The sequence below is a fragment of the Aethalodelphis obliquidens genome, unplaced genomic scaffold, assembly GCF_003676395.1.
Source record: "Aethalodelphis obliquidens isolate GAN/ISIS:26980383/991018 unplaced genomic scaffold, ASM367639v1 scaffold41, whole genome shotgun sequence".
Taxonomy (NCBI): Eukaryota; Metazoa; Chordata; class Mammalia; order Artiodactyla; family Delphinidae; genus Aethalodelphis; species Aethalodelphis obliquidens.
The window spans coordinates 5,082,398-5,154,486 of NW_020837985.1; the positions used below are offsets into that span (position 1 = coordinate 5,082,398).

The window sequence follows — 72,089 nt, forward strand, 5'->3', positions numbered from 1 at the left end:
CCTCAACAGACCTCATCAGGTGCTCACAGGAGTGATTGGAGGCAGGGTGAGAATCCCAAGAAAGTCTTCCTCATGGCACAGGCCTCCGAGAATCAGCCAGCAGCCACCGTGGGAAAGGCATGAGCCCTTCCTAGATCCATCTACCCTACCTTACAGAATAAAAACATTAAGCTTGTAGGAAAGAGCAATAAAGAGTATTGGCTTTGGACAGTGGTGAAGACTCACTGCAGCTGGGAAAGGAAACAAAAAGGACCCTCTATCCCTGGATGAAGGGCAGGAATATATCCGGGACCCAAACCAAGAGGTCCCTTACAGCTTAAGGAAGGGCAAGATCACGCAAAAGTCTTGTGTTCCAAGAGTCAAGGACAGAGTACCTACCCGAGTCTCAATCAAAACAACAGGGAACATCCTCTGCCTTCACACCAACCAGCAGCCATTTACTGCCAAGAGAGGACAAGAGAACGGGAAGTGAACACCTCAAGGAACCAGAGAAAAGAGAAGACTTGAAGCTGAAAGTGGAGCAGACCTTGAGGGAAACCATCTTGCAAACCAGCCTCCACCCTAGACACAAGGTAACACTAGAACTTGAGCCTGTGATGCAGGAAGGGTAAGGATAGCAACTGTAAATACATTTTACAGCTCAATTCCTGACCTGATTGACTCAAAACAACACTCCTTCTCCCTGAAAGCCCTGGCAAAAGAAAAGGCATACCAATTTCCAGGGGTAAAGATTATATACCTGCCTCTACTGTCATATAAAATGTCATGAAGCATACAAAGAAACAAGATAAAACAACATTCTGTCAAAAATCAAAGCAATCAATGGAGCTGGACTCAGAAATAAAACTAACGTTGAAAATGTCAGTCAGGGGGTTTTAAAACAATTGGTTAAGATGTTAAAGAGTCTAGCGGAAAAGATCCGTACGACGCACGATCAGATGGATCATTTCAGCAGGGAGATGGAAACTTTAGGAAAGAATCAATTAGAAAACACTAGAATGGAGATGAAGAATACCTTTGATGACCTCCTCAGTAAACTTGATGCAGCTGAAGAATTAGAGAACTTGAAGGTAGATAAAGAGAAATCACACAATATGAAACACAAAGTGAAAAACAGTAGGTCGTCCAAGAGCTGTAGCAGAATATTAAGAGCTCGACATATATGTCATTAGATTCTAGATGCAAAAGAGAGAGAATAGAGCAGAAGGAATATTTGAAGACATACTGCGTGAGAATTTTCCAAAATTAGTGAAAGATACAAAACTACAGATCCAGGAAGCTCAGAGAATATGAAGCAGGATAAATACAAAACACACACACACACACGCACACCCATACGCACACACACACATCTGTACATATGATATTCAAACTGTGAAGACCAAAGACAGAGAAAATCTTGGAGGTAGCCAGAGGGGTGGGAAACATATAAATAAGAGTAAAGGCACTTTGTCAGGAGCTATGCAAGTCAGAAGATAATGGAGTAATATCTTTAAATGCTGAAAGAAAAAAAGTGTCCACCAAAATTGTTTCCCCAGTGAAAATATTTTAAAAAATTAAAGTGTAATAAAGACCTTTTCAGTCGAATAAGAACTGAAAGTATTCATTGCTGGCAGGTTTGAAGTATAAGAAATGTTGAATGAAACTAATTCTCTAGGCAGAAGGAGTACATCAGATAGAAATTGGGGTCTGCATAAAGAAGGGAAAAGGATTGGAATTGGAATAAATAAAGGTAAATATAAAGCTCATTTTTTCTTTTTAAAGTATTTTAAAGTATATAAAAAATATATAAAGTATATAACAAATAGCAATACATTGTATATATGTAGAATGTGTAAGAGTAAAATACCTGACAACAGCAGCACAAAGGATGGGTGGGAGGAACGAAGAGCATAGTGTGTTTAAGGTACTTACACTACACTTGAAGTGGCATCATATAATTTGAACGTAGATGCAGATTAGCTAAAAATGTATATTACAAACTCTAGTGTAACCACGAAAAGTATTTTTTAAAAGAAATAGCAAAAATAAAGCAATAGTGGAGGCAAAAATAGGATCATTTAAAATTTCTCAATTTAAAAGAAAGTAGAAAATAGGGGGTAAAAAAGACATGAGCAAGTAGAAAACAACCAGCAAGATGGTAAATATTAATCATACCATATCACATAATTAGAGTAACTATAAATGATCTAAACACACAAATTAAAAGACAGATTATCAAACTGGATAAAGAAAAGCAAGACCCAATGTATGTTTTCTACATTTTAGATAGAAAAACAGAATCGTTTAAAGTGGAAGGATGAAAAAAAATATATAACATGCAAACACTAATTTTAAAAAGTTGGAGTATCTATATTAATATCAAAGATCAGAATAAGGAATATCACCAAGGGTTGAAAAAACAGGTGTTACATGATGACAAAGTGATCAATTCTCCAAGATGACAAAAAAAAGCCTACATGTTTATGCACCTGTAATAGAGCTTCCAAATAAGTGAAATAAAAACTGATAGAACTGAAAGGAGAAATAGACAAATCCACAATTAAAGTTGGAGCCTTCAGTGCCTCTGTGTCATTAATTGCTAGGACAAGTGTTCAAGAAATCAATAAAGATACACAAGAGCTGTACAACGCTATCAGCCAGCTTTACCCAGTTGACATTTATAGAACATTCCACTCAACAACAGCAGAGTACAACAGCATGGAAAATTCATCAAGATAGACCACACTTTAGGCCATCAAATGAATGCTATTTGCTTTGGAAATATGGGTCTTATGTGGAGATAAAATTTGGCTTGTAAAGCAAAGAGCTTTCCAATATATCAGAAATTGGAATAAACAACCTTACTAAGTAATAAATTCCACACTAGTGGAAGTATTGAAGGATGGCTGGATGACCACACCCAGATGTCATAAATAGGAGAGAGACTTTCAAGCTTTTAAAGCTAGAGAACCATTATTCAAATTAATCCATATAGAAAAGCATAAAATGTATAGCAGACAAAAGGAAAACCAGGATGGGCAAGAGCATAACTGATGTACCCTTGGACTCTGCAGGAGGCCTGAGGTGCCATTAGGAGATATTTAAGGCTCCAGTGAACATGGTTTTAAGCTACCAGATAAGCGGGTTTGGGTGGGATGTGACCACTAAAATGCTTTCCAACTCAGATTGTCTATGACCACCATTCTCCACTCATCAAGCTGGCTGTGCCCTCACTCTTAACACTTCTGTAGTCCTTGTTTCATAAGCCAGGTTCACTCTGAATAACAAGGACGGCTCTGGAGTAAGTCTGCCTGTGTCCAACTTCCTCTCAATAATTTACAAAATTTAGAATCTTGGAAAAATTCCATAACTCTCAAAGTCTCTGTAACTTGATCTGGAAAATGGGGATACTATTAATAGTATCTACCACAAAGGTTTTTGTTTTTTTCCAGCGGGAAGAAATCATTTAATGTATGTGAAGAAGTTAGAACAGTATCTGACACACAGTAAACATTTAGTAAATATTAGCCATTATTTTTCTCCAGGCATCAGCAGCTTTTTGGGGTGCAAACTGCAAAGACTTTGGAACTAGTTAGACGTGACTTCAAGTTCAGCTCTGTCCGTAGTAGCTCTGTGATTCTGCACAACTTACTGCAAGCTCTTGCCTTCATTTTCTTCCTTCTTTATTCCATAATCATTGACTGAACTACTACCGTGTGCTCTGCATTCTTCTTGGTTCTTTTTGTACACAATTGGGCTAGAGAATTAAAGGAGATAAAGGATAAAGTAAATCACTTCGTAGTAAATTGGAGGATGCTGAAAAAATTAACCTCATCTAATTTGTCTCTAGGTCCCAGATCTGAAACTGTATTTTCAGAGTGTTTTCCATGTTCTCAAGTCCCTTGATTAGTACCAATAACTACTTGCTGATAAAAATATAGTAGTCATCTAAATTGTGATAACAGAACACGTGGGAATCGTGATGTCCTTTGTGGGGCCCAAAGAATTATGGGCACATCTATTCACAGCAAATCAGAAATAGGACTCTTTCGTACATATTGTGGTTCTTCACATCCCAAAACCTAGCACTAAATCTGCATTTTTCCATTTATTACCATCCATTCATTTGGGGATGTACTTGCTAGCAGGAAAGTTGAAGGAAGCTAAAAAGAATTATGAGAGAAAACTTTTAAATTGAAAAAAATTCTTTTCAATCTGTTTATTTTCTTTGCCGTGAACTGAGCAAAAGTCAAAATGATTAAGTATAGCCGAAGACCACCCAAAGGGATTTTTCGAATAACTGATTTTTCAAATAATTATTTTTCAAATAATGATGAAGTTTGAGAATCATTGTTGGATGTATCAAAACCAAGCAGTTTCTAGGGTTTGGTTGGCAACAGTGAACATGTATGATTTGTGGAATCACATAGTCGAAACCCAGAGAAGATTGTATTTGCTGTAGATGCTCCCTTTTCTTAAAATAACTATTTCTTATCCTTTAGGCTTCTCCTCTCTCTCCCTCTCTCTAGTCAATCTACTTGGTCGGTCCCGACCACCTGACCCTTTCTGATTATCCAAGTCCCTCAACAACAGACTTGAAATGCAAACCTCCTTCTCTCATTATATCCCTCCTCTTTCAACCTTTATGAAAATATGCACCTTTTACAACGCTACCTTGAGTTAGTTGGGTTATCACATTGCATCTCTAATCCTAATTGGCTTATGTGTGCAAGTTGTTGAGATTTTCATAGGGAAAACTGAGCGACCGGGCAGTCCCTAGAAGTGCGATGTGCTCAGTGTCATATCTGGGCAGCTTTAAACATACTATTGTTTCAACTTGTCACACTCAATGTCACCTGTCCTGGCAGGCGAACTTCTCGCATCCCTGACAACTTGGCTCAAGGATCAGTTCTCCACAAAGACTTCCCTTTTTCATATCTGTTGGTGACATCTCTGGACTGCTTTGTGTGTGACTTGTGGTAGGAAGAATAATAGTCCTCCACATTTGGCTGTATCCTAATCCTACAAACCTATGACTGTGTTACCTCACATGGCAAAAGGGAGTTTGCAGATGTGATTAAATTATGGATCTTGAGCTGGAGAGGTTAGCCTGGATTATCCAGGTGGGCTGAATGTAATCACAAGAGCCTTATAAAGGAGAGAGGGAGGCAAAAGAGAAAGGGTCAGAATTGGGTGATGCACTTTGAAGATGGAGAGAGGGATCATGCCAAGAGCCAGTGAGTGGAGGCAGTTTCTAGAAGCTAGAAAATGCAAGGAAACAGGTTCTCCCCTACAGCCTCCAGAAGGGACACAGTTCTGCCAACACCTTGATTTTAACCCAGTGAGACTCATTTCAGGCTTCTGATCTCCAGAACCGTAGATAAGAAATTTGTGTTGTCTAACGCCAAGTATGTGATCATTTGTGATAGCAGCATAAGAAAACTAGTACAACCTCCGAAAGAATGACTGTCTTAGGGAATAAAGACATCAATGTATGGGTTTTTCTTCTTGCTGCACTGTCAATCTGCCTAAACTATTAGTACTGGGCAAAATAAGGGCTTAGTACGTTAATGATGATTAACAAATTAATACACAGATGACTCACTGAACAATTATTGGAAGCATTTAATCAAGGGGAGCATGACACAATAGACAGAGCTACAGACTCAGGGTCAGAAGCCAGAATTACAATTCTAGCTCCTCTGCCTGCGTGGGGATGAATGACTTCACCTCTCTGAATCTCAGCTTCTTTACCTACAAAGAGAAACCAAGATATTCTTTGGTCCCCAATGTACCTCCCAGTCATAAGACTGTGTGACCATATGCCAGGAAATTTTTGGAAGACATGCCTGAACTGGGTTGGGGGTTGGATTAATGACCTTAGAGGTCTCCTCCAGCTCCGAGATTCTATGACACAAACACAGCAAAACACATCTTGTGTAGAAAGTAATTCTAAGAAGCCGATTTTTCAGAGCCTCCTGGGGGGAGGGGAAGTCCTCTGAGGGCAAATAAAGGCACCAGTAGCTTTGGGTCAAGCCCTACTTCTGATTCAGGCCAAAGGCAACGAGAATGCCACAAAGAACATCAAAGGGCAGAATCTGGCCCTGGAACAAGAAGACGGATGGAGGGGAAGTCATGATCCGCAGTAAAACAAATAAATAACCTTTAAAATCACATCTGCAGACGGTCTAACGTTCTTAACTGCTTTCCAATAAGCTTCCCTGGTAGTTTGCCACAAAGCCTGTCCAAGAGGATTTACAACAGATGGAGGGAAGGAACTGCAACCCAGGCTTGATGCTGCTGCAAACCATTTGGGTGACCTTGGGCACGTTATTGCACCCCTCTGGCCTGTAAGTTTCTCATTTCAAAGCGAGGGGACTGAATTTGATGACTTTTGACCTCCCCTCCAGCCTCAGAACCTTACCATCTCAGCCCAAGCACTGATCATGGATATGCAAAAGCACAGTGGTTAGGTTTATATTAAATAAGCAGACTTTTACAGGATTCTGCAAAGGAGCCCAAATTTAAATTTAAATCTTAGCCTTGGGAGAAGGAAAGGAAGGGAAGGAAAAAAGGGGAAAATAGGGAGAGTTGCAGGAGTGTTTTTTTTCTCTCTTGTTAAACCATGTTCTCATTGTTTCCCCCTGTTGATACAACAGCTCAGAATCATCCATGACCAATGTCCTGTTACGTGACCCTGCTCTAGCCAGAGATATATAGGTCAGGCTTAGAGCTGGGGCTATCTTCCTGTGCTTGGGCAGAACTGTGGACGTGGGCCTCCCAGGCATGAAACGCAAATCCCAAGATAATGCTTAGGACACTTAATCCTCTTTTGTCCTCAGCTTTCCAGTGTAGGAATCCAGCAAGATGGAGCACCGAGCTATTTCCCAGAGTTCCCATTTTAGGACAGGTCTTGAAATAGTTTATGACGTAACTGTTTCCACTGCATTTATTTCAAACCTTCTCCTATCTAAGCCAAAGTTGTGAGAACAAGAACTTTTCACTTTTTTGAGAAAGGCCCAAATGAAAATCCAAAGGGGGGAGGATTTCCGATTACCAGATGTTAAAAGGTATTCTGAGTTTGAACTTCAACAAGTTTATAACTTTACCAAGGCCAATCCTCTACCTGCCCCCTGAGCCACCATATCGATATTTAGGCAACTGCGCCCATGGGATCATTTTGAGTTGCTAGATACCAGGATATGTCGACCAGGGAAGAATGAAGGAGAATGGCAAAGTCAAAGTGTGTTTGAAGAGCTAATTATAAATAATTCCAAATATTTGGGGAATGCTTAAAAGAGGTATTTCCTGAGTGTGGTACATATACCTATGGTAGTATCGAATATACAAAACAATTTAATGTAGGACATGTGTGATACATTGCGTGTTTTTAGCACTTGTTCATGGCCACCCCTGCTCTTAGAGTCCAGTCCCAGGAAGAAAACCTATGAAACTTGAAATAATGAGGACACATACTCCATTACCACCTCTCCTCGATAACCTGCCCACTTCCAAACAGGTACCCTGGCTTATCCTGCTGTAGCATCACCATGGCAACTTCGATTTCTCAAGTCCTATTCAGCATCCCTCACCACCCCTCATCAGCACCCCTTCCCTTAACTCTCTCAACACTCCCTCATTACCAAACCAGCATTAGGTTTCCTCAGGTTCCCCCAGTCCCTCAACCTTGACCTTTATATGACCTCCTTTAACCAAACTTTTCTTTAAACCCCTAACTCTTCTTCCTCAGTCAAGGCCTCTTCCTACCAACACTGCCTCATCTTACCACTCAGCCATAAGCCACAGACACCCCACACCTCTCAGTCCCTGTCCCTCCCTTCCTCAATCTCCCCTTTCGGGTTAGATTTCGCTTCCTTCAGTGGGTCAACCCACTGCCTCAGGTCTCCCTCATCCTTACTCATCCCACCTTTTGATCCAATACAGTGGAAAATTGGTCCCTAAGTCAGAGATTCACTCCTGTCTGTTCTTCTCTAGAACATACATTGAGCAACTCTTTCTCTCTGGGCCATGATCCATCCTACATTTCTCTCTCTCTTTATTTCCTTTCCACTAATTTCCCTTTATAAATAAATGTATGTAAGTTAAGACAAAAAGTAAGCTGAATGCAAAGGTATTTACTAAATAGTGTAGTTATAATGTGGATTTGGTCAAAATTTTAATGCTTGTACATGTATGACAGTGTGACAAAGACTACTGTAGAATTTCAGGATATTTTCCCATATTTTTTTTTCATTTTTCCCTGAGACATAACAGCAGGGAGGATAGGGCTAATTAACCCACTGTTGAGATGAGGAAGCTACGACTCAGAGAGGTTGGATGAATTACCCAAGGTCAACAGCAAGTAGCTGGTAGATCCTGGATTGCTTTTTACACTTCCTGACAGTGACACTCTTTCCTTCCATATGTACTTAAATATGATCCTTCATAACTCAAGATATAAATGTGAGCTAGAGACCCATGAGTAAAATGAAGAGACATTTTTAAAAATTCATCTCAGGTTGTTTGAATGTGTGTCAAATTAAGAAAAGCATGATCTATAGCTAAGGAAAAGACAACAGATCACTGAAGCGTAAATACGGTCCGCTTATAGAATGTGGCAGAAATATGAAACACAAATACAGCTCAAGGAAAATACTGTAAGCATGACTCCTGCATTTTCAAATATCAGAGGTCTGAAAAGAGAGCTTGTTAAAAGGTGGAAAACACAGATTCTGAACGGAGTCCGTTTCCAGGGACGTCGTGGTCACCACACAGTGGGCCCCAGTGAATACTGAGACAGCAGAGTGGTGAATAGGAGACATGAGGGGAGCCAGGCATTGACTGGGCATAAGCTCTGCCCCAGCAGTCGACTTGGACCCAGGGGAGGGTCCAAACTGAACTGAAATGGCCTTAGACAAAGCATGGTGTTAAACCTGAATTCCATGCAGAGTCTTAGGACATCATAATGAGAGCACAGGTGATGAAGTCAGAACTGGTCCAGGTTTAAATGTCAGTTGTCGCACCTACTTGATGGATATTAGCCTGACGTCTCTCTGTCTCATTTCTTCACCTTTAAGAAGGTGGCAATAACAGTACCTGTCTCATAGCTGGTGTGAGGAGTGAGTGAGATCATTCTTCTAAGAATATTAGCACAGAAAAGTCCAGTTAGCAGCAATAAGAGAATGAAAAATCACCCAAAAGGGATGAGGAATTAGAATGACATTGGGTTTAACAACAACATTCAAGACTGCAAGGCAATGGAATAATATCTTCAAACACCAGAGCAAATGTGATTTCCAACCTAGGATCCCAAAACCCTCTAAACTATCAGTCAAGTGTTTAAGGAGATAAAGATATTTTTAGACATTCAAGGTCTCAAAATATTGCCTACCAGACCACCTTACTCAGTAAGCTGTTGGAAGCCATACTCCATCAAAGTGAGAAAGTCAGCCAGGGAAAAAGATGGAGGAAACAGGAGAAACAGCCTGGGCGGGGGGCAGGGGGTGGGTGGTGGAGATAATTCTAAGATGATGTTAAAGACAAGCTCCAAGGTCACTGATGTAGCCAGCATGGAAAGCAACACGATGAGACTGAATCAGGAGAAAGAAGGCTCCAGGAGGACGTCTCCAAGGGAAAAAAATTTAACTGACATATTACTTAATGCATTTGACAATAATATGCAGAGTTTTGCCACCTGGAAGGAAGTTTGTGGATGAATTTGTGATGGTTACATGGAACAAATGAAAATGTACGGCAATTTTTATCTCCAGTAATGCACACCAAAATGAAAAGAAAGAGAAAAGAGAGAAAATGTCATAATAGCACACGGTGGCTCACCCATGAAGAATATATCACATATACAAATTTAAACACTGGATTTTGGTATAGCAGAACCAGGAGAGGGGTTTAGTGCTGTGGCATTTAAGAGACCTAATTCCTTATCTTCCAGATTGGAGGCCAAAGATATATAATCTAAAATTGAAAAATTAAGAAATGATAATATAAACTTGTTATCAGGAAATAAGGAGATAAATAGAGGACCTGGTCAGGTGATTTTAAAAATAGTGGCCCCTGAGTTTTATAAGCCTATAGTGTTACATGAATGTTTAAACTATCTATATGAATTATTTGAATTTTAAAAAGAAAATGAAATATAGGGTGCTTAATAGAGTTTCTGGCATAGAGAAAATGCTCGCTAAATATTAACTCTTATTATCATTCTTGTTAATGTATTTCAGGAGAGAAGTCCCAGAATTAGCTGTGCATTGGCAGGAAAATTAGTAATCCAGAACCTAGGAGACACCAGGTTTTTAGTAAACTGTCTGAGGACAGAAACCATGTTTCTCCCCTTTCTTGATATACCATTACCCAACACCACTCCAATGTAACAGAGAACAGGCAAAAAATAGGTATTTAAAATATAGTTATTGAATGAATGAAAATATAATATTCAGTTGCTAAGGTGGGGTTAACTCATACTTAAAGGGGGTTTGAGCGTTAATTCTGAATAGAGCTTAATTCACTTGTTTATGGACCTAGCAGAAGAGTTAATGACAATTTTAATTCTCATATTTAATATTTAATTTTAACATGAGACTTTAAATTCTCATATTATGTTCCACCAACTTGTGTTCGACACCTCCCCAACTCTCGTAATCTTGAATTTCCAAGAAGTTCTCTCATGGAGACCTGGAACAGGACAATGACAAGAAGAGTGGGAAGGAAAAAAATATATAAACAAACTATCCAAAACTCTCTAAAAAGAAAAATTAACTACAATTTCAACTCTCAGGAACATGATAAACAGGGCCTGCCAGAGTCTTCCAGGAATATCCTCCAAGGGAAAAGGACATTGGGACATTCTCAGTCCGACATGTGCAGTTCTCTGTGTCACAGGCTGACAAAGACGGTGTCCTGGATCTAGTACTGCCTGCAGAAGTCACGGGAGACCAAGTGGGAGACGTGGCAAAAACTAGCTTTCTGAGGCATGCATCTTGTGTAGAAATGAGAGCTTAATTCATCCATCAGATTCCCTCTGTCTGCCCCTCTAGATTCATTCTGTACACTTGTCCATCCTGCTAACCTGGCCAATGTGGATGCAAGCTCGTCACCCTCTGACTTCTGGTTGTGAGCTGCCAGAGGTCAGTGGACAGAGGAAGGGAGCTCAGGCTACTGAGTCCCAGCCACTACCGCACCCATGCCCACTGCTCTCTGCTCTGATGGCTCCGTTTCTCTACTGAAGCAGCCTTCTCCATTCAGCTCCTCTCTCTGGGTGCAGGGAATTGCTCTCCAGACCTGGGGATACTGACAGCTCACTGCTATTGCTAACCCTTGGGATACTGCACTCTTTCATGTCTGTTTCTCCAAACCTTTGCATAAAGTCACTTTACAAAACTCTTCCCCATTACCTGAGGTGAGGGTGGTATCTGTCCCCTGCATGATTAATACATGTTTGATATGTGTAATGATTGCATAGTTAACAAATGTTACCAGGATTTATCAGATTGGGGATAGTCAGTGAATACAACTTTTCATGAATCCCCATTTTTCTGGGAGACTCCCATAAATGAGGGTTTACAGTATTCTGCCAGTCCACAGTGAAGTCCTTCCAGGTGCCAAAAAGCCCCCTTGAGATTATTTTATATTCCTAATTACTCTGAAACTCTAGGTAGAAGAATAGTGTGTATTAGTTTCCTATTGCTGCATGTCAAATGGACACAAATTTAGCAGTTTAGAACAACTCCGTTAGCTCCCAGTTTATGTGGGTCAGAAGTCTGTGTGTGGCCTGGCTGGGTTCTGTGTTTAGGGTCTCACAAAGGCAAAGTCACGGTGCGGCCAAGCTCATCTCATCTGGAGCTGGGGTTCTCTTCCAAAAGCTCATTTAGACTTCGGCAGAGCTCAGTCCCTTGCTGCTATCGGACTGAGGTTCCCATTTCTCAGCTGGCTGTCACGTGAGGGCCACTCTCAGCAACTAGAAGGCAATCACGTTCCTTGCTACGTGTACCATCCATCTTAAAAGACAACAACAAAGCCTCCATTATGTTAAATAATTCTCATGCTTTGAATCTGACTTTGTCCCTAACCTCTAGACCCAGATTTAAAGGGCTCTTGTAATAGGTCAGACCCACCTGAATAATCTCCCTTTTGATTAATTCAAAAGATAAGGATCCTGATTGTAACTGTTAAGTTCATTTTGCTATATATCATCATTCTCACAAGTTCAGCTCACACTCAATAGGAGAGGATTAGCAAAGGGCAAGGGTTAATGGGGGTCATCTTAGAATTCTGCCTACCACACACTGCCTTTAGCAATCCGTGTTACACCCAGGATCTACGCTGCATTGCACAGAGGTTGAGTGAGTGGGACATCTGTGTAGTCATATTGCAACTAAGTGTGATGATGTGATGATGACCAGGCTGTGGATGTGGACAAGGGTTGAAGTTCTGAAAGGAGCTGGGAAGGGCAAGATGGGCTATAGCCCACTCTTTTTTTTTCTTTATGGAGAACTTAGAGCAATAGTTTTCATGTATAACCTCCTCCTTAGGGCAAACTTATGTAGTTCTCATGGTCATTTCAGTCTTACAGATGAGGAAACTGAGGCTCTAAAGAATTGCTCAAATGCTCAAAGTCACCCAAAAGGAATTGGCAAGCAACGGTTCAAGTCCAAATATGTATCATCTCGGAGCTTTGTCTCTTAATCACTAAGTTGTAAAACTACCCAGATAGCCCTGTGTTCTGAATCCTGCCTTCCCTTCAAAACCCCTCCATTGCATCGGCCTGAACTTGACCTCCTTAACTAAAACTTTCCTTGGGATGAGTTCTTTCCCAGAAATGACTGGTGGCCAGTGTTTCATGCAAATTGATCTCAGGTCCTCCAAAGATGATTGGGGAGATGTGGGTCCTAACACAGGGCCACTACTCAGCAAAGAGGTTATCACCACATGGAACAGCCACTCCTGCTCATCAGTGTCACCGTAGTGAATTGGTATAATGTTGGCAAATACTGAAGAACCTTGAAATTTAATTAGTATGTACAGCCTAATCATTGCTAAGTGTGTTGCGCTTTTGAAATACTTAAAATAGCTCAAAACCCTTCTTATTGCAGTGACAAACACTTAGGGACCAAAAGAATTCATGTTAGGAAACAATGCACTATTTAAAAGTGACCCTTTTTTTTTTTTTTTTTTTTTTTTTTTTTGCAGAGGCATGTCTCTGTTCAGGATTTTAATGACAAAAAATTGCATCCTGAAAAGAAGAACTGAATAGGGGTAGTTATTTTTTTTTTTAACATTTTTATTGGAGTACAGTTGCTTTACAATGGTGTGTCAGTTTCTGCTTTATAACAAAGTGAATCAGTTATACATATACATATGTTCCCATATCTCTTCCCTCTTGCGTCTCCCTCCCTCCCACCCTCCCTATCCCACCCCTCTAGGTGGTCACAAAGCACCAAGTTGATCTCCCTGTGCTATGCGGCTGCTTCCCACTAGCTATCTATTTTATATTTGGTAGTGTATATATGTCCATATATACACTACCACTCTATAAAAGTGACCATTTTTAATTCCCAGTTTTCCCAAAGGGAAACTTTGCTTGAAATTGAACTCCAAGTCCAAATCCTAGAATATAGAACCCAATATCTTCTGGAAAATTATCACAAGGCTCAAGATTCATGGTAACATTATTTTCAACCAGTTGTGAGTGTGTGAATCAAGTAGATTAGTGCTAAATTTCTCCTTAGTCAATCAGTAAGTGAGCTCCTCTTTAAAATTGTGAGAAAATATTAGATCTACTGATTTTCAATCTCATCATGTCAATTATTTCCTAAAAGTCCTCATTACTTCTTGTTTCTTATTGGATAAAATTCTATATCCTTAGCAAGTACACAAGGATACTCATGACCTAGATACTCATACTAATTCTCTTCATCTCCTACACTCCCCTTCTTTCATTCAGTTGCTCAACAAATATTTATTACCTATAGGCTGTGAGTTAGAGATATAAAGGTAGAGCAAGACAGTCACAAGAACTTTCCTGTTAGACATGCCTTTCTGGACACATCATACCTGTGGTTCCCTGAAGATCCTTCTCCTTTCACACCTGTTTGCCCTTGCATATGCCTCCGTGATATTCTCCCCTTGTTTCTCCATTCCCATCCTTCAGATGAACTCCTACACATTCTTTATGTCTCAGCCTCTATATCACGGGTTCTGAGAGGTCCTCCTTGAATTTCACTCCTCCAACCTCAGCAGCTGCCCTTCCCTGGACATTTCCCCCTCTGTTCATGTCTGTATTTCACAGCACTTACCCACATTTCTGTAATGTCCCAGCATAAAATGGCCTCTACTTTACACCTTCAAAATCATCTCATGGCCCCTCTCTCCACTCAAGTCATACTGACCTTTCATTTCTCTAAAGCACCAAGTTCTTCATGGCCTCTGTCACCCACACATGCTCTTTCCTCTGCTTGGCCAGTTCTTTGCCCATACTTCACCTGACACACATGTCAGGTCTCAGCTTATATGTCATTTCCTCAGAAAGTCATTTGTTAACCACTCAGTCCTAAGGAGGTTTCTTCAATTACTGCTTTCATGACGCCTGTTGTTTTCATTCATAACATTTACCACTATTTTTAATTCTATGTTCTTTGAGTTATTACATTCATCCATTTATTCTATCAATATCTATTGAGCAGATGTCATGGGCCAGGTACAGTTTTCAAAGCTGGGGTAATTGTGTAGTGACTGTCTTCTCAGCTGTGGAAAGAGAAGGATCATAAACAAATATACAAATAAATAAATTAGATACTTTTTGGCACTGAGGCATGCTACGAAGAGGATAAAATAGGGTGATGTGACAGAGTAAGTGGGAAGGGAATACTGCTTTAGTTCACGGAAGAAGCAAACCAGACGAAGATCATAAGAGGCATCTCTAGAAGACAACGTCATGAACAAAGGCCCAGGGATGGGAATGAGTTGGAAGTGTTCAAGGGATAGACAAAGAGATAGCGTATCTGAAACCTGGTGAGTGAGTGGGGATAGAAGAGAGAGTGAGGCCATGTAAGAAGGCAGGGTCTATGTCAAGCAAGGCTGTGCAGACTATGATAATAAGTCTGGATTTTATCCTGAGAGCAGTGAGACAGCTCTAAAGCATGGGTGTGGCTTATGCCTTAGGAAGATTTTTCTAGCTGCAAGGTAAAGACTGGACTGATACAAAGTAGCTCAGGAATCCCAGGTATGAAGCTGTTTCAAGGAGCCTGGAAGAAAGGAGATGGTATCTTGGACTCCAGGTATTGCAGTGAAGATGGTGAAAAGTAGTTGCAGTTAGGATATATTGGAGATTGAACTTACTGATGGGTTGAATGTGGGATATAAGAAATGAGAGAAATTAAGGATGACTGCTGGCCTGGGAAGCTGGGTGGATTGTAGTAGTCTTACCCTAGATGGGGAAGGCTATGGAGAGGCAGACTTGTTGGGGAGACTGAAGCGAATGAGATCACTGGTACCATTTTGCCCAGGTGAAGTGTGAGATGCCCACTGGACTTCCCAGTGAAGGTATCCATTCCGTAGTTACATAAATGTATGTAACTTAGAATGTGAGTTGTAGTTAAAGATGTAAATTTGAAAATAATTAATACATATAGATGGTATCTGGCGCCATGAACTAGATGAGGTCATGAGGGAAAAGGGATAGAGGAAAGAAAAGGGGAGTGAGGATAAAGTCCTGGGGTATTTCAACATGTAGAGGTCGTTAGATTTCAGGAAGAGGAGTATCCAGCAAGGGTACTGAGAGGGTACATCTAGAAAATACGAGAAAACCCAGAATACTGTTACATCAGAGAAATGGGGCTGCAGCTAAAGGATGATCTTATCAGGCAGGGTTCCAACAGAAAATAGACGGCACAGTCAAATTAGGTTAATCCTGGGAGAGGTTATTTCTAAAGGTGCTGCCTATGACGATATATACAGGGCATGGTAACTTCAAGGGATGGCACGGTAGCTCTCTACTTAAAAGGCAGTTTCTAGGGTAGTGAGTACTCTGACCCTACTCTCCTGTCTTTCTCCAATATCCTGCAGAGGCTGCCTGGTCACTAAATCCAACTAGAAGCCCAAACACAAGGAACCCATTGAGGCAGGGTGCAGTGTGGAGAAAGGTCAAGAATGGATCCAGCGGAGCCAGGAGAAGCTCTCTGGCAAGATGCCCCAGGCTCAGGTCAAGGTTTTTACGCTTCTTGTAAGATAAACGATATTAAAAGATGTTTGTGTGCCAAGGAGATTGATCCCACAGAGGAGAGATTGACAGTGGAGATAATTAGAAGAATGAGGTATTTGAAAATGTTAGAGGGGTGAATCCAAAGACCAAGAGGAATGGTTTGTTTTGGAGGAGAGTAGAGACCGATCTTCAGTTGTTATAGGAGGGAAGGTACAAATGAAGGCAGGGTCGTGGAATCAGTGGAGGTAATCAGAGGGAATATTGGAGGGAATGTCTGTTTTTGTCTAACTTTTTAGTAAAGTATGAAACTAAAACATCAGCTGGTAGGGAGGAGTGCCAGTGAGGGGAGAGAAGATGTACAACAGTCATCTCAGAGAACGATCAAGTGAATTTGATAGAGGAATGTAGGATTCTGATAGGTATTCTCTGTACACATCTGAACTTCGTGGTCACGTGTTTGAAGTGAGTCTTCTAAGCAACATTGTGATTTTTTTCAACTTCTCAGGAGCAAGCTCAGACAAAGTGACTTGTTGGGCTTATCCAGGGGTTTTTCTAGGCAGGATTGGCCAAAGGAGAGCAAAGAAAGGAAGACAGGGAGTTTTGCAAGGGAGTAATTTTAATGATGGACCATAAAATATAAGCCGGATGATGAGAGAAGTGAGGATGAGAGGGGGAGAAAGAGATAGTCACAAAGCTGCAGAAGGGTAAGTGGGTTTAAGATCAATGATGTCAGTCTCTGGCGGGCAAATGCTGGAGTGAATAAGCTAGTAGGAGAGGAGATAATGGTATACAAGTGGGATGTGTGAAATCATGATTTTGGAGAGGAGGCAACCGCTGGAGATGGCAAAATCTAGGATGTGGCCATGTGTAGGTGGCTGAGATGCGATGGAGGAAGAAATGGTTAGAGCTGAGGAGGCCAAAGGTTGAAAGGTCAGAGTCATGCATAGATGACCCACCTTCATGGATGCTGAATCTGCCAAAAATTATATAAGGCAGACATGAAGAAAAGAAGCAACCCAGATGCCCAAGCCATCACTCAATTAATAACAAAATAATAACAAATTTATACGGCACCCATAATATGCCAACCGCCATTCAAAGTACTTCATATATTACCTCATTTAATTCTCACATCTACCCTAGCCCCATTTTAAAGATGAGGAAACTGAGTCCCAGAGCCATTAGTTAACTTGTTCTAATCTCACAACTAGTAAATTACAGAGCCTGGATCCAACCCAGGCAATTTGATTCCAAGGTCTATGCCCTTAACTACATCTTCCCCCTACTGCTCAAAAAAACAAAAATAAAATGATACAATATATAATTAAAGCCAACACTTTGGAAATACTTCCTCTGTGCCAAATAATTTGGGGTAAAAAAGTCTAATGATGTGCTTCAAAGCAGCTGGAATTTTTGAAGTAGGAAAAAGACACCACGGGCAAAGGGAGATAACTCCCTCACCCTCAGACCCTGAGGTATCTGGGGTGTGCAAGCTGAAACATCCACCAATGGGAGGCTTGTGGGGAAGCTGCTTCACTGGGGGACAGAAGGTCTTTATGTAGATCCAGAAGGTGATGGGACCTTTTAGAGAGGAAGTTTGGGACATTAGAGGATTTGTTCATTCTTCACTGTGAATTCCAGGGAAGCACAAGGGTTTAAAAGCACAGGAGAGGCGGGGATAGATCAGACTTGGGAAGCCTAGAGGCATGTCCATTGATAAAGAACTAGCTGGGAGCACTTGTCTATGATGGTGACTAAGGAGAAAAGGATGAGGGGTGTGATTGGACAAGTCCTGGAGCATCAGTGACAGGAGTCTTGGATCTGGGAGGAGCTTTATACCTGCAATGATGGGAGACCCTCAGGGCAAGTGATCTGGTCCACAAATGTGTTCTTGGTCGTTATAGCCCCAGCATCTAGCACCCAGCCTGGTTTCCAACACAGAGTTGGAGCCTATGCTACACGGATTATCTTCCTCTGCCCACCTCTCCTGCTTCATCTTAAACTACTGCTCTCCATGTTCACCCAGCTCCAACCACACCGAGCTCTGTTGTGTTTCACAAACCCACCAGGTTCCTTCCCACCTCAGAATTTATATGCCCACCATGCTATCTGCCTGGACACCCCCAGGTTACCCCCGACCAGTTTCTCACATACCTGGCTCTTTCTTATCACTCAAATCTGTACTCAAATGTCATCACTTCATCGATGCCCACTTGACTGTCTACCTTTAACATCACATCCCAGCTCAATTTCATCATCCTGTTTTACTTCCTTCATATTTCAGTTATCACGGTTTACTTATGTGTTTCTTCATGTACATATTACCTATTTCTTGTATATTTTCTATCTGTACTAAAGTGCCCATAAGGCAGAAGCGTAATCTGTCTGCCTTATCCTCCTGCCCTAGCACTTAGAATAAAAAACGCAGTAAATGTTAGTTGAAGACAAATGCATTAATGACTGCTCAAAAAAAGTTTGTTGAAATACAGTCGCGATTTTTCTTTTCATTCACAATTTTTGAGCACAAGCACTCTGGTATATCAGAAAAGCCGTCATAATTCAGAACAACCCTCTACAGCCCAGCAAGATCAAGGTCTGGCTTCCTATTTCCGAGCCAGCTCACCACACTGCATCTGCAACTAAGTGTGTGTGTTCACTGGCCAAAGCAGAACGATTCATAAGGGGAGTAGCAAATATTTGGCAGGCTCGTTCACCAGAGTCATTGCCACCAATTAAAAAGCAATTAATTATGGGAATTAAGGGAAGAGAATGGCCTGCATGTCCCTGGGCCACCTTTTTCTGAATGACTCGTATGGCCCAGGGCAAATCAAGACATAAAAGTAAAAATAAACCATGTGATCTGAAGCCACACTGCTGCGTTGACAATAAAACTGATGAGATGGTAGGTCACAGATAAGGTGACCTGACTGTAGAAGATTTTAAAGAGCTTGCCTTTGAACTTCAAAATGAACAGAGAAAGAAAAGGATTCTTAGAATTAAAAGACAAAATAATATAATTTAAAAAACACAGCATGGGTTAAAGAAAGATAAGATTTACTGCCCTGGAAAAACCAAAGAGAACCCATGCAAAGTGCTGTTGTGGTATGAAGCAACTGAGATAAGCCCTTTCCAGCTCCGAATAGAGGGTATTAGTTCGAAAGCAAAGGGGGCTTTGTCTCTTCCACTTGGTCAATTTGATATTTTATTTTCTGGTTAACTTGACCTTTGAGTCTTACTCAAGTGACTTTTGACCTAGCTGTGGCATGGGGACCTGAAGCTCCATAAAACAGAACTCATTTGTTTACATTGCTTGGCCACTGTGCAATTCCTTCACTTTTTCCCTATTTTTAAAAATGGTTTTCCCACCTCAATTAAACCAACCTAGTCTCTCAGTTCACGGCTGCAGACAATAGCCTATGGCTTCAGTACATTCCAAAATTAAGAAGTAAGTTTAGCAATCATTCAGTTAGTTCTCAACTCTCCACCCATTTTCTGGATGAGCAAAGAAAGCCCTAGAATGGTGAAGGAGCTGAGAGCCCAGTACCTAGTGGCCAAGAGCCCAGTACCTAGTGACAGGTGACAGGTTATAGAGCAGAGAATCAAAATATTGAGTCAGGTGTTCCTGAGTTTGAATCCACCTCCACTATGTGCTAGCTGTGTGACACTGACCATGGCTTTTGTATATTCAATAAACAAGACTATTTCTCCTGACTGAAATATTCCTCATCTATAATATGGTGAGAATTCCATTAATTCCATAGACATTTATTGTGCACGATCTGGGGATTCAGTACAGATACAACGCAAAATAGACACATGGAGTTTACTCTCTTTCAGTAAATTGGTAACTATGATTATTTTATTTAATTAGAACTCAGATGTTTTGAGAAGGGGATTTGTGAAAGAAACAAAGAATGATTTCTCCTACCCACTGCCAAGGCCAGGAAGACATTACCCCAAGAGCTGTAGAAGGCTTGTCTATGTCCCTGTTTGGGGCCTGCTGAAAAGGTTCCCAGCTCTCTCTCCTCCATAGCTAAAATTATGTATACAGGCTATTCTTTCTGCACCTTCGTATGTAGTATTCTAGAACAGTGTCTTCCATTCGGTGGAGGCTTAATACAGACCTTCTCAACATTTTCCATGTCGTGGCACACACGGAAAATTTAGCTTCTTAAGACCCTATGACCCAACACAGAAATTGGCAAAATTTTCAATAAAGGGCCAGATAGTAAATATGTCTGGCCGTGTGGGCCATGTGGTCTCTGTTGTAACTGTCAACTCTGCCCCTGTAGCTTGAAAGCAGCCACTTAAAAGATGGAAATGGATGAGTATGGCTGTGTTCCAATACAACTTGATTTATTAAAAATGGGTCCCTCAATGGATTTGGCTCACTGACTGTAGTTTGTCACCCCCTGGCCTAACACAAAGTAAAAACTCAATAAATACTATTATTAGTCATTAATTCTAAAAATATTTACTGAGCACCTTCTATGCGCCAGACCCCATCCTGGGGCAAAATATTGAGTGAAAGGGTATAGTTCTTACCCTTACTAAGTTTACAGTCTACTTTCTAAATAAGTATTTACAAAATAAGAAGCAATATGAGATAAAATGTGGTTTGAGATAAAGAACAATCTAACATCAAAGGTCAAGAACTAATACTGCTTATAAGCTCCCAGAGGGTGAGAAACAAATCTTCTATTCCTATTAAATCTTTTTGCCAGGCACAGTACCGGGCACATCTTAATCACATCAATGAAAACTTGCGGACTTTAAGATGACAGTAGGGGATTGAGGTTGTCATGGAGACTATTGAATATCCCTGCGTTTTCCTATCACTACAACCTCCTTTCTCTTTGCAGAGGTAGTGAAAAGGGGCAGGCTAACTGACATGACTAATTTTGTCCTTGGTTTCAAGGCCATAGGCAATACTAAGGCAACTCGTTCAAATTCTGAAACTCAAATGACCTTGAGAAAATTTGATGAAAAACAGTATATCACCTCAAAACCTTATCTTAACCTAGGTCCCCCCTCTCAACCCCACAAGAAATGTAGAGCCTAGACAAGGGCTTTCAGGGAGTTTATTTTGGAGAAGTGGCCCCGAGGAACAGAAGAAGGATTGTGAAGAGGGAAACAGGGATGAAGAAAAGCCTGTCCAGGGCGCCCGGTTGAGCTGGTCAGCACTGTGGGCATCCGCAGCTCAGTCCTGCTTCCTCCCTCCAGGGCAGCCTTGTGCAGTGTGTGCGTAACAGCGACCTGAGGGGCAGATGGGGGGAATGTTTGCCCGCCTGCTCCCATCCCCCACTGGCCAAGGCTTATCCCAGGAGCTGCCGGCTCTCTCATGCTCTCAGGGGTGCATATGCTCCAGAATGTCTGCGCAGGTGCCTTCAGGAACCTCACCTTGGCCTCCAGGGCAGAAAGTAAGAGCCTCAGGTGCAGCTGAGGCCAGATCCTGTTAAGTTTGACCCGAATGGTAGCTGGTTACTGCAGCAGTGGGTAGAGTAGGAAATGGAGACCAAGAGGAGGTAAGATGATACAAAAGAGATGTCCAGTCCAGTCAGGTATACGCAGTCAGCCGAAATATAGCCGGTGCACCAAGGAAAGATCTATGCTCTGTACACAGTGAACAGCCAGCCAGCTGCCTACCAGCAATCCTCACGCCAACCTTCCTCCACTGATTACACTGATTACAATAATGATCATAATTCACCTTTGTGTAGCATTCATATAGGACTTTTATGCACATTTGACTCACAGGACTCTGGTGATGTAACGAAAGACTGAATTATTATTCCTCCCTTTTCTCGGATAAGGAAGCAGAGCTTAGTTAAGTTAAAAGAATCACTTACCCTAAAGCAGCACCGTCCAGTGGAACTTTCTTTGATGCTGGAAATAAACATTCCACACATCGTGTAGTATAGTAGCCATTAGCCACATGCAGTCATTGAGCATTTACAACATGGTTCATATGATTAAAAAGCTGAATTTTTATTTTATTTCTGTTTTAACGAATTCCAACTTGAGTTGATTTTTTAAGTTTCTTTTTAACTGAAGTATAGTTGATTTAAAATATTTCTGGTGTACAGCAAAGTGATTCAGTGATATATATATATATATATATGTATTATTTTTCAGATTTTTTTCCATTATAAGCTATTACATGATATGGAATATAGTTCTCTGTGCTATACAGTAGGTCATTGTTGTTTATTTATTTTATATATAATAGTATGTATCTGTTAATCCCAAATTCCCAATTTATCCCTCCCTCCTTGTTCCCCTATGGTAACCATAAGTTTGTTTTTTATCTCTGTTTTGTAAATAAGTTCATTTGTATCATTGTTTTAAGATTCCACATATCAGTGATATCATATGATATTTGTCTTTCTCTGCCCGACTTCACTTCACTTAGTGTGATAATCTCTAGGTCCATCCATGTTGCTGCATCTAATTTGAATTTAAATGGCCACATATGGTTAGTGGCTACCATATTGAGCAAAGCAGCAATGGACATTGTATCTTTTTAATATACTGTATTCAAAATATTTTTCACTATTGAAGTATAATGAAAGAAGTGTGTTGACTTTCTCCATATTTCATCCTTGTTTACAGATTTAGTTCTAAGCAAAACTATTTTACATACATTTTTCTGGTTGTTCTCCAGTCTTAACTGTCATGTAAGAAGGAGGGTCTCACCCAGAAACAGCACTGAATAACTAATACAGGCGGAAGCGGCAAGAAACTTCACAGCAACAGAACAAAGGACAGCTTCTCCTCCCTCTTCATACCTTGCATTCATGTTTTTAGTTTGCACCTGGACACAAGACCATTTTGTGCTTGCACGCACTGAGCAAAAAAATCCTGCACACCTAAAACCATAGCATGTGCTTTAGGGAACAATGCACCTAAGATACCATTTGTGTAAGGTAAGACTTGCGTGACTTTGGGGCATCCGTGACTAATAAATGGGAGATTTGAGAGGCTCTAATTCAAACCTTCTGAGTTTTAAGCCCAGGACTTTTCACTTCGTATCTTACCACTTCTTAATTCAAGTATGATAAGTATGTCAAATCCAAGTACATTCAATAAATGATTCACGAGCTACTAAGTTACAGTACAATTGTTATTTAAATATTTATGTGTTGTTTGGAGGGAAAGAGGCATTTTAAATCTAAAGACCGTAGCAGATCATCCATCCTGAATTGTTAGAGAATGAGGCACCTCTCCTTCATGCATTTTTCAGAAAACCGAAGCTTACTGTAACAAGACTAAGAATTCTAAAATCCTACCCACTTCTGCTGGAAATATTTCTGAAAGCACTCTCCCACTTTCTTAAGCAGAATACTTCAAACATGTTTACTCTTTCTTCCATTCACTTATATATTCATTCTTTCAAGAAATATAAAATAAATACTTCTCACGGACCACGCACTGAAAGGCTCTGGCCCTGGGGTAGACCCAGCAAATAAGTCGTTCTGCTCTCAAGGAATTCAGCGGACTTGAACCAGCAGCCCCCCGTCCTGCTGACTCAGGCTAGTACCGATATACTGCAGACGCTGTAATATACTGATGCCTTCCAAAGTAGTGCTTTTCCGTAGAAATCGAATGCGAGCCACTTAGGTGATTTTAAATTTTCCAGAAGCCATGTTTAAGAAAAGTCAAGGGAAAAAAATGGAAAATAAATAAATAAATAATATTAAAACAAGTCAAAGGAAACAGATTATAATTAATTTTAATAATAGATCTTAATATATCCTAAATGTTATCATTTCAACACGTGTTCAGTATTTAAAAATCATGAATGGCACGTTTTACATTTTTTCATAGTTTTCAAAGTCCCGCATGCATTTTACCTACACAGCGCAACTCCATTCAGACCAGTCACATCTCAGATGCTCAATAGACACATGTGGCCAGAGGCTTTTATTCTGGACATCAAAATTCGAGAGCTAATAAAGTATTCATGATTAATTGTCCCTTTATTAAACCAGAGCGGACACTTAAATATTTTAACTTCATAAGTCTGCTTCACCTTGTTTCTCACTTTTCCCCCTCACTCTCAGGCACCCCTTTTCCTTCTGGTGTTTTCACAAATGTGCTTCTCCAGTAAATGCCAGTGCCTCCCGTTAGTCACGTATTCTGATAATCTAGAAGCTAGGAAAATTGGTAATAAAATAATTGTCTAAAAACAGGACTCTTTTACTCAGAGCTCTGAGTAAGGGCTAAAGAGACACATTTGTGAATAAAGCATATAAGTAATCACGTATGAACTTCCTAACACGGTTTGACTTCAGGAAGCCTTTTACGTCTCTCTTTCAGCGGTTCCTTTACTTCTTGATCAGGTGTTTCCAGAGTGTAGTCGTCAGACCAACAGTATCAGCCTCACCTGGGGAGCTGTTAGAAACACAGAGTGCTGGTCCCCACACCAGACCTGCTGAATCAGAAACCCTGGGGATAAGGTGTAGCAATCTCTGTTACAACAAGCCTTCCGGGTGAGTCTGGTACCTGCTAAAGTTTGATAACCTTGGTTCTAAAAACTTCAGACAGTTGTCTACATAGATTTGAGATGAATGAGTATTCCTTCACTCTTCTATATCAGAATTGTTAATACTACTAATGTAAGTGAGCAATAGAGCTGAAATATTATACATTTTATAAGCATTTTTAAACTGAAAAATCAAGTTTTATTGAAAAGACATCTCTTTGTTATGGATGGGAGGAGAGAGAGAGCAAATCATGGCATCTTCATTGTATGAAACTTTTTCAAAAAACGATATTTCAAATAGTCCCTCTGAGGTTTCCACACCTCAGGATAATCCTTTCTAGTACAATCCTGGGCCATGAGAGACAAGCCTTTATTTGGTAAATTGCGAGTAGTTCAACCATGAAAGACAAGGTGGTCGTGGAGAACCATCAAGATGCCCAGTCTTGTGATACGGTTTACAGATCTCACAGCAGATACAGTTATAACTGCATCTTGCATGTTTTTCTTCTCTGATTAAAATCACATAAAATAAAACATATCAGCAGTTTCAATGTTTTAGGGCACAAATCTCCAGCCATACTACAAATAGTATGTCTCCGTGTGAGTGAGGTCAAATGTCTTATGCGTCTCAACTATCAAAAATAAACAACAAATTCCAGTCAGCCCTGCTAGAGGAAAGACTCAGTTAGCTTCCAGTGCCCTAAAGGAAAATGATATTGAGAAATCATTGTCATCAGCAGGGGGATCGAAAGGTAGACAGCCTGAAAAAGTATAAAGTTGTGTTTAAAAATTATTTAAAATATTATTTCTCGTAGACTTCTCTGACAGTAACTATGTCACATTTATTGTGTGATTTGTTATGATTTCTTTTTTATTCTAAGTAAAATATTCACATTTCACACTCTGATTCTGTAAGGTTTTTAAAAGGGAAACTCTAAATTTATTTTTTAACTTAAAAATAGAACTCAGTTAAAGCTTGTCAAACCAAATAGAATGGAAGTCATCGAATCATGTGGAGGACAGTTGACATTAATTGATTCCTGGTGTACGCCAGGCAACCTGTTTAAACTGTTTGGAAACAGTGTTTCATTTACTTCTCACAGGACAGCCAGCCACATAAAGGTAGGCAGAACATTATAAGTGTGTATTTTTGTCCGTATTTCTCTGCCAAGGAAAGGTTAAGCACAATGTTCACAGCTCGCCTTACAGCTAGTAGAGCAATAATGCAGGATCCAATCCCAGGACTTTGGGACAATATATTGTATCTGTCACCAAGTCATTATTCATATATTCAGTGGGTGAGGTCATGGTCAGTGCAAATGAGAGCAAAGAAGGGATGGGAGGCACAGGGCTCAGCACAGTGATAGTGGCAGTGGTGGAGGAACACACAGTCTTTAATGGGGTGGTCAGGAAACGCCTCATCAACAAGGTAGTCCCTGAGCAGAGACTCAAGCAACATGAGAAATTAATTTAGCAAATATCAGAGGAGCGAAGCTTGCAGGCAGAGGAGACAGCAAACACAAAATTTCTGAGGTGTTCTAAGATGTCTGATGAGCAAAAAGAAGGGCAGGAAGTAAAGGCTACATATGGTATCAGTTGGAACTGGGGTTGGCTGTGGTTTGCAGCTCGCAGAGGCCCTTATAAGTCCCCATAAGAACTTCAGCTTCTATTTGGAGCGAATTGCAAAGCCAGGGGAGGACACAGGGGGGTGACTTGATCTAACTGGCATTCTCCAAACTGATTGTGGCTGCTGGGTGGAGACTAGGCTGCAACAGTGAAGGCAGGGGACCAGGGAGAAGGCAACTGCAGTAACCCAGGTGAGATTAGAGAGACAATGGCAGAGGTGGTGACAAGTGGGCCAATCGTGGGCATATTCTAAAGGCGGAGCCAAACGGATTTGCTGATGGTTGGTATCTGTGACGTATGAAAGAAAGAGAAGCCAAAGGTGACTCCAGTGTTTTGTTTTGTTTTGTTTTGTTTGGGGAGGTGGCAGTGGGGACTGCTGAGCCACTGAAAGAATGGAGTTTCCATTTATTCCAGGACTGTTATTGTTCTGGGTTATTTACGCAAATTATCTATAATCTTCATGTCAGCCCAACCCTGCAGGCAAGATGGTGGAACCACGAGAATCAACACGATCCTGCCTGCCCCCAAAGCCCTCTGTGTCACACACAGGAGCACCTCTGTAACCTTGGGCAATAAGAGTTTACTTTTATGAAGGACTTAGCATGTGCCAGGCACAGTGCTAAACCTTCCTACATTGATTTTCCCATATAATTCTCAAAGCAACTCCACCAGTAAGGCATTATTTTCTAAGGCCTCATCATGTCCCTACCAGTACCAGCCAGGCAGCACTTTCTCTTCACCTCCCTCTTCCAAACTTCTTAAATCTGATGACCCCCAACCTCCTTTTTGTTCCTTCACACTTAGGATTAATAACTGCTTCCTGTGATTATTTCACTCTTATTTTTTTTTCTTTTTTGCCTTTGCAGTGCCCTCACACTTCACCAGTTTACTCTGTTAAATTCTGCCTGTTGAAATAACTAGTGGTTATTTCAATAGAAAGTGGTTATTTCAATAACTAGTGGTTATTTCAATAGAAAGTGGTTTCTATTTTCTACTCATAGAGTGAATCCCCATTTGCTTCCACAGTGTCATATCTCTGCCATGTGCCAGGCAATGTGCCAAGTGCTAGAGACATAAAGGTGATAAAGACCGAGGCCCTGACCTCAGGGATTCTAATGAGCTAGACAGACACATGCTTCCATGTTCAGTCCCTATAAACCAACAGCCCATGCTACAAGTTAAAATGCAAGTAATGTCAACAAAGTGTAGTGGCAGCACAGAGGGGAGAGTGACTGATTCTGACTGGAAGAATCCTAACAGCTGATGATGGGACCACTACTTGAAAGGAAAATAGGATTTAATTGAGAAAAGAAGTGGAGAATGGATGGAGGCAAAGGAAATGGCAAAAGCCCAGAAGAGCAGGAGTGCTTAGAATGTCAAGGGAACGAATATGTCTCAGTAGAACTGACAGAACTAAAAATGAAGGTGGAGAGGAGAGAGCGCTGGTTCTGAAGTTAGACGGAACTGGTTCTGACACTGGCCTTTGCTATTTACCAGCTGTATGACCTGTAGCAAGTTGCTTAACCTACCTGAGCCCTGTAGACTACACTGAAATGAAGAGGGTGGGAATTCCCTGGTGGTCCAGTGGTTAGGGCTCCGTGCTTCCACTGGAGTATTGAGAAAATGCATGGACAGAGCCGGGCACATAAAAAGGCTCAATAAGTATCAATTTTTCTTTCTCAGAAAAAAAAAAAAAAGAATGTCAAGGAAACGTGAGGAGCTCAGCAGAGTAGAAACAACACTGAGTAGGTGATGAGAAAGTGCAGGAACTGAGGCAGAAAGAGTAAGGCGAGCCCTCAGATGGCATGAAAAGAATTTGGACTCTTGTTCTCCTGACAGTAATGGGGTGTCATCAAAGGAATTTGGTCAGAGAGCAACATGGTCAGATCTGCCTTTCCAGAGATCACTCCCTCTCACCCCCAGAGAAGGAGGTAGGAAGCTGAGCTATGAATGGAACCCCAGGGATTGATAATGAGGGTTGAAGTAGGGCAGTGGAAGGGTGTGTGGAGGAAGGGGCAGGTCTGAATGGGATAATATGTGAGAAGTTATTTTGAAACATAAGGAATCCCAATAGAAAATTCAGGGTTGTTCTCAGTTTCCCTCCATCTGCCTGCCACTCTTAGTGCTAGCAGTGGCCCCATCCCAGGCGGGCAGGCAGTCCGGCCAGCTTCATATTCTAGGTCTTGTATACTCTTCTCTATTCCTCCTAGAACAGTAGTGGACACTCTGACAGGAGGCTCTTCAAATCTTATCTCGGTCAGTGTCTTTTCTCATTATTATGTCATTGTGTACTCGGACATTAACTCCCGCCAGAGCTCAAGCCCTATTTAAGGAAGCTTAGTGGCTAGCGCTTGGTCGCATCTCTGAATAACTTCCTGGATTGAAAGATGGTGAAAAATATAGCATGGACTGGGGTTGGACCTGACTCTGTCATTTACTCACTTCAGAAAGTCATGTCAACTCTCTAAACCTCATTTTCTAATCGGTACAATGGGAATCCCAATACCTACCTCATAGTAGGTAATTTACTGGGTTGTAAGAATGAAGTCTGTAAGACACCTGACATGGAGCTCAGCTCACTAGAATGCAAGGTCCCGGAGAGAAGAGATAAGTCTGCTGTGCTCACCAACTCCATATTTACTGACTGGCTCTCTCATTCATATTAATACTTGCCTCTCTTTTTTTCTTTTATTTTTTGCTTACTCCTTGCATGAATGTCACAAGGCTTAATTCTGCTCTGCAGAGTTCTCATGGAAAGCAGAAATCCTGGAGAAAGCTCAATCATGAATTCTTTATACTACTCTGGCATCGCGACATGCAGCTTCCCAAAGCCTTCCATTTACATAAATTGATTGACCTTTCTTGGAAGCCAAGGATGGTTATATCCACACCACGAGAGAGGAAAGGGAGATCCAAGAGGGGCAGTGATTTGGGGACTTGCACAAGGCTAGAATAATAAAGTTGGGACTCGAATCAAATCAGATGTGTCCAGCTCTATAGTTCATTCTGCCCTGAGCCATCAAGTGGTGTTAAGACAGCCAGAATTCTCTGCTGGGGATGTGGGAAGGATGTGTTGGAGAAAAATTGGTGACCATGCTCTCAAGCTAATGGAGAACAATAGGGCAGAGTGCTGAGCCCCTCCCCCATCCCCAGAGGGGGCAGCTATCCTCATTTGGAATCTACATCTAGAGGTCTCCCTGCTTGTAATCTTTCTCTCTCCTTAGAGCAGGTCTACTGCAGATGCCGCCATTCATTTACATTTCTTTCTTTCCTTCCCTTTTTCTCCATAGTGCACGTTCCCCTTTCACTGCCCTGGACATCCCTACACATCTGCCCATTTCCTTTATAAAGGTACCTGCCATTAGGTGCCACCTCTTCCTTTTCCCCTTCTCTGTCCTTCATCCCTATCCTTCCACATGCCTGTGTTAACTAAAGGGGGGCGTACACCTGCCCACATTATTTATGCCACACAAGGAATTAAAATTTAACATCTTTCCTTCCTGCCAATGACAAACCACTTTATACTGGAGCAAGGTGAGTGCTGAAGACAAAGCTGTATTGACAGAAACCAGAGCAAATATACCCTTTTCCCAAGCAAGACATAGTAGGAGACAGCTTTTTGTAGAGCAGTGGGGTAGGGTTGGGAAATAGGCAGACGTGGGTTCCAATGCCAGCATTCCCTCTTCTTCCTAACTCTGTGATTCTGTGCAAACAAGCATCTTGTCTTCCAGCAAAAGCTTTGCTGCTTCCAGGTACTGAAATATACCCCCACGTAGGACAAGGCAAATCATGTAACAAAATTATGTTTTCCATTTTGCCCTGGCCACCAGGAAGCTCACAGGTTTGTCTGGAACTCAATTTAAATAACAATATAGGAACCAATGATATCTACATCAATCCTAAATTACTCTCTGGTTTTCATCTTTTCCCCTATTCATATTTTCCAGGATTATGACTTTTTATGTTTATATTCATAATTCCCTCATTTATTAAATGAGCATGGAAATGTCTTTTTTTGAATCTTTATAAATCAAACCATAGTAGCATAGTATAAATTAATAAATAATCTCTCTGCATTCCATTTTCATACCTATAAATAGGGATATAAGCACCTACCATGCAGCATTATTATAAGGGCAAAATGAGATAAAATACATAGTTTTTAGCACAGCCTTGAATATGGAAGATGCCTAATTAAATATGAGTGTTCCCCTTCCCCTGCTGAGATTGAAAAGAGTTGGCTGCCATGTGTGGTCCATTGAAGCATTTTCAATTAGATGTGTCCGCTCTGAGGCATGGGAACATGTAGCCAAATTTAAAGTATCCCACAGACACAGGAGCATCCCCCAACCTGTTTCAAAGCTGGTGCAAAGATTGCAGCCTTCTTCTGCTCTTCAGGACTCTTAGGCTGTACTACCAAGTCATGGAGAATGATGAGAATTATGTGATGTTGGTGTCTAATAGATCATGATCTTGGGCAAGTTCTTAATCTCTCTGAAGCCTCAGTTTATTCATCTAGAAAATGAGAATAATATTATTACCTCTAGCTTTAGGTTGTAGTGAAGATTATGTGAAATGAAAAACCTGGATTGTTTAGATCACGCTAAGTACTCAAAGTTAGCTATTAACTTTAAGCCCAGTAATTAGTACTAAAGTTATTCCTTGTATTTTGCATTACCCTATCTCCTCTAATGTTCCCAAATTAGAAAGGAGTTATTATTATCTCCATTCTGCAGCTGAGGAAATTGAGGCTCAGATCTGTCTCCTGACTTCCTCAATTTCAAAAGCGATGAAAATAGATAGAAGATGTTTGCATGTAAAGGCTTTAGAGTTGCCTCGAGTTACAGTATGAGCTCGGGGAGTAACTTCAGGTACTGTCCACACCAAATTTGGATTTTAACACATGCAAGTCTAGGATGGAATGGCCATCACCTAACACAACACTAAGTTTATTGCAGGAATTCTAGAATTGCTTCTCTTTTAAACAGCTTTGTTGAAGAATAATTGATTCTCCACATAATAAAAACTGCACATAATGATTGTGTACAATGTGATGAGTCTGGATATATGCAAACACTCATACCATCACCACAGTCAAGGTCATAGGCATGTCCAACACCTCCCAGCTTCTTTATGTCCCCTTGTTATGGTTGTTGTTCTTGTTTCGTGGTAACAAGTACGAGATCTACTCTCAACAGATTTTAAAGCACACAATACCGTATGTTAACCACAGGCACGGCGTTGTACAGCAGAGTTCTAGATCTTGTCCATCAGCATGACTGACGCTTTATGCTCATTGAATAACAACTTTCCATCTCCATGGTCCCCTAGTCCCTGGCAACCACCACTGTATTCTCGGCTTCTATGAGTTTGACTACTACATGTAATCTCATATAAGTGGAATCAGGAGGTATTTGTCCTTCGGTGACTGACTGATTTCACTGAGCATAATGTCCTCCCATTTCGTCCATGTTGTTACAAATGGAGGATTTCCTCCGACTTTAAAGCTGAATAGTATTCCATTGTACGTAATATGTATTATGTTTTATCTACCCGTCTGTCATGGACACTTGGTGTTGTTTTCACATCTCACTGTGAATAATGTCGCCATGAATATGGGAGTGCAGATACAAATGAAAGCTGCAATGCGAAAGTAAAAACAATGGGTGGATACAGAGTCACACTCAGGAGACAAACTAACCCATTTTAAGCTAAGGAGAAAACTACATTCACATCAGCTTACTCCCGCCTGGAGCTGTCTGTTGTCCTTTAACAGATAAAGTACTGAGTGCCACTGGGATTGCTTCACCTTCGGAGCTTTGGAGCCAAAACAGATCTGGGCTTAAATCCCAGATTTGGGTGTTGTTAGCATATTAAATCTTTGTTATCCTAATAAATACCTATCCCCTAAGCTTAAAAAGAGATAAGTAACCCAACTCCTCCAGTCTTGGACTTGAGGCTGAGTGAGATTCTGAGTCATTTAAAAAAAGACTTACTCATCAAGGAATCCAAGACACTTTCTTGTTAATGCAAGATAATTTTCAAGGCAGGTGCTGTAGGATTCACTTTATTTACAGGGAAAGGCTTGTAAGTGAGGGAAAAAATATGTCTTTTCTGACCAAGAAGGGACTAGCCCATTTTGCATCCATCTTATTCAATCATGTCATCCATTTCAATCAAACCACTACATTACCCTCTGACAAAAACATTCAACTTATTCCATGAAGAACGGGTTCTAATATGAGCTACCCTGTCACATCAGGGAGATATCATAGTATTATATAAACTTCCATTTCTGCAAATGTTTCATCGGGATTCCCATGTTACCTACTCCTTAGAGATTGAGAAGATTTGCACTGCCTTCATACACCCCAAAACTCAACATGATTTGTTCAAAATTTTACTAGTCAGCATCGAAATTTAAAAAAAAAATGGTATATCATGCACAATGATAAACTACCCCATGTGGTTTGGATAAATTAAATACTTTAAGGTTTCAGTCTCCCTAAATGATTTGGAAATGAAACAGCCATGATTTATGACTCTAGCTGATAGACTAGATCTGAAGTTTACACTTTGAAAAATGCCGTATTTAAATTCCCCTATAAATAAAAAATCATATTGCTCTAAAAATCCAGCCTAATGTATGTATGTAATAAATTAGAGAGCCTCATATTGGGTGGAGAAATCTCCAGGACTGATGGCTTTCTTCCTTGCAAAAATGCACTGAGTGAACCAGACCTAGGTCTGTGTCTCTCTGCTACCACTTAATCAATAGTTACTGTTCCTTTCTGTCCAATCATTCATTTTCCCATCTCAGTGACCACTGTCAGAAGCGCCTGCATCAACTCAGCTGTAGAGGTAACCTGGTGTGGTTTTTTTAATGTCTAGATCAACTATTTTTAATCAGGTGGTTTCCAAAGTCTCGACATAAGTATTATTCTGGGTTCCTTGTGCTTTTTGTTTATATCTACAAATGACACAGTTGCTTTTGGGCTTTGCTTAGTGTTCTCAAAAAATAAAAGAACAGAAGCAGGTAAGAAAAATGATGCACGGTAGTGATAAAAAGCACTTGCAGAGGAATCAGTTGATTCCTCGTTAGTTTGACCTCTACCTCTTCCTGCCCTGTGACCTTGCGCTAAGTTCTTGCCCTCTCTGGGATTTTTATGTGAAGGCATTGGCCTATTTGATTCCTAAATCCCCTTCTTTCACTGCCAATTACAGCCCAATGTTTAGAGTGCAGCAAACTAAATTCAAACCCTTTCGCAAGTTATTTATTCTCACTGACTCCCAATTTTCCCAGGTATAATTTGGAGATAATTATCCCTACTACACGGTACTGTCAGGAAGATTAGACAAGGTAACATATGCAAAGAACTCACCACAATTCCAGGCACAAAGTAAGTACTCAGTGAAAAGTAGTTGCCATTATTATTTTTATAATTATTATTATTACCAATATTTTCATGCTAGAAATTCTGCTAGACAATAACCTGACATTAAAGGGGAAAATGAATATCACAAGCTTCAGGGAGGAGAGGACATCAAAGCAAGAGTCTTTCCTTATATCTATTTCATTCATATAGCATCCAAGCCAGCAAGTGGTAAAGGGAATTAAGAAGCATACTGAGTCTTCAGGACCCTCAAGACACTGGAAACTAAGATCCCACAGACCTGGACTCAAATTCCTTCTCCACCACTTACCAGGTCTTGGGGTTGGAAAAGTCATATAACCTTTCTGAGCTCAGAGATGCTCAAAATGCTATAAAATAAAGTGGTAATCCCAACTTTTTATGTAGCCAGCATTAAGTAAAACTGTGGCTATAAAGCACTTAAGTTTTTATCCATCCCATAATAAGTGCCCCCAAAATAAGAGTTGCTATTATTGTTATTGTTGTTGTCACTAGAAGTTTTCCAGCACAGCTTCCCTGGCCCCGCTGATCCCCAAGCCGATCCGCTGCTGGTGTTTTCAGATTTTCTCAGGAGTCCGAGTCACTTCTTGCTTTTACACAACTGGCACACTTGCCTCCCTTCTATTTTCTCTGCTTATTTTTTACAGAAATCCTCAGCTTGCTGAGAAGGGCTCTTGTCGCATTTATGATTCATGAGGCCCTGAGTATACAGATGGCATTATATAAATGTTTAATAATCACCATATGGTTTCCCTGAAAATTCTGTCACTCAACGAGGAGTACGGACTGAAATAGATAAAAAGCAGACCTCTGTTCTCCTGTTCTCCCCTTTATTGTCGGTGGTCCATGAAATGGAGGGAATCAGCTCACAGCAGCCTGGTAGGTGTTTAGAGAGCAGTGAATTTGGGAGGGTTGTAAAAGATAAATGCCTCCTATACTGGATATTACTCTTTTGTGTCCAAGACAGCTCAGGTGCTCCTCTAATATCCCAGTGCCTGTTTTAATCATTCTATTACGGGGCATTGTTTTAAGTGGCTGAGAAACCATGGGATTTTCAGCTGGGTCCATGTCCATCATGGCGTCGTTTCTCATGGCTGTTGCCTTCATGGGCCTTGTGGCAGCCAAGTATTTGTGAGGTTCTGCACTTGTGGATGGCGTTGCATAGTGATAGGGAGAGATGACATATTTGACAAATGGGAATCATGATTGTCTGGCCTCCTGGCAGTTGTTGATGTGTTCTCCTGACCTGTAAACGTTGCAGCTGACTGATTACAGTAATTGATTGAGAAAACATTTGTCAATAGCTTTCTAATGAAAAAGAGAGGTGAGGGGGAGAGATTGCTGGAGCGCCTAGGAGCTAGATTTTACTTAACAGCAGGAGCACTGAACCACATTATAGACAATCACTGAACTCCGTACGGCCACATATAGAACGGAAATGCGATTCATCTGGTCATTTGTGGAGCACCTACTACGTATAAGATCAGAGGTCAGAAACTGGTGATTTCCAAGTAGAATATGACCCTCAGCCTTTGTCTGGGTGTCCTGCTTAGTTAATCTGCACCATCCTTTTGTTACAATCAGAAGCAAATTGCCAGTATTTAAAATCAGAATATTGTACATTCAAACCTAGATTTCTAGCATCTCTTGGAAAAATCAGTACTCGGCAGCACTGGGCCAGCATTTCTGCAGGTCAGCGTTTGTATCGACTTGGGTAGCTGCTGCCTCTTGGAAATGGGCCATGTGATCCCAAGTTTGCCCCATCCCTACCATTCCATTATGTCATTCATTACTGTGAACTAGCTGGGCCCTGTAGGATTTCCAGTTTGAGATCTCTGTTTCCGGTTCTGAAGACACACACGTGAGAAAATAGGATTCCAGGCCCTGCCTTAAAAGTACTCACAGTAGTATAACTGTTTACTATAGTAAATTCTAAATTTCTAGCAAAGAAGGAAAATTAGGCTTTCTGGACTATTAAAGATTCTGTACAGTAAAGCCATCTGGTATCTGTCATGATGGCTACCATGTGCAGGAAACCATTTTCAAATTCTTTGCAATACCCTGTCTCTGGTGGTAGCTGAGATTGCAGTTGAAGGAGAACTAGCCCTGGAAGCATCACATTTGGGCGTGATTTGCAAGTGTGTCGTCGGGTTGCTGGTGACCTCAAGTGAGTCATTTATTGAACACTTCCCTAGGAATCCTATTCCTCTAGATCCAACTGGGTTACAGATTGGAAAGTGTGCTGTAAACTGTAATGCTCTGAAACATGGACAGTAAACTATGGCAAACTGCTTTTGTAAATAAAGTTTTATTGGAACACAGCCACATCCATTTCTTTATGTATTAACTATGGCTGTCTTCACATTATGATGGCAGTGGTGAGTGGCTGGAACAGAGACCATATGGTCCACAAAGCCTAAAATATTTATGATCTGGCCCTTTAAGAAAACTTTGCAGGCCACTGCTCTATATAAGAGTTAGCTATAATAATAATAATGCACACTATTATTGAACCTGATTTCCTCTCCCTTGAGAAGGCATTTCAATATTTGCGGAGCCTACAAATCATTGCCATAATCCCCATTTTTCATCTGATTCCAGATGTGCTGAGATGTGACGCTAAGCTTTCTGCTGGATAGAGCCACTTTTTACTTGCTCTGGGGTAGTTAACTTCCTGACTGTGGAGTGTGCACGGCCTAGAATGAAGCTTGTCCCCAGCCCCACTTCTCTTCCTGGAATGACTTTCAGGGCCACTCCATCCTCTGAGACACCAAGGGGTAGGACTCAAAAGAAGCCTTTTGAAAGAGACTTAAGAAGTGCTTAACCTCATGGTGCCTCGTTTTCCTCATCTGCACAATGGGAAGAATGTTAAGACCCATCTCTCAAAGTATTAGGAGGATAAAGGGAGGCAATGACCAATGAGACAAGTAGAAGAGTAAACGGTACAAATGCCTTATGTACACAGAAGTTCTGCCGGGTCTGGTGGGATGTGGCCAATGTCATTATTTCAGAAACTAAACTCCAGAACAGTGCCCTTCAAAGTATGATCACCAGGACCCCTGATTCAGAAAACTCTGGGCTTTGTTATGAATACAGATTCCAAGCCCTCACCCGAGGCTTTTCTAAAACAGAATTTGATCGGGGGGGACATCAGATTTCCCCAGATGGACTCTTCAACAAGATTCCCAGATGATTTTGATGAACCCTAAAATTTGAGAACTGCTGCCGTAGGGATAGCACCCCCTGTTTCTGTACGTTGTGTCACAAAGACTCCGAAAGAGACAGGGAATTTGTGTCCAACACCATGCGTGACAAGCCTGATGAGAGCTGGTGGTATGAATTATGAATCTCCTCTTGTCAGAGAAATCCCTTCAGGCAAGAAAGACCTGCTCTGGCTTTTAATGGAGTCGAGAGAAACCGGGAACCTAAAGAGTTCCTCCTCCAGACAGCTGTCTCACGAGGCTGCTCTCAAGTCACTTCCTGCTCCGATGCCCAAACCCACACTGCAGCTAATGTAGTCCAGATGGATTCCCACCCACTGCTCATTGCACATGGGCGTTCTAGTGGGTGTTCCCAGGGCAACTTCACTTCCTCTCTTATGGGTCCTCTTTTAATGGATGAGGACACATGTGTAATGAGAACACTTAACACGCAGAACACATAGGGTTTAGTCATAAAATTAGTTCTCTTGCTTTTGTCCCCAACTGCTCTCTTAAACCTACTCAGTGGGGAGAATAAGCGTTCCTCAGCCACTGGGTGAAATTTCAGGTCATCCCGTGGTCTGATAATTATCATAAGTCTCAAATGTATAATCTCCATTCAGAAATTAAAATATCCAGTCAAATACATTAATCAGAAGCCTTGCTTCCATTCAAGGATAAGACTCCCCTTCCACCTGGTTCACCCCAATATCTAGAGTCTGTGGTCCACAGGTAACCTGTCCCAGAAAGGCTCACTTCTCACTCTCTCATTGGTCACCTTCTCTACTGGCTACTTGTTATTTTTGATCCTGCTTCCCTTTCAGATGAAGGTGGAAGAGGAAAGAGAGGTGAGGGGGGTAAGAAAGTCCTTACTTAGCTGGTACTGTTGCAAAATAGCTTTGTTCCCGCTGGGTCCAAAAGACAAACCCTGCGAACTATACTTTTCAGAAGGTCATCTCCAAAATGCACCTAATGCCGTAACTGAGCCTGTCTACTGCCACCTCAGGTACACAGGACACAGATTAATCCAAGCCCATGGATAGAATTCTGTACCTGTTCCTACTCCACACATGATGCGCACACACACACACACACACACACACACACACACACACAGACACACACACACACACACAACCAGGTTGTCCCATGGGTAGGTGGCAAAAGAGCTTGAGACCAGCTCTTTCTCCCCTGTGCCCACATCTGATCCAGAGGACACTCATGTATCTTTTGCCCCTGATACATCAGCTGTGTACAGGAAGGTGAAGTCACTCCCCTTTCATGCTGGAGTTCTCTGGAGGGAGTCAGTCATCAACTCACAACTTATCCACAACTCCTAGGGACACACATCAAGCTTTCTGCATGGTCTCACGGAAGCCCCCTCTCACTTAGCTTGAAATGAGGGGTAGACACCCCTAATCCCCTTCTTAGAGAGGGACTCACAGCCTTTCAACAGCTCTCCAGAATCGCCCTAGTGTAATTCTCTCTCTCAGTTTGCTCGTGGTCATTTTAAATTCCACTGTAGAGAAAAAAGGCTTTTTAAATTAATAAAACTGATTCTCAGATAATTCTTCTGAAATTCTTCTATGTTGATGTCTGACATCTGCTGAATCTTAACCTCATTAGTCGAAATTTCCAACAAACTAATCTTCAGTTGTTTCTATCCATCATGATGTCATTTTCAGGATTATTCTTGAGAGATGCACTTCTTTGAATAAAGCATGAAAAAGTCCTGAAATCACTCCTCTAGAAAAATACCAGCATCATACAAAATACTGCAATTAGCTCGGGCTCCCAGTTTAGGCTCAACCTCAGCAAAATTCTAGAGAGATGCCAACACCTGCAGGCATCTGGGTCACTCCACTCTTCAGTAGGCCAGCCCCACCAGCCAGCGTGAAATGATGCTGTGTCACCTCTAGCTTGCCCTTTTCCATCCTGCAGTGTGACTGTTTCCTGCCATTTCCCCACCAGACCAAGAATTCCTGAGAACCCACATTGAGTGTTTTACTCATCTTGACATCTCCAAAGCTTCATCACATAGAGGGCTCTCCATAAATGTTAACTGAGTGGAATAAAAATACCTTTTTCTTTCCAGACTCACCTCTGACCAGTCATCTCAGCCACAGTGAAAGAGAAAGGACTGCTAGCAGCTTACATGCAGATATGAGATATGAGACTATATCAAAATGTTAGGAAAAGGCATAGTGTTGATAGTGGAATCAGAGTCAGCCTTTCTTGTCCTCCAAATTCATACCATGAGTCGGCACACCAGCAAAGAAGGATCCCCACGCCTCTTACGTTTTATTGTAAATGTCCAGGTCCGTCCGGGTGCACCCCTGGAACACATTTATCACGTGACTTGCCCAGAGACGACCGGTCTGAGGCACAGATTCCTTGTTTGCTGGCTGCCTATTCTTTTTTTTTTTTTTTTTTGGTAAAGAATGCAACCTTCAGGCTGTTTCACATAGGCTGTTGGGCTTTGCAGAGACAAGACAAAGCAAGTGGGATAAGGAAGGCTATTGTTCTCCTATGAAAGTAAGCCACAGACTGCTCAGATCTGAAGAAGCTCCAGAACAGGGCATGCATCTGCACCTGTGAATGCAGGTTTTCTTCTCCTGAGAATCACATTGCTTTACTGCACTGTCCCCTTGCCCTGTGCTCTCTCAGCATTTTGCTCACCCCTCAAGCAAAGAATTTATCGTGCTTTGTTATGGGTAGTTCACAGATGCCTGTCCCTTTGAGACTCAGAGCTTTTGGGGGCCCGAGGAGTTTTGTCCTATTTGTCTCAGAAAGCTGAGTACTTAAAACACGTAATTTTTGTTGAAAGGGTGGACATTAATGTTTGTTGGATGGATGGATAGATGGATGGATGGGTGGACAGGTGGCTGGCTGGCTGGATTTATCTCTTACACAGTTGCTATGTGGACATTAGAACCACGCAGTGTCTCTGGCTTCCCTCGCCAGGCAGTGATGAGGAAGGATCTGGAAATAATACTATTCTTCATCAACAGCAGCTGCATCTCACAATGGTACAATATTCTGAAATGTGCATGTGTTCAGGTGAGTAATTTTTATGTTGAATTTCCCTTAAGATTATGATGTAAACTATGTATCCGAAGTCCACATTCTTTTTATCACAACATTCATTCATTCATCCATTCATTAATTGTCACTCGGTCTGTTATTCTTTCAGTTAGTGTTTAGAGGAAGTGTGTGGCTTAGCTCCTGGAACACAAAGTATCTACAGGAATGAATAGTGACCACAATCACGTGGGTCTGCGTGTGAAGAACAAATCCCTCTGGAACAGACCAGCTTTAAGCCATCCCAGGCTGCAAAGACAGTGCTTGAATGTTCACACCTCTTTGTTCTGGGCACGGCATGGTCCCTGTGACTCTTCACAAAAGGACATGCCATATAAGTCATGCTGTGAGCAGTCCATTCTGCCCCTCTGACCCTAAAAGGCAAGCTACGTGGGAAAGCACTTCCTCCTAAGCTGGTTAAAGGCTAGGAGGCAGGGGCAGGTAGGGTTTCCTTTTGGGGAAGGAGCACCTGGGAGAGACAGAAGGGCAAAGGCAGTCTTGGTGGAGAAACAAGATTTACCTCCTGGGCGCAGTGAAAGGAGTGTCTTTGTACTGCTTGGTCCCAAGAACAACTCACCCCTTGCGATCAAACCTGCCAGCTGCTCCTGGAGGACTGGGGGGAGGCTGTCATCTCCCCAGACAAGGCAGCCAGTGCCCAAGGCAGTGCAGTCACTGAAGGGGAAGAGAACAGCCACCTTTCCCCCCTTTCACCTTGACAGCCTCCTGGTACAGGGGCATCCCTGCCTCTTCAGAGATGCACGCCATCCCACCATCTGGCTGTAAATTCAGGCAATTCTGTGTTCATCTCGCTTTGTCCACACCCCAGATCCTTTGCCTAGTTTGGAGCAATTTGTTTCCAACCTACATGTTTAGCTTCATCCATTGCCATGACCTGCAGCTAATGACCCTTTGATGTAATCACAGCAGGCCCCTTAGCTCCGGGCCTTCTCTCACATAGGTCCCTCTGCCTGGGATTCTCTTTGCACTTCCTTCTCTTGGAAAACTCCTGCACAGTTGTCAACTCTGCTACAAACACTTCCCAGTGTACCGAGGAATAGAGTCACTTTTATAAACTTTTCAAAAAAAAAAATCCTCTGCTCTTCACTTTTATGATTTGATTGCTATTGCTATTGCACACATCTTGAGGGCTTAAATCATCTTTGCATACTGCTTCAAGTGCCGCCTCCTCCAGGATGTCTTCCTGGTGTCCTTGCTTTTTATCCTGGGTCTGAGGCCAGCATAGCTGCCCTCCTTCATGCTCCCATAATGCTACCCCGGTAGCTCTCAAATGTTAGTGTGTTTCAGAATAACCCGGAAGACTTGTAAAAATGCAATTTTCTGGTCCCCATGCCCAGAGTTACTCGTTTAGTAGGTCTTATGTGGGACCCAAGAATTTTCATTCTATTACATTCCCAGTGATACTGATGCTGCTGGGCCAGGGATCACACTTTGAGAACTACTCGCCTACACTGACCTCAACCATAAGTCTTTCATCGAACTTAGAGCATGTTATAAATTACTTGTTTGTAATTCCATCTCCTCCACTCAGTTAATCAGGCAGTATAAGATAATGAAAAGCATCACAAAGAAAGTAAATCACAATGTGTTAGTTAGCTATTGTTGTGTAACAAATTACCCCAAAACTTAGCTTAAGACAACAAATGTTAGCTCATAGTTTCTGCAGGTCAGGAATCTGGGAACAGCTTAGTTAAATGGTTCTGGCTCACAGACTCTCTCGTGAAATTAGAGTCAATCAGTCAGCTGGGGCTGCAGCCTCATCAGAAAACTCAGCTGGGGGAGGAACCTGTTCTAAGCTCATGCACATGGTTGGTGGTAGGTCTTACTTCCTCACTGGTCGCTCTTCAGTTCCTCTCCACATAGACCACTCCATAGGATGCATTGATGTCCTCAAAACATGACAGCTGGCTTTCCCCAGAGCAAATGATCCCAAAGAGATAGCACATACCCAAGATGGAAGCCATGGTCTTTTATAACCCAACCCTAGAAGTGATATACCATCAATTTTGACATATGCAATCAGTCACACAGACAAACGCTAGCTCAGTGCGAGATGGGTCAACAACGTGGGTGTGTCACCCAGAGGTTAGGTTCATTGAACGCTGGCTACCACACAGGACAGTGATAGGGAAAGGAGGTAATCCTGTTTATGCAGGATGTCTAGGGAAGACCTTTCCGAGGAGCTGCTGTGAAAACTGAGACCTAGATGAAGATAAACAGTCGCCGTTGTAAAGACATAGGGGTCTGCTTTTCCAGACAGAGGAAAAGCAAAAGCCCTGAGGCAGAAATGAGCTCGGCGTATTTGAAAAAGGAAAGTAAGCTAGTGTGGTTGTAGCAGAACCAGCAAGTAGTCAGAAGGGTCGCCATCATTACTAACAGCATCAGAAACAGTTTTTAAAATACCTACTGTGCTCAGGGTCTTTTTGGCAATGAAGAAAATGCATTGTTCCAAATTTCAAAGAACTGGTCTTTCCATTGAAGAGCACTCCATGTTTTTCAATTAGTGGAACAGGAAAAAAATTTAGATAATTCATGATCAATACATCCTCATGTCCACACCCACCGTTTCCTCCTGTATGATTTCCAATTCTGTCTAATCAACCTAGGAGCAAGAGTTTGAGAAACAAAAACAATTAATTGAGTGAAGCTAAGTCCACGATCTATATTCATCAAATTCAATGAGGACCTTTGCAGTATTGGAGAGTATACAACCTAGAACCAACTGAAGCTGGAAGAGACCTCAGAGGTCCTTCCAGTGTTCCCTCTTCAACTCTGACTTGATTTTTAAGAAAAAGGAAACTGAACCCAGTGAGCTCAGAAACCCATCCTCCATCCACTAAGTGGATTAATCACTTGCACGTACTCAGAGTATGAGAAGAATGACTAAAATCTGGTCTCAGGATTTCTAAATCAGCCTGATTTCTGTAACCATAGGTGATCCAGAGGTTGCCTTAGGTGTGGGAGGGAGCAGAGAAAGAGGAAGGAAGAGAAGCAGCCTCCAGGCCCAACTTTTCTTTACCAGAGCAGGGATGCTTTCATTTACTACATACGTAGGATTTTTTTTTTTTTTTTTTTTTTTTTTTGCTGTACGCGGGCCTCTCACTGTTGTGGCCTCTCCCGTCGCGGAGCACAGGCTCCGGACGCGCAGGCTCAGCGGCCATGGCTCACGGGCCCAGCCGCTCCACAGCATGTGGGATCTTCCCGGACCGGGGCACGAACCCGCGTCCCCTGCATCGGCAGGCGGACTCTCAACCTCTGCGCCACCAGGGAAGCCCTATACGTAGGATTTTTAAATAGGTCTCCTGCTAAAAGAAGTTTGAAAACTACTTCACAACACCATGCTCTCTTCTCTGATACTACAGCCCAGAGATCAGCCTCTCCACCCCATGGGCCCAGTGCAATCCACTGCCTGTGTTTGTATGATGTGTGAGCCAAGAGTGGTTTTTCCATTTGCATATGGTGAAAGTCAAAAAATCAAAGGAAAAATAATATATTGCCACACAAAAAAATCAGATGAAATACAAATCTCGGTGTCCATAAATAAGGTTAGAACAGGCCACACCCTCTTTTAAGAATGGTCTGCGGCGGCGTTGTTGCTACAATGGCAGAGCTGAGTAGCTGTGACAGACTGTGTGGCCAAAAGCCTAAAATATTTACAATCTGGCCCTTTGCAGAAATGTCTGCTGACCCTTGTATATCCAAGAGTCCGATGTATGCCTTCATTCTTCCTTCACGTCTTCCTTCTCTTCTCTGTCCCCGTTCTCCTTCCCAGCAAAACTTTACTATAGGTTTGTATTTAGAATACAGTTAACTGAGACCACAGGTTTGCTTTTCCATGCTAGTGTATTTTGGTTTGTGACTTAATACTATGGTGTCAGTTTCCCAATTCACCCAAACTCCTATCTGCTTTTCTAACAGCATCCTATAGTCAGTGCAGCAGAAGGAACTTGAGTGAATACCTTACCACTCCCAAAGGTAGCATATGCTAGATGATAAGCATTGCACTTTTCCTGTCCCTTTGGGCCATGAAAGTCTGGGTTACAGGAGGAGCAGAGTTAAAGTACATAGACAACTCCACTGCCTCACAGCTACTTGAGGTCCCAAACAGCTTGCTAGAAGGGCAGAAAGAGGAGGAGGAGATGATGCTTGTTCTCTTTGGTGCTGCTGTGGATTGCTAGAAAGGATTCATTGCTAGAGGTCACCTGGACAGAAGCATCAACCAGTGTCTCTTACATGCATCAGGAGTAAGAGACAGGAAGATGCATTTTAAAGGTGTTTGTTCTCACTGCTAACCGAAGGTATGCAGATTAAGACTATATTAAGGTATCAATTTTAACCCCCTAAAATAATTTTAGAGAAAATTTAAAATTATAAAGCCCAGTGCTTGTAGGATTATAGGGTAAAAGGAACACAAATATATTGAAAAAATAATTTCAGAGATCAAATCAGTAAAATAAATTGAGTCAATATAGTCATGCCTTTGACCAAGGAATTTCCCTGGCAACTTGCACCAAGGCACAGATTCAAATAAAAAAAAGGAAAAAAACAAAAAACAAAAAACCCTGTACAAGGAAATTCATTGCAGCATATTTACAGTTTGCTATTTAATAAAAAAAAAAAAAATCCCAAACTTTATATGCCTGATAAAATGTTTTGATTAATTAAATTAAATGATATATCCATTGGGTAAACTAACCCAATGGATATATCTTGCAGTCATTAGAATGACCATGTTACCATGTAAAATTTTCCATTTAAAAATAAATATTAAAGTAGAAAAAATAGAACAGAACATTTTATATATGTTGTAGTTAATATAAAAATATGCATGCCTTTAACTAAAATTGGGAAATGAAGTTTCTAACAGTTCTCTGGTAGACCTGGGGTGAACATTTTTCTGTTTTAATTTCCATGAAAGTTATTGTAATAAACTCTTTGTTTTACTATTAAACCCACATTTTTATTAAAGAAGACAAGGGAAAGGAAGAGTGAGGACTGATCTTTGTAACATCACTTTTAGAGACACTGAGCAACATTTTATTTGAGGAAGGTTGGATCATAGTCTCCTGGGGGTACCTCTCAAACCTACGATGCACAGAACTGGATCTGAGTGGGCAACAGGTTGGGCTCTACCCACGAGCTCTGGTAACCATGGCATCAGTAGAGACGGATGCCCCTGATGGGAGGCAGTGACGGGGGCCACTTGAGAAAGTAACTCAGCAGGGCCAGATGGTATTTCTTCAAGAGCTCATTTATTTGGATCAACTAACATACGAAATGGCAGGTATTCTGACAAGGACACGCGATACCTCATTTCCTTGAAGATTAAGAAGCTACAAACATACTACCTGCCTCAGAGAGACTGTGGGAGGCAGAGGGAAGCTCACAGGTGGCCAAGTCATGAGCAGAGCCATCCTCTGGGATGACAGAGACAGAAAGAAGTTTGTCCTATGTTATGGGTTTGAATTGTGTCCCCCACTGAGAGCAAAGGATATGTTGAAGTCTTAAGCCCTAATATCTCAGAAGGTGACCTTACTTGGAAATGGGGTCATTGCAAATGTAATTTGTCAAGATGAGGTGAGGCCGTACCAGAATAGGCTGGGCCCTAATCCAATGTGAATGGTGTCCTTACAAAAAGAGGCAAGCCTGCCCGCCCACACAAACACACACAGAATGCCATGTGATGACAGGCACAGAGCTGGAGTGATACAGCTGCCAGCCACGGGGTGCTGAAGCTGGGAGTCACCAGAAGCCAGGAGGAGTTGAGGACGGATTCCCTTACAGGTTTCAGTGGGAGCGTGGCCCTGATCATGCCTTGATTTTAGACTTCTAGCCTCCAGAACTGTGAGACAAAATGTCTGTTGTTGTAAGCCACCCAGTTTGTGGAACTTTGTTATGGTAGTCCTAGCTAGAAGCTTAATATACTCTAAAACCTGCTGTGGCGAGCTGAGTGGATCTGAGCCGGTGACTTTTCCTTGGTGACCTTTTAGGTTGTTAGAACTGGTTACAGCTTGGGTCTTACTGATGTAGGGAACAAGTAGATATAACCTGGCAATTGGAGACCCACTTTAGGCTTAAGGTGGGCAGAACAGAAATGTGGGCTGTGAGCCAGGCACCCTCCCCCACATAGCAGCATGCAAGCATTTAATAGCAGAGGGCAGAAGTGGCCAGTGGGAAGAGGCAGGAGAATATGGTGCCTGGACAAAAATATGAAGTGTGTGGTGTATATAGTGACTCAGCACGTGGATCCGGGGTTCCAATCCCAGCTACACCACTGGATGTGCTGTGATGCTACAATAAGTTACTTACCCTCCCTGAGTCTCAGTTACCTTATCTATATAATGGAACTAATAATAGTTCCTACTCTGCAGGGTTATTGGGAGGAGTAAATGACTTAATACCTACAAAGTGCTTAGAATTGTACCCAGCACACAGTAGGTACATAATAAATATCACTTGCACACTTCCATGTACACTATCACATTTAATCTCTTACCGATTCCATGACGGAGATTTTATTAGGTTTATGAATAAAGATTCTGAGGGTTCAAAGGTTAAAGAATATGCCCAATGTCACAGAGAAAATAAAAACAGCGTGGCTTCCACATATATGTGTTAGCATACAGTCTTTGTTTTTCTCTTTCTGACTTCACTCTGTATGACAGACTCTAGGTCCATCCACCTCACTACAAATAACTCAATTTCATTTCTTTTTATGGCTGAGTAATATTCCATTGTGTGTGTGTGTGTGTGTGTGTGTGTGTATATATATATATATATATATAAAGGTTCTGATGAACCTAGGGGCAGGACAGGAATAAAGACGCAGGAACCTAGGGGCAGGACAGGAATAAAGACGCAGACGTAGAGAATGGGCTTGAGGACACAGGGAGGGGGAAGGGTAAGCTGGGACGAAGTGAGAGAGTAGCATGGACATATACACACTACCAAATGTAAAACAGATAGCTAGTGGGAAGCAGCTGCATAGCACAGGGAGATCAGCTCAGGGCTTTGTGACCACCTAGAGGGGTGGGATAGGGAGGGTGGGAGGGAGACGCAAGAGGGAGGAGATATGGGGATGTATGTATATGTATAGTTGATTCACTTCGTTATACAGCAGAAACTAACACACCATTGTAAAGCAATTATACTCCAATAAAGATGTTAAAAAAAATTTTTAAAAACAAAACAGCGTGGCGACTAGAGATACAACTGAGGCAAGAAGGAGGCAATGGAAGACAAAGCAGGACTATGAGATGTGAGTCAGGGACCTTCTAGTAAGTCGGTCAAACCGTGAGCTTGGTCGCCGGGCTCCTCATTTATTCGTCTTCCACTCCTTCACGGTACTCATGCCCTAAAGTCTGGTAGATCTGTCACCAATCTGCTGCGCAGCCTTCAGGAAGTTAGTCGCATTTCTTAATCAATACCAGGGTCCCTCAACCTCAGCACTACTGATACTTCAGACCAAATAAGTCTTTTTGTGGGAAGCTGTCCTGTGCATTGTAACGTATTTAGGAGCATTCCTGGCTTCTACACACTAGAGGCCAGTAGCACCCCTTCCCCAATCATGATGATCACAGATGTCTCCAGACATTTTCAAATGTTCCCCGGGGGGCGAAATTGTCCCCAGTTGAGAATTATTGACCTACACAATAGGATTAAAGTACCTGCAAAACGGTTTCACTGGGCCATTCTGAGGAACGAATTTGATAAATATGTTTTTATCTTTAAGAAAGAAACAGAATGCATTTGCCGATATATTACAAGACAAATTTAATATTTATTAATTGTTGCTTGCCAAGTTCAAGAAAAAAGGAGCATAAAACATCTCTTCCTTTCAAAGAGTTCACAACCAAGAAGGGGAGGGAAGAAAGGGGCAAAGGCAAGAAGCATTGGCGGGGTCAAAACGGCCTAGAAAGAAATTGCCCTCAATTGACTCAAAAAGGGGACTTTATAAGAAAACAGGATAGGGGCTGCTTACTGAAGGATGGGAACAGTTTCTGAAGACGGAGATAAAATCTCCTAGAGAATGGATATGTCCGAATGCAGGACACAGTAGAAGCCAGGTGAGGAACAAACAGGAGCTAAATCTCCCGAAGTAATTTGCGTTTTGCCTCTGCCTGGAAGGCCTTTCGCACTTGGATTCACAAACCAGATCTTCCTCCTTCCAGACTCAGCGCGATGCCTCCAACTCCTCCGAGAACACTTCTCTGAACTCCCAGATTTGGCGAGATGCCCCTTCTCCTTGTTCCTTTGTGGACCCTGTAGTTCCCATCAGTGTCTCTCGTGGGGTTGCTATTGACATTTGGGATGAGTCTGTTCGTCGCTGAGCAATCCAGTAGGACTACCTCATGCACTGTAGGAAAACTCGCATGTCTGACCCCCACTCCCTAAATATCCTAAATATACTCCGCAGTCATCGTGACAACCAAAAATCTCCACACATTTTTCCCAGTGTCTCTAAGTGGGCAATACCAGTTGAAAGCCACATATTAATACTTATGTTTTTCCTAAAACCATGTATCTGTCTCCTCTTGTTGATGGTAAGCTCCTTCAGGATGGGAACTGTTGATTTCACATCATCCTTGCACTGCTAAGACCTAGCCCAGTGCCGAGTTTGCACTTGGTCCTTGGTAAATATTTGCTGACCTAATTAAAGCAGAAGGCTCATCTAGGGCAAAACTGGAAACTCAAAATTGAAAGATAAACTGGGGCCAGACAGTAAGGGACTTTGCATACACTGAAGAACCTGGGTTTTATTCTATTAGGTGAAATCATATGAAATTGACATTTTTGTAAGTCAAAAATGGCCAATTAACAGTTTCATAGAGTTCATCCTAATATAAGGCAGTATTTACTTAACTTACTTAACTTTCTCTTGTTTTTTCCTTTTTTTTAAAAGTATAGTTGATTTACAATATTGTGTTACTTTCAGGTATACAGCAAGTGATTTGGTTATACATATATATGTTTAACTTTCTCTTTCAATTGAGATACTCTTTTTTAGCTTAAATACCTAACTTTGGTCCCATCTTAAACACTAACATCCATGAAATAATGGGCTAAGTGTACTAATTTTTTTCTTAAAAAAAAAAAAACATTGAAACGATGGATTCTTCACAACTTACACTCATCCATACATCACTTACCATTATATCGTGTGCCACAAGTGGACAGACACAGGTCCTGCTGTCAGAAACTGTGCTCTAAACAACTGAATGGATCCATTGTAGACTGAGGTGGTGGTGACACTAGTGGCCATGAAAAGGGGGTGGAGGGTGTTTAAAGAAGGCGGATAAGGAGGAAAGAGGGGGAAAGAATCATGCAGAACAAGGAAGAAATGGGGGGGGGGGAAGAGGAGAAGGAGAAAAATACGGGCAAGGTAGGAAAAGACAGGAGAAGAAAGAGAAAAAAGAAAAGAAACAGCGGATGATGGCTATGGGCTCGGATTAGTGCCTCACTTTGGTTCTCAGGTTCCACCCCAGCGCTGCAGTACAGTCAGTTCAGAGTCTGATTATCATGGCTGACGGAGCTAGCGCCTGACTATTTTTAGATGAAATTAATCATTTTCTTGTGTTATTTTTGGTTCAGATAATGGCTGGAGCACACAGCCGCTTCTTCATGAGCTGCCAGCGAGAATGTAAACAAGGTTGAATCTGCGCTTGGCAGGTTCTGTATTCAGCTCGGCCATCAGGAAGCCGAACTCCCTGAGAAAGCGGACTCTCCCGCCGGGGATGAGGGGCTGTAGGGGGGCCGTAACCAGTCATAATACTGAACAGATCAACAGGAGTGAAATAAGTCAGACAGAGACAAATACTCTATGTCATCACTTATACGTGGAAAGTAAAAAGACAAACAAATGAATATAACAAAACAGAAACAGATTCACAGATACAGAGAACAGACTAGTGGGGGCCGGTGGGGAGGGGGGGGGGGGGAGGGAAAAGAGAGGGGGAGGGGACTGAGAGACACAAACTACTACGTGTAAAATAAATAAGCAACAAGGATATATTGTGAAGCACAGGGAAATGTAACCATTCATTTATAATAACTTTAAATGGAGTATAATCTATAAAAATATTGAATCACTATGTTGTATACCTGAAACTAATATAATATTGTATCAACTATATTTCAACTTTTAAAAAGTAAATAATAAAATGACTTTAACCCAAATGCTTTCTTTGTTCTATTTCTCTTAAGTCAGGCACTATTTAAGTCAGCACTACTGACATTGGGACTGGATCATTCTTCATCGAGGGCCTGGCCTGTGCATTATAGGATGTCTAGCAGCGTCTCTGGTCTCTACCCACTAGATGCCAATAGTACTCACCCATCCCAACATGTGTCTAGACGTGGCCAGATGTCCCCTGGTGGACAAAATCACCCTCCACTGAGAACCATGGGTTTAAATCAATAAATTTAAGTCAGAATATTATAACTCAAATTATGGTGGCACAGACTCCTAACAACTTTATTCCCAGGAACTAGCATTTCCAAGCTGCCTCCTATATATCTGAGAAAGAACAGAACGCTCTCATTTATTTGCTCTTGCCTTTTGGTTGCTACTGGTGACCTGTGAGAAACAGCTGCATCCCCAGGCACAGGTTCCAGGCTACCAGGGCTGGCGCTGCTGTTGTCCCCACTCTGGCCTTGGGAGATGCCACTGTTCTTTCCTCACCTGCTTCATCTCAAGCATATGCCATGCCCTCCTGTCTAACTCCACACGGTAGGTCAGAGAAGCAAACATAATCGTTGATTAGATTTCACTGAAAGCTCAAGGACACTAGCAGGGAATTATAATAATAGGGTAACCGACAGTTCCTGCTTTGACCGCCCCTGGCCAGGCCTGGGCTGGCTCTCAGTCTCTCTTTTAGCCTCTATCAATGGGACCTGAGGTGGAGTGCTCTGCCCCCAGAATTTCTCTAGTTAAGTCCATTTCATTGAAATTTGTCCAAACTGTGTCCCCTACTTGCACCCAAGGCTCACACAAGGGAGACACTTTCCTCTAAGTCCAGAGCAACACTCACTTCAGGAGCCACCTACTCCCAGGACGACTGGCAATGGGAACGGGAATCTCGGCTTCCATCACAGGGATGTAAACTGATGCTGAGTCCCCAGAAAAATATTCACTCAATGACTGACATCAGAACATTTCTTGTGTCCAGGCACATGGGACATACACAGTCCAGAGCAAATCCAGTTTTCCTTACTTTCTCCTTATCAAGCCTAAACTGAAACACCAGGAGACAACCCCATAAGTAGATGGTCATAATAAATCAGGGTGAGGTTACATGGGAACCTAGAGCGAGCACGTGACCCAGGCTGAGGCAGTAAAGGAGGCATTCTGGGTGGAGGTGAAGCATTAGTAGCATAATGAAAGGTGACCAGAAGTTGGCCCTGTAAAGTTTATGGGAGACTGGACAGGAGGAGAATCAGGAACTGATTTCCAAAACAAATGCACACTGTGCTAGAAAACAGCCCAGCATATTAAGAATGATACAAAAATACAGATTTTCATGGATGTACAAAATAGAACAGACAGTGGCAAAAGATCAGAATTGGACCAGGTTAGATTCAGACGAAAGGAGACCAGGATCCGTTGACTGAATTTTAGAAGATGATTCTGAGGCTTATATCTGGGCTGCTCTATGGTGACCCTTCAACAGCTAGCAACTCTTCAGACATTCTAGCCATACTCCCCTTCAAAAAGGGGCACAGGCTTTCCTGTTTTATCAAAAAGTTACTCTGATTTTCCCAACCACAAGGATTGGATTGGGAGGAAGAGGAACTTCTTTCTTGTATATGTTAGGCTACAGAGAAATGAGATCTTAATATCAGAACCAAGGGGACGAGCTGTCCAGTACCTCCCTGTGTCCCAGGGAGCTTAGTTTCTTGGAGCTCCTCTGAAAGGACCTTGGTGTGACTGTAGAACCCACGCCAACCCCTGTCCTAGAGAAACAAACCCACACACACTTAGACCAAGTTAAGGAATGTCTGCTTTCCCAGACCAGTTTGCACTGCTGGCTCCCAAGGTCCCCTTCCAGAACTGAACGTGAGCAGAGAATCAAGCACGCGAGCTGTCACTTATCCCTCTGACACTTGCCCGAGGTTGAATGTTGGGGTCATTGTTTTCTCTAGACCACAGCCTCCTCGTGAGTGGTGGCTTTCAGACAGAATTTCCTAATCCAAACCCAAATGTCAGATGCTACGAGCAGCCAAAAGAGAGCCTAAAAGAAAGGTCAGATTGGGTTATCCCAATAGGTACCTCAGGAAGAATAGTGACTGTCACAGTTTCAAAGCATTCTCTGCAGAGGCTCCTATCTCAGTATGTCTAATGAAAGGAAACTTCCGTAGAAGGAAGACCGGGAGTAAGCGCTACCCAGAGAGTTTATTTCTTCTGTACATATAGCTACTGGCTCATGTACTAGAGCCAGGGAGAGGTTGTTAAAGCAAAAAGTCCTTAAAATCTAAGAGGCATGTTGAAATTCACACCCAAATATGAGATCAGGGACGGGAATTACCTTTTCTCCATGTTCCAACTCTCTTTAACAAGTCGAAGTTGAACAGGGCATTTCATTGTGTTGATAACAACACTGGGAATGGGTAAAGGCTCATGGGAAAGAAAGCCAGAAGAGGGGTAATGACTGTCACAGGAACAGGAGGGGTGACTGTCCCTACACGTGCTAGGGGATAGGTTGTTGAGATTTTTTAAGTTTCAAACAACAGAGACTCAACTTGAATTAGTTTCAGTAAAAAGACAGGAAGTAATTGGCTCCTATAAAACATAGAAGGTAAGAAGATGGGCTTCAACCATATGATGGGTTTCTGGCAGCACGAAAATTATAACAGGACTTTGGTTTCATGTCTCATTTCTGCTTCTATCAATGTGCTGACCTCATTCACTTCCACTAAGATGGGCTTCCTCCATGATGTAGAGAGCACAGCCAGAGGCTGACTGAGAATTACATTCTTGGGTAAAGAGAGAGAAACAGATCCCTGCCTCAGTTCTATTTGAAATGACCACAGTGAAAGATGCTGATTGGCCTGCCTTAGGTCATATGCTCTTTCCTGGTTCAATCTCAAAGGCCCAGAGTATGGGGTATTATAATTGGCCCAGGCAGGGTCAGGTGCCCACCTTTGGAGCAGAAAGGCCATTTGGGTGTGACTGTAGTAAGGTTTGCACATGTGTACGTATCTATGTGGGGAAGGCGGAGGAAAGCAATCAGTAACTACTACTGCAGATATGCTCAATATAAAGACCTTTGAATCGAAGTGAAATTTGTTAAACTTGAGAAATTAAAAATCTATTTTCTTAGTCCCCTCTTGGAAGCAACATCTGTCCCTTTCTTCTGATTTCCATATCATTTCATCTGTAGCCCCTTCATACCATTTATCTCCCTGGCAACTCATCTGAACTCCCCTACAAAGCCTTGAGTACCTGCAGATTAGATCAGATAAGAATAACTAATTCTTCTCATCAACAAAACATAAGCTTGCTTGTTTCTGTTCCTGTGTACATTGCCTTCCTACCTATTAACATATATAAATCATTCCTGCTCCTATCTAAGCCAGCCTCATGACTTATGCTGTAGACCCCATCCCCTCCTATCTACTCAAGGATTTTGCATTTCAAATGATCTCACCTGCCTCTTATATCAAGGATTTCTCCCTCTTCTTGGATTATTCCAATTAACATATAAATATACTATAATTTCTTCCATCTTAACAAAATATGGACCTCCCTTAACCCCATGTCCCCCTCCAACAACTGCCCCATTTTTTTTCTCTTTTTAGACAAACTCATTAAAAGGGTAAACTCTGCTGTCTCCAATTCTTCATCTCCCCTTCTCTCTTTAACCTTGTTGGATCAGGATTTTGTCTCCACCACCCCACTGAAGCTACTCTTGTCAAGCTCATCAGCATCTTCCATCTTGCCCAATCCAATGGGTATTCCCTGTCTTCATGTGACTAACTTCTAAGCATCATTTGACACTTCATTGCACACAACTCCCTTCCTAAACTTCTTCTTCACCTGGCTCTGTCACGACATATTCTGCTGGTTTTGCTCTTACCTACTTGGCTACTCCTTTTGAATCTCCTTTGCTGGGTCCTCCGTTTGTTCACAGCTTTCAAATATAGCAATGTGCCTGGCTAGCTACTCACTCTGCACTCTCGCTGGGGAAACACAACTATGACTTTATGTAAAATCTAGATGCTGACTACTCTAGTTCAGAACTCTCCCTCTTTTTTCAGGCTTGTGTCTCCATCTGCCTATTCAGTGCCTTCCTTAGCATGCCTGAGATTTTTGAACTTACCAGGGTCAAAAGAGAACTCACCCGCCCCCACTACACACTGATTTCTCTCCAGTCTACCCCATCTCATTTAATGATACCACTATTCTCTCAGTTGCTAAGACTGTAGTTATAGGAATTACCCTTTCTTCTTTGCTTTTCCTAACACTTCACATCCAGACCATCAGCAACTTCTGTTGATTCTGCTTCCGAAACACATTCTGAATAGGACCTTCTCTCACCACCCCCACTGCTACCAACCTAACTCGTGTTACCGACAGTCCTCACCTGGACCGCTGGAAGAGCATCCTAATGGCTTCCTCACTTCCCCTGCAGTTCATCCTCTACATCGCAGCGAGAGTAATCTACATTCAGATCATACTCTTCCCCTGCTTAAAATCCTGCAAGAGCTTCCCAGTATATTCTAAATTAAATTCAAAATCCCCATTATAGCCCACATGATCCTGCTTCCTCCTACTTCTCCATCCTCTCTTCTCCTGTTCTCTCTCTTGTTCAGATGTTCCAGCCACACTGGTCTTTTCGCCGTCCCTCCTCCATACCAATCTTGTTCCCCTTTTAGAGCCTTTGCTCAGTTTTCTCTCATGAGAAACTGCTCCCCTCACCCAGTTCTTCACACAGCTCTCTCCTTGCCATTCAAGTCTCTATTCAAATGCCACTTTCTTAAGGAACTCCTCTACCTACACATACAACAGTCACAGTAATTTGGTACCTCAGAAAGTCTTTATTCTATAATGCTGTTTTATTTCCTTTATAGTGCTCTTCTAAATTACACCATGTGGCTATCTAGGTACCTCTTTATTTTCCATCTTCCCCCACTGGAGTATGAGCAGGTACCACATCACTCTGATTTCTTTTATTTCAATATTCACTCATTTTCTCATCTGTCTACAACTCCTTGATCAATATCTAGCAATAGTAAATTCTTTTTTTTATAAATTTATTTATTTATTTTTATTTTTGGCTGCGTTGGGTCTTCATTGCTGCGCGAGTGGGCTTTCTCTAGTTGCAGCGAGCAGGGGCTACTCTTCGTTGCGATGTGCGGGCTTCTCATTGCGGTGGCTTCTCTTGTTGCGGAGCACGGGCTCTAGGCACACGGGCTTCAGTAGTTGCAGCACATGGGCTCAGAAATTGTGGCACAGGGGCTTAGTTGCTCTGCAGCATGTGGGATCTTCCCAGACCAGGGCTCAAACCTGTGTCCCCTGCATTGGCAGGTGGACTTTTAACCACGGTGCCACCAGGGAAGTCCCTATAGTAAATCCTAATTAAATACTTGTTGAATGAAAAAATAAACTCTTGTCTCCCACTGTTCTTTTCACAGTAGATGTTCAGTAAGTGTCAGATGGTTCATTGGATGGACGGAATCGTGGGTGGAAGAATGGGTGAACGAATGGATGCATGGATGAACAGATAAATAAATATATAAAATCAACCAATTTAATATCTCCCCATTACTGGCAAATATAGAGTGGCAATCATGTTCTTTTTCTCTCTTTTTTAAGTTATCTATTGCAATATGACAAAACAGCCCAAAACTTAGTTGATTATTTCTCATCTTCAGGTAGTTCACTGGGTGACCCTTCTGGTTTACCTGGTATTGGCTAGGATGTTAGGGTGGCTGCAGTCATCCAAGGACTAGGTTAGAAAGGAGCATCCAAGACGGCTCACTCATCTTGCTGGTGGTTAATACTGACTGTCGGCTGAGAGTTCAGCTGGGACTGTCAGCCAGGGCACGCACTTACACTTGTCATCTCCATGTCACTTGGGTTTCTCCCAGCATGGCAGCTGGGTTCTGAGGCATCCCAGGAGTGACTGTTCTAAGAGATTCAGGCAGAAGCTTTAAGGCTTTTTCTGACCTGGGCTTGAAAGTCCCAGAATATCATTTCTGCCACATTCCATTTGTTAAGCAATCGCTAACGTCAGCCTAGATTTAAGGCTCCACCTCTTGAAGCGAGGAGCAGCGCTGACGGCAGCCATCTTTGATACTGTCTACCACACCTGCAAACAGGCAGCTCACTTGGTTCTCCAAGGAGATCACATTTACTGGATACAGATTCTTCCCTACTCTTTATGGAAACTACTTTGAGTATGTGCATCTCTGTGTTTTAAGTGGATTCGATTTTACCGATCTTGAATGAGTAAAAGGAGATCTTTCAAAAGTCAAGCCTTTATAACTCAGTGGCTACATAGTCATTGTCTAAAATCTCTGTCTTCAGAAATCCTCACCTCTTCTTTGTTCCAAAAATACAATTTTGTTTCACTTTCTTTAAACTCTTCTGTGCATTCTAACTAAGGTTCTCTGTTTTCCATCTTTATGTACCTGCCACCTGTTCCTTTCCGCCCACCACATCTCCTTCTCATTAGCTCAGATAGGTTTATACAGGAAGAAAAAGTCCGTCCTAAAATACGAGCTAGAAAACAGGATCTGAACAACCAACTGTGGGTATAAATCAAGGCAGAGGAATAAGAGTTGAATTGTTAAATTAGAGATTGGGCTCTAGTCAGGATGCTACAATCTTCCTTACAGTTGTTCTCACTCGCACATAAAAATTCTATATGGAGCGAAAACAAACCAGAAAATAAAAATCTTGAGCTTCACCCAGACCTAGGAATCAGAAGCATGAGGGGTAGGGCTGGACACTTACATTTTTTTTTTTAAAGATCCACAGGTGACTCTGCTGTTCTTTCAGTGTGAATTATCTCTCTCAGGTTTCAAGATACCACCTTGAAAGGAAAACCTAGCTCTTTTGCAATTATGGGTCATCTTATGAGCACATACTTATAATTTTTCTATTGAAGAAGTGACTGGAAATATCTGCTAAGTTTCCCAGTGTGATTGTATGTCCCAATTTCTGGATGAAGGTATTTGTACATTTATATGGAAACTTAATAAGAAGATAGCTTTCAATTTGCAGAGGTTCACTTTCCAGGCATCTTTTCAACATTGATCCTATTCTGCAAAAGACATTGACCTCACAAGAAAGAGTCACAGCCAGGTTCTCACTGTGCTGAATTTCCTCAAGTGCACCCCTGTAAGTGGGCCACAGCTGCAGCCAGCAGATTTCGCACTTCTCTTGTTCCTGCTGAGGAAGAAACGTGCTGAGGCCAATAACCTGGTGAATAATTCATTTTTCCGAAGGACAGTCTGTAAGCCTCAGGATTGCTTTTTGCCAAAATAAAGAGCAAATTTAAAAGATAGTCGTATTTTCTGCGTGTGTATAACATTTTATAATTTTCTAATCATTCTCTTAACACTGAGGCTGTTGACCATACCTAATATTTGTTAAGAGCTTGCCATGTGCCAGGTTTGGGGCTAAGTGCTTCAACATAAATCATCTCATTTAATTTTCATAACACTCTGAGGTGGGTATTGTCATTTTTTATCTCTCTTTTCCAGAGGAAGCAACTGAGACAAAAGTTAAGTAACTTTCCCAGGGCCACGCAGAATTAGAATCTCTGTCGTGGTTACCATGCTAGACCACCTCCCATTTCTATATGTTCCTATATTTTTATCAATCTATCTGTCTATCTACTGTAGATCAATAGATAGAGTAATAGCTAGAGGTAGAGATAGATTGATTTAATAATCACAAAACCCTGGGTGATAAAGAGAATCAAGTATTACGGTCCCCACTTTCTGATGAGAAAACTTAACCTGCAGAATTAAAACAACCTGCCCAAAGTAACATATTAGGGAGGCAAATCGGTTTTCTGACCAGAGTCCTGTGGTCTTCTCACATCCTTGCGGCAACTCCAACAGAGCCAAAGGGATTTCTCTAAATCTTGCCTTGCAGCCTGAATGGGGGTGGGGTGGGGTAGGATGGGATACGGTAACACGCTGAGCCCAGTGATGACACTTCCAGCCAAGAAGAATTCTTTATCAAATTCCCATCAGCCCCAAGACCAGATCGTACCAAGATTTTGCAATATGAACATAATATTCCCTACCGTCCGGGATCTGATCCTTTTCCATCGGGGAACATATTTGCAAACAATGGCTCCTAACTGATCAGGAACAGAATCCAACTCTTACTCCACACTTCAGGACCTTTACACCACATTGGAGACAACAGCCCTGAGGTTAAAGGGCTGTTCTGTGTCTAACCACTGAAGCTCTTGCTTGAAGGAAGGTTTCCCAAAACGAACCCCCAAAGAAACTGAAAATGGCATGAACGTACATCCTGTTACTCAACACTCCCTGGGTTTCGTAACGTGAAGTCAGGAAGAAAAGGTGCCAACATTCCTGAATGTTATGATCACTAAGGAGCAAACTCTAATGTTCCCACACTTGAAAGTTAAAAAGATGGGATTATTTCCTCTCCTCCTCACTTATGGAATCACTGCAAAACCATATGGGCTGAATTAGGCATCCAACGTGAATGTTCCCTTTACCATTCCCTCTGGGGAACCTTGGGGCTCATACCAGGCAACTGGCTTTAAAGACAAGGATATCTTATTGGGAAACATAATCATGATCCCTGATATTAATAAGCACTTTCTAACTTCAAAGCATAATAACCATTGCCCTCATTAAATCTCATAATCTCCCAGAGAAGAGGCAGGCTTCATCATTTCTACCTTATGAATGAATAAACTGAGGTAGAGCCCTATGGAATATGAAGCCATGTTCTACCTGATTGTGGAAGCACTGGATTATTTAATGAGTGTTATGCTAAATTAAAATGTCAAAGTTGAATGTTTTTTCTATTACTATTTGGTGAAAGCCAAAAAAAGGCATTTAAGACCATGTGTTATGATCATGAAAAGCATTAGACCTGGTTGTATGGTCTTGGCCTTGGGATTTAACTTTTCTAAGCTTTAGTTTCCTCATTTCAAAAATGGAAATAAAAATAGAGCCTACCATAATGTCTTGTTGTTTGGATTAAATAAATTAAAGTTTCTGGCACACAAATAAACATTCAATAAAGTTTAGAAGTTCTTGTTAGGTCAGTTCCTTTTACCACAGCCACCCATTGATTAATTCATTGATTCACTAGTACTTATTGACAGCCTTGAGTATCATAGGCTGTGCTGTCCAGAAAGGATACAGCAGTGAGTAAGACAGACAAGGCCATTCCTATTTATGAAATGTATCTTATTTCTTATTATTAAATTAATTCATACAAAATGTGGGTCATTCTCCAATGGTGATTTTGTTTTTGTTTTTGAATTTTATTTTATTTATTTTTTTATACACCAGATTCTTATTAGTTATCCATTTTATGCATATTAGTGTGATTTTGGTTTGACCTCACCGTTCATGTGGCTAAAAGGTTTCACTGGTTGTACTTCCAGCTGGACCACCATAGGCATTGTACAGGCTTGGGTCGCTTTGATTGAGTTCTACTAGTGAATGCTGGAGAATTTGAAGACAATGCTCTGATCTCGGCCTTCTAACCGAGGGGACCGAACAAAGCCTTGTAGAATTTGACACCTACTTATTTCTGTCTAAGTACATGCAGCTGGGGAAATCTGTGTTCGGTCTCTCTCGTTGCAGACACTGTGAGGACCTCTGCGGTGGAAAAGAGGAGCAGACGGGCAGATTCAGGCAACGCTTCAGGGTGATTGTGGCCACAGAGCATCAGTAGTATTTTTAAAAGAAGCGGTATCAATATGGCATTCCACAGGGAAGGCACAGAGTTAACAAGCACATGAGGTTCTCTTCACTAGAGCTTGTTGCTTGAGGATTTCAATGGTCTCAGCACCTACAACTCTTCTCCTATACCTTCCTAATTGCATTTATATATATTTATATCATTTATATATGAGTGTATACACACACACACACACATATAAACATGCATATTTTTTTCAACAAACAAATGCCTTTTGAGTAATAACTAAAGGAGACATTTACTGAGCTTTTCTTTAAGGCCAGACATGTTGGTGGATGCCCTGACATACATTAGTGCATTTAATCTCCCTGAGATTTCTATGATGCAAGTATAATTATTTGTCTTATTTTCCAGAAGAGGAAACTGATGTTTGAAAACATGACACATGCTTCTGTGGCAGAGCTGGAATTTAAACTTGCTTAAGGGGCAGAGTTGGAATTCAAAGCCAGTGTGGCTCATTGTATTCTAAAGTTCACTATCCCAGGAAGGATGAGACGGAAGCAGGAAAAGAGGAAGTGAGGGAGGGAGAAAAAGACGGAACAAGGAAAGAGAATCCTTTAGGCAGCTCTAATTCAGCAACTTGAAGTTATGGCAAAAACAAACTAAATAACTCATACCCCTATTTTAAAGTCCAAGAGTTTAGTGTTTGAACCCACTGAGAGAAGACGGGGCAACCTCCTGGGAGAAGATGTGTGTTGGGAGAAGAAAGAAGTGGTGGAGATGGGACAGAACTGCAGCCCAGCCCGCTCAAGCCTCACCCGGAGCACCCAGCATGCTGAACATCACAGCAGTTGACAGTGGAAATCATTTCCCAGGAGAGGACAGACCTACACCTGGTGCCTCTGAGCACATGGTGCCTTGAGCCCTCAGTCCAGGAGGAGGCTTGAAGGTGTCAGTCCCAGCCGAGGAGTCAGCTCTGCCAGGTGAAGTCTTCTCATCCTTCGAGACATAAGTTAAATTTCTCTTCCTCTTTAGTGAAAACACCCACTCCACCCACCCCTAGCTCCCAGGGCTCTCTCTCTTGTCTGAAGCCCTTGTAATTATAAAATTGAAAATAGCCGACATTTACTGAGTGTTCACTATGTACTAGGCGCCACGTTAAACCCTTTCTATGTTTTTGAACCATCATAACTATCTTTCAAGGAAGTTGATTTTTAGTCCCATTTTACTGGGGCCATGATGGTTAAATAATTTCTCAACATCATCTTGCTCCCAACTGACAGAACAAGGTTGCTAACCCAGAGCTCAGATTCTTTCCCCTGCAACATGGCCTTCCTTGCGGTCGGCTTAGCCCAGGTGTTAAAAGAACAATGACGGAAGAGGCGGTGAGCAATCTGAGACTTCCAAAAAAGCATTGCAGCAGCAAAGAGGGAAATGTGCAAAACTCCACGCCTGGAAGTTTGACCTGCTCTGGAAAGGGCTCAGCTCGAAGCCCGATATCATAGGCACTGTCAAGAATCAGAGGTGCACAGCCACGGGCAGAGTCTAATTTCAATTCCAGGACGTTTCGTGCAACAGAACGTAAGGCAACAATTATTCGCTAAATAGAAAATTAAAGGCATAGATAAAGTCAAAGCTCAAACCAGTGAAGCAAAAATCACAGAGACTCCAATTTCCTTCTGCTGCTTGTAGCTGCCAATTTGAAAAGAAGAAATCCTGGATATAGTAAAAATATAAGATCAATGGACCGTGGTTGATAGATGGTGATACCTCTGATCCCATACACACCCCCGCCCCCAGGATTAGCCCTTTCCCGCCCACTGCCCAAAGCCAGGCAAGTTGGATAGAGTAAAACCTGTGAGTGAGAGGTCCCTGTTTCTATTCATATGAATTTCACTTCCTATGAATAAACTCCAGCCCTGAGTAAGTTCTGGTAAAAAGAGTTTTATTTCCCTAGACTCCTCGTCCGTCTACTTCTGCCAAAATGTATTTCCTAAGTATTTTAACTTTAAACATACACGATCTCTTGGTATTTTCTAAATCCTGACTTTGCTCCTTTTCTAAAATTCAGTATACAGTTAAGGTTTCCTGTTTAACAGATAAGTGGTGACACATGGAAAGGTTCTAAATTTTTGCTTCCCGTGGGTACATATGTAAGACACAGGGTCAAATGTTAAGTGCTCTGGGTCATACTTTACAAACCACTGCCTAATGAGGTCAAACACTACTTGTGATTTCCTTTATCCTCTGTATTTATGCCTCTCCTTTGACTTCTTCCTTACAGGTATCTCTCACATCTTCCCCACCCCCGCTCTTAATCCTCACTGCCTCTCTTGCCTGGACAATTGCAAAAGTAATCACTTCTCGTGCACCCTCCATACAGTTGCAAGAATATGTTTCTAGTGTTTTCTGATCCATAAATCTGATTATATTTTATCCTTGTTCAAAAAGTACAATGGGCTCCCCATTGCCCACAAGATAAAAACCATCCTCCCTGGACATGCATACTAGGACCCTTCACAAACTTTTACCTCCCCTACCACTGATACCATTCATTTATCTTTTCACTGATTCATTTAAAAACAGGAAGCACCTACTCTCCACCAGCCATCATGCTGTATACACAGCCATGCTAAGCTTCGTGTTCCCAAATACTCCCTGCCCCTGCGCAGCTCTGCTTTCTCTCATGATGTTCTCTTTGCCTGGAAATCCTGCATCCCTCCTCCATCAAATTCTCATCCATCCTTCAAGATCAGGTTTCCATGGGGTCTCCTCTGTGAAGCCTGCGTAAGAGAAACCTAGACACATGCACACACACAAACACGTCCCAGAGAGCTCTCTCCTCGCCCACCTACCCACCATTTGTACACAGATTGACAATAACTTATATCATGTTAGGGAATCATTGTTGGCTTATCTGTTTCTCTTATAAGGGGAGGTCCTAACAGCCTCAAGGACAGGAGAGCAATGATTATTTTCTGTATCCTTAACTCATTGCCTGACACACATAGGAGGTACATTTGAATGTCTGTTGATTGACACCTACCTCCACATCTCCCAAAAAAGCCACTTTCCCATTCCAAGCTGTTCTGGGCATTGGGCAAGGTCAGTGACTACCTACACAAACACACTGAAGAGGTCTCTCTCGTGACAAAATTTTACTACGACCACTACCCTCTACCCCGGTACCTGAGGTTGCACCATGACACGTTTAATTCCTAGCACACACCACCTTTTTAACCTCTCCAGCCTTTTACTGTCTCAGCCAATATAATGTCATCCTTACATAGACTCTGAAACTAGGGTACCTGTCTTCAGTCACGGACTTTGATGCTGTACCTGAGCAACCAGCTGTTGATTCCATTCTTCCTTCATAAAACAGGGATCCAGGGTGGTCGAGAGAATTAAGGAAGGTAATACATACAGTGTTTGGAAGAGTAACTGCTACACAGTCGTGCTAGCTATAGCTAACGTGTTTGCTGCTGTTGTTATTTTCTATTCGGCCCCATATCTATTCTATGATATCAAGGTTTTCATAGCCCTTGAATTCATCCTTCCTGTTGAGGTCTTCCTGCTATTCCACTGCCCTGAATGCCCTTCTCTTTTGTCTATTCCTTCTTCAAGATAGAGCTCAAGTCTCCCTCATGAAGCCACCATTGACCACTCCTCACCCAGGCAAAGTTGACCCCTGTCCCATTTGTCTCACATGTGCGTGCCCTGATACCGGAATTTACCGGGTCTGGTTTAGTGTCCATTTCCCCAATTAAATCCAGGGTGCCACGATGCCCAGGACAGTGTCCACACATGTAGCCCAGCCTTACTGAAGTCCTGCCCTGTGGCAGGCACTGCGGCAGCCGCTGAGGACACCGTGCCTCTCACTGTCCCTGCCCTCGAGATGCAGACAGGAGCATAATCTTAAAATCTATGGTTGTAATAAATGCAGTAGTATGCTGGCATTGGGAAGGAGCTCCTGCCCCTATCAGAGTCCTTGGCAGTTATTAGGAAGTCAGTGAAGAAGGGAAGAAAGGCCAGGAAAAAACAAAAGAGAGAGGAAGGAAGGAAGGGAGGGAGGGAGGGAGGGAGGGAAGGAAGGGATGGAGGGAGGAAATAAAAAAGGGAAGGAGGAGAGAAGAAAGAAGTGAATTGAGAGCATGGAAATACTTCCATTGCCAAACGTTTCACTGGAGTATATTTACCGCTATGAAAAGAAATCACTTCCACTTTGTTGTAGAAACCTTATTGCCAATGCCGTTAACACCGTGTGTTTCCCCAGGAATGGCCACAGGCTATGGGAGGCAGGTGTCCACAGTGTACGGATGAATACCTTCAATGCAAATAATTACATTTAAACATGTGTTCCTGCTAAATTTCTAGCCTGTCAAACCTGTCTTTTCACAGATATTATTGCTTTGTTTAGAGTGAGTTTAAACAAATTTCATATGAGTGAAATGGGATCAGGGCACTCTGATTTCAGGACTCATTTAGGAAGAAGCTTCTGAGGAGGAAATGCCTAGTGACCCCACCAAGGAGGGGGGACAGCTAAAAGCTGGGGATGCAGAAGCCAAAAGTACACCTGTCCCTCAGCCCGCCTGACCAGCACCTTCTAATACATCTACCCCACACTCAACAGCTAGAAAGGCCCTCTGCATCCGCTTTGCGTCTACAGACTTCTAAGTCTCACCTACAAGCATCCTAGTTCCTGGATGGAGAGACTGAGATCCAGAGGAGTGAAATGAGTTAGTAATATTTCACTGGTTTAAACTAAATCTGACTGTAGAAAAGGTAGCCCGACAAGTACACTTTTTAAGTAAGCTTTGTCATTCCCACCACAGAACTTGTATCAGAAAATAGCTTGTGAGGGTAATTCTTCTCTAGCCTAAATTTCAAACCCCCAGGAATCTCATTGGACACCACATTTCCATTTAAGCGCTAGGGAGAGAAATAGTGCTATGCCTCATTAATATCTTGGCAGGACACACTTTACATTATATATATCACGTGATAGTCATGGTGGGCTGGGACCTCATTTCAAACACTACCTGGGTCTCTGCTCTCTGTGGGGCGTTAGCCCTGGGAAACCAGGAGCTTCCAAAGAGAAAAATGTCCAACCTGCTCCTTGTCTTACAAATAAATGACTCTGTTCTTCTCTCTCTTTCTCTCAGGCTTATGTTTCCCTCTTATTGTGCCAGACTTCCTGTACCCTGTAGGGTACGGTCCTGACATGCTACAGCACAGCACAGTGCAGTTCAGTGAATATTGACACAACCAAAATGCCATAATCATGGACAAAACATGTGCATAAGAAGAGCAAACTGAAGGCTCTTGATATTAATTCGGGGGCCCAACAGCCTGAAGCCAGGCAGTGATGTATATTTAATGAACTCTTAGCACACCCAAGACTCGTGACCACACCTAGCCAAGCGTTATCCCTGGAGACTGAGCAGAAACTAAACCCGAAGGGGTCTTTGGCAGCTTACGCTCAGGCAGAGTGTCAGGGAGATTGTTCACCCACTCCGGACTCAAGCCAATTGTCCATACCTGGAGGGCTTCCCCACTGGTCACTGCAAAAGCCGCCAGCTGACTAAAGACAGGCAACTGGTTTCATTCAAGACTTGGTAGTTGCATGACTGAATTAAACCACATGTTTGCAGCATCTCTCTCCACCTACCCAGTGTAGAAGTTGCCTTATGTATTACACACAGTTTTATGGACTGGCAATGAAAGCTACTTTCCTGACTTTTACGCTTCAACTGGTTGGTTAACTCCTATTCTCAGTTCAGAAAGCATGTCTTAGGGAAGTCAGCCCTCACCACACAGGCTTAAACCCTGAGCCTCTGTTATAAGCTCTCCTAAGCACCATATGCCTTCCTTTCAAAATTAGCCCTTATCAGAAGTGTATGTGTACATTGATTTCATTACTGTTTGAATTATGCCTATTTTCTGTATTGGTCTGTAAACTCTCCCAAATCAGGTCTTTTGTCTGCTTTTGCCTCTGTCTAGTGACTCTCATACCAAATATACAATTGACTCTCAATTAATAGTTGTTAAGTTTGTGAGTAAATGAATGAACAAGTGAATTAAAAAGGTGCCCATAACACAGGCATTATAACAAGATGCTATCAGTGATCTGAGCTCAGAGCAAATTTATTCCTCTGTTCCTGGGCACACAGCTGAATTGCATTTCTCAGACTCACTCGCAGTTAAGGTGTGGCCATGTGACTTTCAATCCAATGAAACATGACTTCCAGGTCTAGCCTGTAACAATCTCCAACACATACTTTTCCAAGCTCTTTTCTCCTTGTGGCTGGCTAGGATGGGGATTATCACGGCAACCGTGGAAGCAAGTGTTAAGAATGTCCCTCGGTAACTACGTGGGGTACAGCCACACTGACAACACGTTTACCCATTTCCAGAATTGTTATGTTGAGGACTAAACAAACCTCTAATAAGTGTAGCCTTTATGTGCATGGAGCCCATTTGTGACAGCAGTTAGTGTTGCTTGAACTAATACACCTCTTCCCAGTGATTCTAAACTAAAGAAGATTTTGGAGGCCATATTATAATTTGTGGGAGAAGGAATGGTTGGAAAAATCTTCCCAACTGACTAAGACGCTTTCACCTCCATGTCCCCCATTATAATCACTGTCCTACACATTTCCCGTGGTTTACCATGAAAGCAGGGATTTAAAGATATATTTGACTAGCTGAGAAGCTTAGCAGATGTATGGAACACACACAGTCACCCATGTGTGTGGGCATAAGAGGTATAGACGTAACAAAAATTGTGGTTCATTATCAGTAGTATCAGGTGATGTGTTTTGATCCGTTTCCTTTCAGAGCAATCAGAATGTCATTAGTGATCATTATACGAGTCCCTATGGAGAGGGAGAGATGTAAAAAACATGGTTAGTGCTCTCAAAAGAGGCAGCACAGTGAGGTAGAAAGAGCACGGAATTGTAGTGTAAAAGACTTGGCTTCTAAGTGACTCACCAGCAGTAAAATTATTCTACCTCTCCCTTTCTTCACTTCTTAAAAAGGAGTATGAATCTGCAACTCAAAATTGCTGTAAGATTGTATGATACAGTGCATAGAAAAGGTCTGGTGGGGAAGGGAAGAGAGACAAGTGCATCATGAATCATGACCAATGATTCACATGGCAGAGTCAGATACAAAGAATTGCAGGAACATAGCCTGTGGAGGTTGGAGATCAAGGGGAGGCACAGGGACAACTAGGGGAGGAAATTAAGTCTGATCCCAGGGCACAGGGCACATATGGGATTCAAAGGGTAGAGGGTAGAGCTGTTTGGAGGTGATCAGGTAGAGCTTCTTGGATGGCTAGGTCTTGAACTGAATGCTAAAAAATGAATACAACGGCATAGAGAAGGGGATAGCTAGTATAAGACTATCAAATCACCATCAAACATTTCTTGAACACCAATTAAATTGCTAGGTACTCTAAAGTTTGCAAAGGTGATCTAGACAGAGAGACTACAGCACAATGAAGTGGAAGCCACCTCAGACTGGAGGTTAAGAGTCCAACTTCTAAACTCTGCTGTAATTAACCAAATGTTTGACCTTGGAACATCACATAAACTTCCCAAGCCTCATCTCCTCATGTGGGAAATGAGGACATTGGCAAAAATGGTTTCTTTTTTTTTTTTTCTTTCCCCTGATCTTAATGTGGGATCCTATTTCCAGGTTTTGCCTTTATTTTTTTTACTAACTGCATCTCTCAATATAGCCTGCAGGGGGCACTAGACTAGGAATTAGAAAACCTGATTTCTCTTCCCAACTCCACCCCTGACCAATTGTGTGACCCTGGTCAAACTGTTTAACCTCTCCGTATCTCAGGTCCCCACCCAGAAAACAGAGCGACCAGCAGACTCTCCACCTACCACCAAGGGGTGTAGTCAGAGTTAATACCCTCATGGTCCTTTGAGCTCAGTAGATGAAAGGCATGGAAAAAAGTACAAAGAATTTTTATGTGCTATTGACTTTATTTTATTTTCTGTGGGGGAGGGAGTCTGCCCCAGCTGGAAAGCTGCTTTCTCTGAATCAAAGGGCAGGAACCCAGCAAGTTTCTCAGGATCAGGGCCTTAGACTGAGCTGTGTATACTGACAGAGCCAGCCAATCCTCCAGCTCAGTTTCCTTTAACCTGGTGCTCCAGGCAATAACTGTGCAACTCTGCAGTTTAACAATGTGTTCTTTGTCCCACAACTGCTCTCATTTCGCAACTGCCCAGGTAATATGTTTGAGCCTGCAGGGAGAGTCAAATAGTTAATGAGGGAAGGGTTTGGCATGCCCTACATAGGTTCTACCACAAGTCCCAACAAGAAGGCATTCTCTCTCTCTCTCCTGGTTTCCAGCCTACCCCCAAAATATACAAGTGTCCCTACCAGGAGTGAGCCTTCTTTCTCAGCAGGCTGTAATGCCAGTGTGGCTTTTATCAATGCACTGGTGAGCTGTGTTTTGTTTATGGTTTTATGCCATCTATTTTCCCAGGGATATAATGTTTTCTACAGAGCCCTTGAATCTGTCAGCTTTTAAAGCTACCAGCACCTTTTCAGTTCTTATTAAGCCCTTAATATGGTATGAATAGGGGAGCTATTAGACTAAAGAGCCATAATCGCCTCTGAGGAAAACATCCATCACCAACCTTTATATGGTCCCTGAACCTCTAAAAGGTGTCATCTCTCTGGGGCATATCTGGTGAGAGCATTTTCTGGGAGATGCCAAGAAGCCAATGCATTGATGGGACTTAGAAGGGCATTTTCTAACCATTACAAATTGCCTAGTCTAGCATCTCAATTTCATCTACGTGATGAGCCTTAATTAAATTTGTCGGGGTTTGATTCTTTATCCCCAGATGTGGCGCTGAAAGAGATTGCTGACATAAATAATGTGTACTCCAAATGCTCTCAGGCTCCAGGCTCAGCTGGGACAGCTGTGGATTTTTAAATGTCATTCCCCAAGATATCCTGGAGGTGTTCAGCTTCCCTCTTTCTAATCCGGGAAGGGAGCCACGGGCAACATCCTCCCAGATGACACTAATGCATCTTGACAGAGCATTCCTGCTGGACAGGTGTGCTACTTGCAGATGTCTCCAACAGAAGAGGTGGCCACTGTCCACAAAGATGATCTCATCAAAACTGAAGGCATCTTTTGCTTAAGTCTTGAGTCTGATGTGCTTGAATAGGCTTCCTTTAAAACTGTACACACACACACACACACACACACACACACACACACACATCTGTAAGCGTTATCAGGGCTTGCCTTATTTGACTATAATATTGCAGGAAATGGTCCAGGTGACAAAGTCTTCCCCCAGTGGCTTCCTGGTTCCTCATTCCTGACTTGTTCTCTTGATGTCAACTGAAGCCAACAAGAAAGGCTTTCTCACTCTGGAAGGTGTTGGCTCATTATGGCCCAGGCTGATATCAACTGGCTCTGGGTGGGTTTTATTCCGGTGGCTGGCTGGTAAAAGCCACAGCAAAGTCTCCGACAAAGCACTCATCACCCTTGTGCATACTTCCGCCTTAACCCTGGCTCGAACTTAACTGACAGCCTTACCTATTTGCTCAGAGGAGCTTTTGCTGCAGGCAACATGAAGTAGTGAAAAGAATAGGCATGTGAACCTGGCGAACCTGGGCTGGCATCTGGCTCTGGGACATCCTCACCATGTGAACTCAGTTACAATACTTCATCTCTGAGCCTCAGTCTCCTGACCCATGAGCCAGTGTGTCAGGGTGAGCATTCTCACATGTCCCTCACATGACAGGGTGAGGCACATGCAAGTTTACATCTTACATCTCAAATGACTCAGCCACACAAGGACCAAGGCGCCTCCTGGGCTGGCCTTCTTTCAAAGGATGAACAAGGCAGTCTAATAGTGGCCCAAGAAGAAGAGAGCTTTTACAAAACAGTTGCAAAAAAAAAAAACCAATGAAACACAAATGCCATTTGTATTCTTTTTCTGGTAGATATCCAGCCACGGAGAAAATCATTGCCTTTGATACCATCAGCTACTGCTATGCCGAAAGCTGGCAAATGATCGTTGCCCCAATACTTTATAGTTTACAAGGCAGATTCCTCTCTATGATGCAATTTGAAACCCTGGTTCTATTAGTAGGACTGAAGCTTGTTTCCACTTCACAAATGATGAAACGGAAGCTCCACGGGGTTAAATAGCAGTCCAAAGTTCACCCAGGTCTAAACGGTGGGTCAAGAAAAAGGCCACATCCTGTGAATCCAAATCTGGGTGCTTTCCCTTCTATTGCACTGAATTCTTGCCTCATTGGCCTCCAGGCATTCATGATATCCTTCAGTTTGTTAAATGTTAGGAGGGATGTATAGTAAGATAACTGCTAACACAAAACAAACCAAAATCCCAAGACTGGAGTCTTGGCACAAGAAGGATGCCATGGCAGATGCAAAGCCCTTTGCAAACAGACACCACCTACATGGTTTGTCCTTCCTCTCACCTCTTCTTTCCAACTTCTTTCCCCTCCCCCCATATCCCTCGCCAATGGACTCTAGTCTCCAGCCAGAGAGAAAGACTTGAAAGTCATTTTCCAAAGATTCCATACTTCCTGGCTTCTTTGACTTCTCACAGTCAGAACCCGCTCTGCCTGGAATGCCCGTCACCCCTCCCAAGCTGGCAAATCCCACCTTAGCCTTCAGCACACAGTCTCCATGTAAATGGCTGTAGTCCCAGACCCTCTGGCAAGGCTGGGCCATAAGAGCCAAAGCTTTTGAACCAGACAAGTGCAATTTTAATAAGAGTTCTTAATCCTAGCTGTGTGATTCAGGGAAGACTGCTTTACCTCTCTGAGAATCGGGGGGAAATTATATTGTCCCTCCAGGAGGGGTGTGAAGATGAAACAAGAACATCCATAAAGCAAGGAGCACAGTGTTGCTTCTCAATAGACACTCCAGAAATACTACTCATTCCCCTCCTCCCCACTTCCTCTGGACTCTGGAGAATCATACACGCCCACCCATTACAGTGCCAGTCTCACTGTATTGCAGTAATTTGTTTGCATCTTTCTCACAAGATAACTAAAAAATTCCTCAGAGACATGAAAGAGCACTTTTATCTCTGTACCCCAGCACTCAGGCTGGTATACATTCAATGTACAGTGAATGAAGAAACCATACAAGAACAGGAAATTGTAAGAAAAATGTTTTCTTTTCTTTCCCTAGGGGAAACGGACATTATCTTTGATTTCCTCACCTCTTGAAACCACCCTTATCTGAAAGTTCTGAACTTAAGGTGAGTTCAAATGTTAGTTCTGACCTGGATAGGTCAAGCCAGCATGGCTATCTCCATCAAGAATTTCCCTTCTCGGGCTTCCCTGGTGGCGCAGTGGTTGAGAGTCCGCCTGCCGATGCAGGGGACACGGGTTCGTGCCCCGGTCCGGGAAGATCCCACATGCCGTGGAGCAACTGGGCCCGTGAGCCATGGCCGCTGAGCCTGCGCGTCCAGAGCCTGTGCTCCGCGACGGGAGAGGCCACAAAAGTGAGAGGCCCGCGTATCGCAAAAAAAAAAAAAAAAAAAAAAAGAATTTCCCTTCTGCATTCCACAAACGTCTGTGCTTGTGCACAAAGTTGAAAGATAAACATCTGAGTAGAAAAAAAGAGAACGTATTCCCCAGAATTCCCCGCTAATTCAACAGGGTTCTCTTAGGTAATAAACAAAGAAAAGTAAAGGAAGGGAAGCTATCATCGAGTATGTTTGGGAAACACAAGGCTTTGTAAATTTGTCCATGTTGATGCATCAGTCAGGGTCCCAGCACACAACAGAGGGCACACTCAAAATAGAATAATTCGAAGTTAGTTTTAAAAAGATACTGCTTACAAAGATGTGAGCAAGGTATCAAGAAACCCTGAGGAATATTGCAGTACCTTAGGGTTATTTATAGACAACTCCCTAATGTCGGAAGAGGCACAGGTATAGAATATTTACTGAAACCTGGAGTCAGAGAGGGCTAGGTGGAGACAGGAGTGGAGGGCTTTGGTCAAGATGAGCCTGCAGGGATGGATCCTGAGGATTAATCACACCAACTCCACTTTTCTACCTCTCCAATCTCCTGCTAGTGTTCACCCCTGTCTGAGCCTCTAGGCACTGGAGACACAGAAACCTGTTGATTTATTCTGCTCAGGTCGGTCTCCTGGGGAATAACTCATGGTGGAAGGGGTGGA

The 72,089-nt window shown here is 42.3% G+C and overlaps 1 long non-coding RNA gene across 1 annotated transcript; it reads right to left on the bottom strand.

Annotated features, from left to right (window-relative positions):
• Window positions 1-3,096: 3,096 nt before the first annotated feature.
• On the bottom strand, window positions 3,097-59,169 carry LOC113633833 (uncharacterized). Its single transcript, XR_003438363.1, has 3 exons — window positions 58,278-59,169; window positions 42,425-42,619; window positions 3,097-3,739 (listed from the first exon to the last, which is right to left on the bottom strand). It is a non-coding gene; the product is annotated as an uncharacterized LOC113633833 (long non-coding RNA).
• Window positions 59,170-72,089: the final 12,920 nt, after the last annotated feature.